The sequence below is a fragment of the Coffea arabica genome, chromosome 8c, assembly GCF_036785885.1.
Source record: "Coffea arabica cultivar ET-39 chromosome 8c, Coffea Arabica ET-39 HiFi, whole genome shotgun sequence".
NCBI lineage: Eukaryota > Viridiplantae > Streptophyta > Magnoliopsida > Gentianales > Rubiaceae > Coffea > Coffea arabica.
In genome coordinates, this window is record NC_092325.1 from 38,074,728 (window position 1) to 38,137,910 (window position 63,183).

The 63,183-nt window shown below is 38.2% G+C and overlaps 2 protein-coding genes and 1 long non-coding RNA gene across 6 annotated transcripts; 1 reads left to right on the plus strand and 2 right to left on the minus strand.

Moving 5' to 3' along the window:
• Positions 1-887: 887 nt before the first annotated feature.
• Positions 888-31,350, minus strand: LOC113707369 (uncharacterized). Of its 2 annotated transcripts, XM_027229661.2 has the most exons (28): positions 30,291-31,350; positions 28,156-28,300; positions 25,064-25,342; positions 24,754-24,921; positions 24,320-24,535; positions 21,344-21,438; positions 20,690-20,861; positions 19,120-19,538; positions 17,657-17,780; positions 15,437-15,529; positions 15,244-15,315; positions 14,743-14,880; positions 13,449-13,602; positions 12,951-13,318; positions 11,751-12,214; positions 11,322-11,666; positions 10,239-10,463; positions 8,599-8,689; positions 8,383-8,460; positions 7,956-8,246; positions 7,571-7,768; positions 7,002-7,487; positions 6,019-6,180; positions 5,606-5,935; positions 5,440-5,522; positions 5,206-5,310; positions 3,156-3,384; positions 888-2,570 (listed from the first exon to the last, which is right to left on the minus strand). In XM_027229661.2, exons 1-28 carry the CDS (start codon positions 31,190-31,192, stop codon positions 1,422-1,424), a joined length of 7,581 nt encoding a protein of 2,526 aa, XP_027085462.2. In that variant the 5' UTR covers positions 31,193-31,350; the 3' UTR covers positions 888-1,421. The 2 variants fall into 2 exon arrangements, with proteins under 2 accessions (XP_027085462.2, XP_071919305.1); XM_072063204.1 differs by lacking the exons at positions 25,064-25,342; positions 28,156-28,300; positions 30,291-31,350 and having other exon boundaries at positions 24,771-24,908.
• A 1,906-nt stretch (positions 31,351-33,256) lies between these two features.
• Positions 33,257-37,338, minus strand: LOC113706490 (receptor kinase-like protein Xa21). Of its 3 annotated transcripts, XM_027228403.2 has the most exons (4): positions 36,030-37,334; positions 34,401-35,882; positions 33,745-34,157; positions 33,257-33,519 (listed from the first exon to the last, which is right to left on the minus strand). In XM_027228403.2, the coding sequence occupies exons 1-3, from the start codon at positions 37,108-37,110 to the stop codon at positions 33,754-33,756; spliced, it is 2,967 nt and encodes a 988-aa protein (XP_027084204.1). In that variant the 5' UTR covers positions 37,111-37,334; the 3' UTR covers positions 33,257-33,519; positions 33,745-33,753. The 3 variants fall into 3 exon arrangements, 2 of the variants coding, with proteins under 2 accessions (XP_027084204.1, XP_027084203.1); XR_003452030.2 differs by having other exon boundaries at positions 33,689-34,157; positions 34,401-37,338; XM_027228402.2 differs by having other exon boundaries at positions 34,401-37,335.
• Positions 37,339-49,078: 11,740 nt separating this feature from the next.
• LOC140013859 (uncharacterized) lies at positions 49,079-50,253 on the plus strand. The gene is made up of 2 exons (XR_011820688.1): positions 49,079-49,691; positions 49,831-50,253. It is a non-coding gene; the product is annotated as an uncharacterized lncRNA (long non-coding RNA).
• The last annotated feature ends 12,930 nt before the right edge of the window (positions 50,254-63,183 follow it).

Consider the following 63,183-nt stretch of genomic DNA (forward strand, 5'->3'; position numbering starts at 1 on the left):
TCCCCCTGGTTATTTGTTTTTCATGGCTTTTAATGGGGTGTTATCATTCGATCACAATTTCATCTGGTTTTGAAAATTAAATATATTCTTTATGTTCTCATTTACTTTTGTATTTAGATTTTAATTATTCAAAGGCAAAAAAAAAAAAAAAAGGGAAAAAAGCTGCTCAAATTAACTTTTGCAGCTAACTTTATGCTTAGTAGGGTTCAAATACCTATGAACTCAAAAAAATTTGTTTTTTTTTTTTTGGGTATGCTCTCTTTACTGAATTCAACAGGTATGGACCCGATTCATACTGTTGAATTGCAGCACAATAAGACGGATTAAGATAGTCAAAATTGGAAGAACTTTTACTCCCCAAGCAATTTTAAAACTCAACTTGCATATAATAACAGAGTCGCCAAATCCTTGTCCATGGTTCCAAGCCAAATCCTTGTCCATAGTTCCAACGTCCAAGCGCATCATCTTTCACGCCTTTGTCAGCCTCAACCTGAATCAAACGCTAGGGGGCAGGAGTGTTGAAGGATGAATTTTTCAAGAATATCAAAACCCATTGCAAAGAATATTGGGACTCCCAACTCATTTTTTTCTAATGCCTTTCGAGTTTTATGTTCAGTTCTTTATCATTAGCGCACAGAACAGATCTCCTCTGATGACTTTGGTGTGTTGACCTCCCGCTCCCAGCGTGTAGATCCAAAACTTTGATTCCAGAACTGTTGTTGATAGCATATATCTCCTCTGAAGCAGCAGTTTATTGGGAAGAATTATAAACCAACACTGAGGGCATCATTATAAACCAGCAGTTCCTAACCTCTCAACTCTGTGCAATCTGTCAGAAATGAGAGAAAGGATGGGAAGGCTTAGAGTTTCACCTGCTAAAAAAGTCGTATCCAAATCACCAAATTGATCACCTGCTAGAAAACTACAACGAACGAACATGTGATGTTATCTCTGTGAACAAAACTATTTTTCAGTCAAAAAATGAAATCAACTCCTGACAAAATGAGGGGAGAGGTAAAAAAAGGAACCCCGTTCCTGAATGCTACTACTACTATCTTTATGTGCACAGCTCATATGCATTGCTCTTCCTACTGTACAACATAACAAAAAATGGGACACGTATCCCTGGAGAATCAAACTGATCCCTGTACTGATTTGCATCAAATCTCATTTGAGAAACTCCATGGATCAACCCTGTTGTTCAAATCTTTGCTTTGACAAAAAATTTTGCGTCCTCCTAGGGTACTGAATGTAGCGTGAGAGGCAATTTACCAAATAAACAATGACACCAAATGCCCAATTATCCATCTCTGCATTTTTACGATGAATATTTAATATCATTGAACTCAATCTCTACCCTGCTGAGTGGCATACCAGATGGCACTTTACCCCTGTAACTTTTTACCATGAAAAGTATTCAATCACATGTACCGAGCCAACCATTGCTTGCACATATCAAGCACAGGAAGTGCATTTGCATGTAATGCCTGATGTGCTACATATTGAACATCTGCTACACTCCCGCTCTTAGAGGCAATCTGGAAGGCACTTTTAAGCCTACCACAAACCACGCACGCTAGCACCTTTCTGTGGCTGCTAGTCAACATGTCAATGAGTCGATCAGGACGCTCTTTGTGTCTGTTAGCGTACACATTTATTGCAGCCCCTAACACTTGATCCCAATCGTCATCATCTATTGTACCTTTAATGTTTCTGAAGAATTCCGTTAATTGACCTCCCTTCTTCCTCTCTGCAAGTGAAGCAGCAACGGCAGCGTATATGTCCACAGCTGGAAGATTAACCTCATAAATCACCTGAAAAGCCAAGTCAAAATTCTTCTCAGCCAGAGACTCTGCAATTTCAGACCTTCTCCTAAAAGTTTCGGTATCATTTGGATTCCCGAAAAGAGAGTACTTCCATTGCGGTCCCTCTGCATTGAAGCATCTGACTACATCGACCTGAATTGCAACCCGAGCAGAAAACTTGACAAGCCCCTCTTCAGAGAGCTTCTCAGAAGCACTTTTGCCTCGAATCCCCTTGGTAACAACTTTAGTAGAATCAACTGATTTGTATCTAGCTGATAACCCTTCATCAAAGTGCATCTTGGCATGTTCCAAGTGCTTTATAGCTTCCTCTTGTGAGGAGGAGTTCATAAACAACTGAATACAACAAAGACCAGCAGCCACATGATCCTTCTTGATCACCTGAAACTTGTAAAGATAATTAAAATGTTTATGAGTTTCACAGTAAAGACAAATACGGGCAAGTGCTGCAGCAGTGTGCTGTTTCACTGTGTCATCTTGTGATGCAGCAGTAGAAACTCTCGTCGATATTATTTCCTCCAAAACAGGCATGGCATTAAATCCAATGCAAAAACCACATAAATCATCAAGGGTCCCATAATCAGTGGCCAAAACATCTGGTCTTTGAGGGGAAGAAGAAGATGTAACAATTCCAAGTGGGGATGGCTGTGGTGGTGAAGGAACAGAATTCAGAGGGAAAAACAAGCAGCAAGCATCCTTGTAATGGCCATGCTTAAACATGAAACCAAGCAAATGTTGGTGGCCATACTGCATTTCAAAAATCCAAAGATTAGGGGCCATTACAATATGAGTACAAAGTGTGAGAAAGATCACCACGAGTAACTTTATTAACCATAAGCATGAAAAAGTCTCTAATATACATCAAAGTACCAACATATTGTGGTCCTTTGAAGTTTTCTATATCCTCCTTCAGTTGTGCTATTAAACCTAGGATTAAATTCATGTATGCCATATGTTTGGTGCATTTGCCCAACCATCTAATACATTGAAAATACCAACCAAAAGGAAATTGCTCTGAAGGTCAATATTTACTATAAATCAAGATAAAAATGTAACTGGAGATTGGAAAGAATCCTCAAACTGTAAGTGCATGGACTAAATTTTCGCGGGAGAAAACCAATATTCAACTTAAGCCAGCAACAATAACTTCAAACTATGGAAAAACGGTTTTTTGGATGAAAAAAATCCAAATCAAGAAAATGATGCATTTAGTTTTCTTTTTCTTTTCTTTTTATTGGTGTTTGGGGCCCCGGGGAGGGGGTGTGAGAGGTGCAGTTCAGAAACAATTGGCCAGTTTAAATCAAATCAAGCTGATGGTAAATCATTGCTTACTTCCTGCAAGTAGTTAACACATTCAAGGTATCTAATACTGTCAAGATTACTACGAGGCCCATCTTCAAGGTCCAAGTTGTTTGTTGAACTATCATTTGCAGCTTCTTGTGATCGCCTAGATCTCTCTGAACGTGGAAATGTTGATGGCATGTACAAGACATTGAGATAGGAATCAGCTGAAAGAGAATCGTCTAAGATCGCTGGTGCACTTCGTGCCAAATGTTCATACCTGCATCACGTAATTTGATGAAAGGATACAAATTAGCAAATTAATCTGTTCGCTCTATGGGTTTATCAACTGGGATCAAAGAGAATCTAGCAGTTTCAAGTACCAGATTGATGCAGTTATATGACATCGACAATCACAAAGCATTTTACAAATATTTTCAGACCACCGGCTTTCCTCCAAGCAGTCTTGAAAGTCCCAACAAAAGAAAAGTGAAAATACAATGTATTTACCCCAACAATTACTAGTTTGTTGATCTACAAATCCTTGTAAAGAAGAATAATAGTTTGCAGTCAGTGCACGGACATCAAATGCTAAGCACAATGCATAGATGCCAGGTATGAACTTTCATTGGACTAAGAAGCTGACATCACAACTCAGGTCCAACGAAGAAAAGGAAGAGGAGAAACTTTAGTAGGCAAGGTACAATTTACAGTATATTAGTTCAGCCACTAAAAAAAATTCCATGAAAAATCACTAAGATTACTCGAATGTAGCAATTAAATAAGGACTTCTAGTACTTCATTCATTTTGTGTTTTTGTTATTCTTTTGAAGGACCATTCTCCACTTGCGCATGTACCAATTCAATTGGCCACCGCTAATTGTGCATCTAGGGAACATCTAGCACTACCGTCTTGATTCTCTGATATTATTAATTAAAGCTCAAGGTTATTTTATCCAACATGAGTCTATAAGTTCATGATTAGCACCATAGTTCATTTAGCCTAAAACCTTACATAAAGTAGTGTGTGAGGCCACAAGGTAGAGATATCACCCACAAACCAGTAAATTTATACTTGAAACAAATGTCTTCTCATATAGCTGAAATGCATAGGTATCTTTCTCTCTGACAACAGGCCTCAAAACATGGGTCTTCTTCTTCTCTTAACACTGCAATTGCTTAGACTTTCCTTCTATCAGCTAACCCCAGCAAAATGATCAGAAAAGCTCTTACTTTACTAGCATGTCATCTGAAAGATCATTTTTTCACAAAGAAAAAGACAAAAGAGTCTCTCTCTCTCTCTCTCTGAGAAACACAAGCAGATAGATAAACCATTCCCCTCCATGTAGCACAAGGTATTTCTATGCCAGATCTGTGAGATTTCTGTCACATGTCACAATTCCCCTCATAAATAAACAAGTCCCTGACCCATCCTCCCCATCATCCTTTACCCCCTAGCCTGCACCGAATCCACATCCATATCAGCTTAACCAGTTCCTGCTTCACACACCAACCACACAATCATGTATTTATCATCCCTATTTAAAACAAGCACTCCTCCGATCCTGTTAAATAACTTCCCTTCAGGAGACAACCCTTCTATCCCTAGCAGCAACACATTCTAGCTAAAATTATTCTTGAAAAAGCGCACATTCCTGCCTCCAAGACCCATGCCCAGCTTTCCAATAAACACAACAGTAGACACACGTGTTGGTTGTAATTGAAATAGAGGTCAGTTTGTAAAGGTGCTTAATATGATCTTCAGATTAAGTAAAGAATATCTGACACTCTTTGCAGAAGTCAAGGTTACATTGTATTTTGACCAGAGATATTAGATATGAGTGTAGCCACCATCATCAAGAGATCTCATAAACATGTACAGCAGTTGTAAGAAGTTCCTACATGGTTGCTACCAATCGAAAGGAGAATGACCAGCATAGGAGAATGTCATAAACATGCACAGTAAAGTAATGACCAGCATAGGAGAATTACATGATTACTGCCTATCAAAAGGAGAAAATATGTAATATAAGAAACAGAAACAAGATATAACATATTTGTTCCAGAATATTTGTGAACTAAATATCTCTTGAAATCTTACATTGACCGAACAGATGAAACGTCAACCGGTGGACCTCCTTCAATTGTGTTAATGATCTCCAGAACCACAGCTGCAGGATCACCCTTATGCAGTGCAAGAGCTTGCCTGGACATCAGCAAGCATCAAACAACAACAGAAGGTACATCGCTATTTATAAAGGTAAAGGTTGACACACACACACACACACACATAAAATGAACCACAGGGTCTATGAAAATTCCAAACATCACATACTTATATTTCACACGGGCTTGGGCATAATGCTCCATGCGGATTAGAGCATGGCCCCAGGAATTCCAGACTGGGAAAGCATCAATCTGAAAACATATAATACAGAAGAACCAATTAGGAAATAAAAAAGACAATAGATAGGGAAAAAGGAAGATTGCATGGTAGCTACTTTGCACTTCTTGCAAGTATAGACTGCCATGCTGTATCGTTCCTCCGTGATGAGTCGATCCCTAAGACGTGATGAAGACTCTTTATCAGCAATATCATCAAGCGAGGCTGCTATGCCAGATCCCAAAAGGCTTTGAAGCAATTCAGCACGTCCCAGCCAAGTTTCTACTTGCATCAGTACTTCAGACAGCTCATCTGTAGACTGACTACCCACACTGGAGCTGCCAGCATCTGAGGATGCATCATCTGTATCCTTAACTCTTTCTGAGTTACTCGACAAGTCAACTCCCCCAGAGAGCTTTCTTAGCTGGGATTTAGCAAAAAGTAGACCCTGCAAGATATTGCAAAAATGAGACCAAAATAAATTCCAAGTCCCTATATTTTCACTTCCAAATTAATTTGCTGAGAGGACACCTGCACAAATGTTTCTGTGGCATGATATGCCCTGCCAATAGTTTCCATAGATGCATTCTCAGGCAACTGGTGGGAGCTTAACACATTCCGCATTTGATTAATGCACAAGTCTAAAGCACCTTTGCCTGCTACACTCTCATCTGAACACAATGATAGTAATGCCTTGAAACACCAAACAAAAGAAAAAATGAGAGATGAACAACAGCAGACTCTTTAGTAGAACGAAATTAAAGCATTATATATCAGTGTGTCAACTAGGCATAAAAATCAAATATGGACATGATACAATTCCAGATTAATGTAATGTACACAGCTGAGAGAGAGAGAGAGAGAGAGAGAGAGAGAGAGCTTCAAAATGCCTTATTACTCTTAATGAATGGACACAATCAACAGAAATTCGTTTGGGAACATTAACAAACCAAGTGACACGGGAAAAAAATTACAGCTGTGACAGTCAAAAACATTTTCCAGGGCCTTGTAGAATAAAAGAACCCATCTCCATATGGCTTCAGCTCTCACAAGTGGTGACAATTTTTTCCGCACTTATTAAGCAATTGCTGATAGATGCATTTATAGCTATCATTTCTTATTAAGCATCTATTCGTGCATGACCATTTCTTTCTCCCTTAAGTTTATAATTGAGCAAAGAAAAAGCTTGTTGAAACAAACAAAACACACTAGTGGCTGGAGTAGTTCCCCAGTGCCCCCCCTTTTGGAATTCTTATTTGGTCAGAAAGAGAGTATTTATATGTTCACAGGTACAGATTACAGAAAGAATATCAAACCAGTGAGAGCTTGAAGTTCATAAACTGAAACACTGAAAATGTATAATCCTCAATCAACTATTCTGAGAAACATGAGAGACATGGATTACATACTAATTTAACAGTGTAGAACATACCAAGGGTTAGCAAATAAAATGTCATAAAGTTGACTAATGCACTATGCAACAAAGTGAAAAGGATGGCACTAAAAATACAAACCTTAAAGAGAGTGATATCAGGCGCACTTTCGTAATGATGGGAAAAACGAACAGCTTTATCCTTAATAGGATCACCTGTCAGCATCCACTCCTCAGCGATGGAAACAGAAGAAAGCCTCTCTTGCCCATCTGAGTATAATGATACACGTTCTTCTTGTATGCCAGCCATTGCTTCCCATGTTACCCTTTCTGAATGTGTTAATCCAGATATCTTCCTCTTCCTATGACTGTCCTTTGGAGCTGTTTTATCGCCAGTATGGCGTGGGGTCCAAGAAAATGCTCTGCGAGCCTCTTTCTGAAAGTTGCTTAGGCTGCTAGTAAAGGATGACCGAGTAGGCGTCCCTGTTCTCGTCTTTTGTTTTGCTCTTGGACCTGAAACTGAAATTCTATGCTCCCTGAAAGGAGAACTGATACTAACAGCAATAGCTTTCGCAGCATATACAAGGACTACACTGTTGTCTCTCAATGAAGGGAACTCCTTGAGTATCTAAACGCAATTGATGAACATAATTAGAAAAAGGAACAGATTATTACTGCTAATCAGCAACGCATTTAACTTCTGCTACATACCAGCGAAGCAGATTGCAGTTGCTTCCTCATCAGCAAAACCTCCAGAATAAGATGTGGGTGCTCATGCAGGGAAGAGCATCGTTGCTGCCATGGTAATGGCAGGGCAGCCAAGACACGAAGCCCTAATGCCCATAAGTTAAGCCGGGAAACCTCAGCTTCTGACAAGTTGCTGTCTCTTCTTTTCAGGAAAAAGTGAACCTTGAGTTCAAAAAGACTCATCATGAAAAACTCAAGAAACTATTAGGAATTCAAGCATGATCTTGGTCTTTTGGCCATCTTTTTTTTTTTTTTTTTTTTAAATTTCATTTCAAAGAGGGGTTTTTTTTTGTTGTGGTGGGTGGGTGGGGGGGGAGATTGAAGGATGTCTCTCATATCAATCACTTACAAGAAGCTGCTTTGATCGAAGGTTAGGCAATAGCTGCATTGCACTCATCGCAACAGGAAGAGCATCATCAGTGTCACGTAGGGAAGAAAGGAAACGAGAAGCTTCTGCTGGACCTCCACCATTTAAAGGATCTGCAGTGAGAAGCTTCACAAGTTGACGACCCTGCAATTCTCTCCGGAGTTCAATGGAAAGGGCTGCACTTTCAGCCACTTCTAAAGCAGGAGATACAGCTCCTTTCTCGGCTAGCCTAAGAGCAAGGCCTTCAGGATCTTCCTTACACACTGCCTCAACCTGAAAAAACCATTATATAGCGCAAGCAGGAAAGATAAGATGTGAAACATGAAAACAGCTCGCAAATTAAAAAAAAAAAAGGTTTTTGCACATCCCTTATTTACATCCCAAAAGTTCAAAAGGAATTAGTTATGACCTCTTGCCAGCTGCTATAGTGATCATCGGCACAAAGTATGCGATTGTACCTCAGAAGAGCTCCTCTCATTTGAACAACCTAACAGTAGTGAGTTGTGAAACAATGCAAAGTTGTTACTAACACCCACAATGGTACAAAATGCATGCACAGGTCAATCCAGTCTAGGGTGTCAAGGATTACTAGGTGGAGCTCATTAAAAAAATTCAGTATTGTTACCTCCTTTTTAACAGGATCACTGTCTAGCAAATGACAGTTGCACATGGTGAGAACATCCAATGCAGCATCCAGCTCCCATCTGCGCAAATATCTGCAAAAAGAAGCACGTCAAATCTATGAAAGACCTATTCAAATAATTTAGAGGTCCATCAAAGTTTTACCTTTTCAAAAGGAAAAAGAAAACTAAACATTTAACCTGTAAGTTTCAATTTCCTTTCAATTTTTCTTTCCTCTTATCTTTTATTCTTTTTCTTTTCTCTTTTGCGCTGTCCTCATATGGATTTTTTTTTTTTTTGGGATGGGATTTGTGGGCTTGGAGTTTGGGGTTGGGAACAATTAGAAAAGTGTCAAAATTTGGAAGAGCAAACAAAATGAGTGATAAACAAACAACCATTCTCCTAATCAATTATCCCTGTGAAATTCGACTTAGTATTGAAGGAGGAAAGGTAAGGAAATGAGAATTTAAATTCTTCAGTACTTAGAGGTTGTTCAAGAATGGATCATAACAAATCTCCAGAAAATTACTGCTGCTGCCAGATCTCTGTGGTTACGTAACAGATGCGCATAACTTAATTTGACCTCATTACATTCAATTCAAACAGCAAATTAACAAAATAATCCTAGAAAGGTCCCATAAATGACAATAAAAAATGCCATGGATAAGTCTCTAGTCACTCTACAATGCAAAAAGTGATGGCCAAAGGGGCAAATGTCGCGAAAGTTAATTATATACCCTGAGGCAATTATTTACTGCAGGTATTTCAATTCCCAGAATATAAGATGTGCAGTTTTAAGTAATGTCTTTAGTTGATATGTATGAGAACTAGAACTCAAATACAAAGAAATACGGTATACAAAGAAATACGGTATACAAAGAAATACAAAGAAATAGTTGAAATTTTCCCACATTGGGCAAATTAGATTTACCAATTCAACTGATACTGCCATTATTTATTATGTAATATAATCATGAACAGCCACACCCTTTTTGTAAAATCATGATTGCCATTTCAATCATTTAATAAGATAAATATGTACATGAGGTTTAAAGTGTAGTCTACCTTAACAATCTTACTTTGGAGAAAAGTGCATTTTCAGTGTTCCCTTGTCTGTGCTTAATTAACACTGAGAGAGGCATGCAATACTGGCTGGCTCCAAAAGAAACAAAGCCTTCTGAGCAACAAAAGCTTCACTGACTCAGGGCTTGTTCTCAACAACTTAAAACCAGCTGACTTTGCTTTTTAAGCAAAAAGCTACTTTGTGGCATTCTCAATTGATTTTGGATTCTGCCTTTTATTTTATTTTTTAGCCGAAAATAGCAGATTCTAAGAATAAGAAGCATTCTGGAGGTGGCTTTTAGGAACAATTTTTAGCTTTTCAAAACATGTCAACCTAAAAATGCATGAAACTTTTTCAACAGATTCTAATAATCATCTTAAGGAAACCAGAAGCTGTTAAAAGCCCTATTTTGCACATGCATTTTTGCTTCAACAAAATAAAAGGCGGTATCTAGTGTCTCAGGCATTCTATTTACAATGAGATATCACATCCCATAGAAGAGTATAATTTAGCTACTATTAGCTTATTTTGACCTTCAATTCGAATCATTAAATATGGGAGGAGAAAATTAGAAGGCATACTTGAGGGCAAGTATTGCTGCTAGATGCTTATCCTTCATCCTGAGGCAATATTGCCAACTGTTACTCCACATCCGGTGGCTTGAGTAACCTTGAGATTGCTCAGACATTAGGTTAGCATCCTCGCCACATTCAATTAGCAGCTGAAGTAGCCGGTCTGAGGCACCATTGCGCAAGAAGCGATCAGAAAGAGCAAGAGCATCCATCAATTTCCCTTCATCAATCAATCTGTTTTAATCACCAAACTTATCAGTCAACCCAAATACAGAGAAACGGGAGTTTCTGACATGCACATTAAACTAACATGCAAGTAGATAAATAAAATTCATTGACTGCTGACGAAAACTAATGTGGAAAAGAGCAAGTATTCATAGGCAAATCAAGGAAGCAAACAGATTGTACAAGACGCAACAGGACAAACCATGTCTTTATATCTTCAATCAAAGGCTTAACTGAAGCTCATGATCTAGTATAATACCTATCACATGCACTCAGATAGGAAAAGGAGGAGATAACTGAGATTTGACAAATAGAAACTTGATTTACCAGTAAAAAGCTTAAATTCAAGGTTTCTGAAATTTAAAGTTCTCATTGCAGGTATCCTACAGCAGGCCTGACATTTGAATGTTTATATGAGGGCATAGCATGAAACCACAATAGTCAAGTACATCGTATTCACGCTGCCTGCAAAAGTAAGTGTACAACTGACACTTGACAGTTTACCAAATGCAAGGTATAATTTCCTAGTAATCTGCTTAAGATATTAAGACACAGCTTGATACTCAGTATGAGGTACCCCAATATAATAGTTTAGACTTAGAGATGATATAACCACGCGGTCAGACTAAAAGAAAGTGGGATAGAAGCAGAATGAGTGAGACAACAGCTAATCCATGAGAGAATGTCAAGCAACAATAAAATGTCTAGCAACAGAACTAATAAGGAAAATCTAATGCTGCAGTGATTTAGAACGATAATGATCATATGATGGGAGAACATAAAAGGAGATTCAAATATACAGGCTGTAGTGATCTACTATGATAAATAATCACATGATGGGAGAATACAGAAAAGATGAAAATATACCGTTCAACAGCTCTCTCATAGGGTCCTTCATTCTCCCAGTCAAAGGAAAGAAAAACTGTAGTATCATGTTCAGCAGTTCTGGATTTTGGAGAATCATGCCAGGGATCAGAAGCCACAGAAATTTGATCCTTGTGCTCTGGTAATGCAACTGGAATATTTTTTCCAACAGAAATTTCATCAACTTCAGATTCAGTATCGCTGTCATGTTCCCGATATCGTTTAATAGCAGTTTTTGACTCAAGTTTATCCACATTCTTGCTAGTTGTCTGATCAGACATTACTGCAAACTCGGACACCCGGTGAAGGTTGGTTTGCATTTGAATCCAACGGTTTAAAGTTGGAAACCTGCTCATGAGAATAAAAAGTAACCACATGAAATAAGAGAAACAAATTCACAATACAAACACATCTTATATAGCAGAAAATAACCTCTCAGAATGATCAAGAGCAAATTCATAAAACAGCCTATCTGTCTCAGGTGTAGTTAGTAAGTCATCATTTAAGGAATTAGATACAGTGGGGTCACTTCCACTGTACAGTATAGAACTTCCAAACACACTTGCTAAGATAGCCCGAACAGGGGACAGTTTAACGAGATGCTTGACTATATCCAGCTGGAGAGGGTACAGAGGTATTCCTGGAGTGCCCGAGGAACGGCTATAAGAACCTGGTTTTGCATCTCTAGAAGAAGGTGAAAGGATTTTACTTTCTGGATAACTCCTGGAAAATGTAGGAACAACTGGAATACATGCCCAACCATGACCAGATCTTGGAGGATAAACAGGAGGAACACAAGCAGAAATTACTTCATGAACAAAGTCAGCATCCATAATTTCTGCTACTTTTCCAGCTGCATCTGTGCTGCCCCGCTCAAAGACCAATCGAGTTAAAAGCTGCAAGGGAAAGTAATGAATCCATAAAGATAAGAGCTATAACCCTATATCAAACAGAAACACCACCTAATTTCTTCAGGAACCGGTAGACATGTTTGAAAGTAACACATCATTTCTACCGAGATTTTCTGGAGATTGGTGGAGATTTAAACAAAAATAACCAAATAATTTCATATTCAAATTTAAGAATCCATTAAAATTAAAATAAAAGAGCAAACGCCAGGAAGGATGACAATTTATGTGAAGCTAAATAAACTGCAACCTTTCTAATTTTTTTTATGACATTGAAAAGCGAAAGAAAAAGAGTAGGAAAAAAACAAGCCACCTTAAACTTTCAGCTTTCAGCAATAAACCTTTATATTCTGACCAGAAAGTTGGGCATCCAAGACGTGACATGTCTAATTGCACCAAGCATTCTGAAAGCCAGGCATGTTGGACTGAGAAGGATAATAATATATTGGGCTCAAGCAAAGCATGACACAACTAATGCTGTGGATATACAATTTACACTTTCTAGGGAGGCTTCCATCTTATCTTATTTCCAAGGGCGAGGGGGTAGGGGAATGTTTTCCTTTTTTTTTTTCCTTTTGGGAGGGGGGGGGGAGGGGTTGGGGGGAAGCCAGGGTTTCTGAATGTGTCTACTTATGACATGCAATTATAAACCACCGGAGTTTATCGACTGAGTCAAACACTGAAAAAAGCAAAATTACCACATAAACAGGACTAGAAATCTTACATCTCTAGGCCATTCATAAATGACAGAGAAATAGTTGAAGTCATGGGTTGTGTCAGTCCCATCAACAATATCCCCTATTGCAGCAATATGGAGAATAAACTGTGAAAGATACGTTGTAGGTTTGGAGCTCAATGATCCAAATAATCTCTTTTCTGTTTCTTTGACATCATAGCTGTTGAGAAGTACGCTGCTATCACCAGTAGGTGAAACTGAAGCTAACTGTTTCGATGTTCTCAACCCCAGCCCAAGAGCAACATCTGGCCCATACTGAAAACCCCGTTTCTTCTCAGTATTTGGACTTTCTCCAGTAACAATATCCCTTTCTGTCTCTTCATCAGCAACAGCTCTAGCCAGATTATGAAGCTTGCCTAGAATTGAGAGAGAGAATAAATGGTTAAAGATTCAGGGAAGCACAGATGATCTGCCATAATACCACTATTTTGTATCCATACAAAATGAAAATGTTACCACATAGTGAATACATAAATCTTTTATTACCACTAAGAAATTGTCGTTTTCCCTTGTGTGCATCTTCAATCATCTGATGCAACATAACAAGAGCACGTTCCCTATGTCCTTGTCTTTGAAACTCCTTCGGGACTAAGGGAATTATCTCCCCCGTTAAAATGGCCTGAAGAGCCGGATATTTTTCCTTGAAATAGCAGATGATTAATTGGCAATTTATCATACAAATCATACCCCAGAAGATGAGAAAAAATACATAAATAGTTATGACAAGCAATGACAACAGACAGCATCATGGAAATTCTGATGGTACCTTGTGCAGCTTCTTAAATAGTTAACAAACTGTGACATAATATTAGTCCAGAACAGAAAATCAATACAGTGGACATGTGAAAGTTGTCCAAATCTAAAGAACTTTGATACTTAGGTCTGTATGTGACTTGACAAGGTTATATGATACAGAGAGAAGTGAACAGGTGGGGCCTGGACACAACTAAGAATCAACTTCATTCAGAATAATCAGGTGCAGTGTGAATATTAATTAGCTTAAGTTTAGAGACTCATACAGGAAGAAACATGCTTCAAGTACACAGGCACAAAAAGTAGCACACCAACTAATTAGACTACAGTTATGTTACTATACGTGAGCCAGTTGCTCGGTTCTTTCTCTTGCCCAACTTTTCCTAAATCAACCCAAATATGTAATATTTTGCACCTATCAGAGATCAAAACGGTGAAATTATTGAAAAAAAAATATATGCACCTCTTATTGGCAGACAAACTGTGAAACAAACTGTTTAGTCATTTCTGTAAGGAAATCAGCAGATGGAACAACGTGGGATAATTTTTGCAAAATGCCATTCATATGGTCAGAACATCAAGAACTCAGTGGATGACAGCACACAAGCTTACAAATGATGCACATTTGAATTGAAAGAATTTTTTGCAGAACATTAGTCATGGTTTATTGTTTGAAAAGTGGAGACAACATAAAGACTAATTTAGTTTAGAAATTTTTAAGATGATAATGAATACACACAGATGCAAAAATTAAATATCATCAGAAAATCTTGATTAAAAAATATTTGTAGTATGAATGCGAGTGCAATCCCACTGCCCTGGGGGGGGGGGGGGGATAGGGTCTTAACGGATGGAGGACAGAAGTTCATTCAAAACTGAGCATTGCTAAGTGGAGTATTAATTTACACATTAATTCGAGGTTTCAACATGGTGGGTAATTCAGCCTCAGTAGCTAAACAAAATGTAAGGCTAATTTTACCATATCTTAAAGGTTACAAACTCACAGATGGCAGCTTCAAATCGATACCTGTTCCAATAACTCAATTAGACATCTTAGGACTCGCTTTGTTACAGAAATTATTGCCATTTCATGAATCTGATCCCAGTACGTTGACCCAACCTTTGGAGAACCTCCAGGATAGATCTCAGAAAGCATAATTTGAGCCTGCATGTCAAAATTCAATACACTGCTATAATTCCCAACCATTCTGAAAGCTCTAGAATTACATCACAAAAGCCACAACATCATGTTTAAAAACTCAAGTATTCAGCAAAAGGATCTATAAATGTACATGTATGTAAGAGGTTTATGTTTTTGCATAATTCATCCGAACAATTTTGCCTGTCTATCATGTATCATTAAAGAGGGAAAGCTATCCAAAATTCTGATTCAAATAAAGAGTGACATCGGATGGATAATTTCTGCTCGGCTCATACTGCAACAAAATGGAATTTATAAATCCAAGTATAACAAAGAAATGAAACTTCTAACAACCATGTAGTTCAAGAGACAGTTACGTTATATTGCCTGGTCTAAAAGCTTCAAAGATAAGCTTGTCAATGTTGCAGACGATGCAGCTACATCAATGCACAGGAGGATCTACATGAGAGGAAGAAAAAAAGTTAGTTTTCACTTTTCAGCCCACTACCACAACTACCAATACTAAGCAAATTCAGGGACAAATCATCTTAGAGAATAGGAAGACAAAGTAGACATTTACAGCTGCTACAGCACCCAGTTGGGAGCACAGGGACGAAAAATCCAACTCCTGGATAGCTGTTCCATCTGCAGCGCGTGAGACTGCATCCTCTACCTACGAAAAAGGCAAACAAACAGACTCTTCACTGCAGCAGCCACTAAATCCCAAAAATATAAGCCAAAGAAAAATAAGCACCAAAATTACAGTGTAAAATAATTCACTTGATAAGCACATAAAAAATCGCAAGATAACAGGATGCTTTAATTATGTAAAAAGAAATGAATCACTAAAATGACTTCCATGTTCTTCATTTTCATCACAAAGTACTACACACTTGTTGAAGTGGCAGAGACCATAGCCACTAAGGTACTGTCCCTTATCAAAACCAAAAAACATAGCGACAAATTTTAATGTAAAAAATCCAAGAAAATAAAATGGGACAAGGAACACTGGCACTCCACAGTTTGTTAAGAAATGATTAACTGCAGTTTACCTATGATGACTCAATCATGCTACCTCAGCATTATAATGGATGTTGCATCACTATGTCACCTGGTCTAAATCAAGAGAGCAAAACAAAACAAAAAATCTTATACTAAATTTGAGAAATGCACCTGATCCAACCTTAATGGTCAACTAAATATGTCAGCCTGTATTTTTGGGTACCTGGTATGCAAAGGGGACTGCAAGCTGTTCTTTTGCAGCTTAATTTACCGTTCTATTTTTTTGTCTCAGGAGAACATATTTCAAATATGTTGGTGAAAGAAATTAAAGAGTTAATGCCAAATCAGAAAAGACTAAATAAGTAAAACCCCTGCAAACTCTTTCAAACAGAAATTATAGCCTTGGAACCCTACTTGAAGAACATAACAATAAGCTATAAATGGCATAACCAGTCTCACTCTTCAGGCAGTTTTCAAGCGTAGTTCTTTTCTTTCTGCATCTTCACAATATGCTGCCTGTACATGACATACTCACAGCATCCAATATCATGCAATACAAGCTCCAATAACTATAGTCAGCCATGTCACTGGCACAAACCTTTTGTAACTTCAAACATGAGTCACAGGATGCTCTCTGTTAACACTAGGAAGCAATCCTATCTCCAATCGCATCATTCATATATAAACCAAAAGCAAGGGCTATTGGCATTACCTTTTGTGTATATTTTTCTGTTTTTTATTCTATAGCTTCCCACCTTTCCCCTAAGTAATGGTTTCGATGTAACAACTCTACGAAGGATAGCAATTGACTCATCATAGCCTCCAATAACTTACATCTTTATTTCTTGTCAATTATTTTCATTTAATTTACACATGAACGTTGCCCTCCCCATAATTGATAGTACTAGATTATGTGTTAGCTTAGGGCTCAACAATTCAAATACTTGGCTCCTAGAAACACCATCACCTTTCATCGGCAATTCTGTTCTACAATCTTCTCTAGAAATAAAAGACTGAGCAGATCCCAAAGCAAGTTAATTATTGGAAAACTTGTTACCTAAAGGCACAAGCAAAAAGAGACTAGTTTAAAGTATTCGGCAATCTTTTAGGCCTAAAATTGAATTTATTAGTCTCCTTGGCACTTTGAACATTGTATAAATCTGTATACTCCAATCCTTCCACCTACAGATCAGAAAAGCAGGAGGTCAAAAATTAGGCCCTTTGCTGGCTTTAAGTTAACAAATTTCTTCCGTAGAGATTTTTGGATGGTTTGAAATGTACCGTAAACGGCTTGACTTTTTGTTTCTGTATAACAAATAAATATATGTCCTAAGCACAAAATAATCAGAACCTTGTTCTTCTTGCACACAGCTTTGTTACAATTGGATATATTGCACTGATTTATCCAAGCAATTAATGGTCGAGCCCTTAATCCTTTTTCATGACCTTTAAGTTAATTATCTACATTCATATCCTCCAATCTACCAACTGAAAAAAGAACTGGGATATATGAGGGACAAAAGGCCCCTAACACTTGCCCATCAGGGGTGTGATGTGGGAAAGTGGAGAACAATGCAGCACTAGCTATGCAATATCACAAGGTAGCAAGATGATACAAGGTAAGGTAGCAGAACGATACACACCATACAGGCATCCTATTATGACCGAGACAATAGTGACAAATATCAATTCCAAACTTTTTCTTTGAAGTTAAAACAAAGCATACAAAGACAGATATTCAAGAAGGTAATGAACCAAGCATTTAAATAAGTCAACTCTTCATAGGTTAGGATCATACATATGCTTTCTTAATGGCGGCATCCACCCATTCAGCTAACTCAAGAGTAGCCTTGTCTTCTGGCGGTAAAGAGAAACGATGAACTGCCTCTTCTCCAATGTCATACTTCGCCTTTTGCATGCAGCTGCACATTCAAGAAAAATCAACACCAAAGAGATTAAGTAGAATATGTTCTCAATATTAACTTGCCAAACAAGATAGAAGAAAGAAATTAGAGATGGGAACAAACAATAATGAAAACAAGTCATGAAAGTTGCCTCAGTAAATGGCATCCCATGCCTTCTCACTATCAACTATTTCATGATTCTTTCACCAAAGTACAATGAAAGCAATCTGTGCCTGACAAGAATACATTGCATCAAAGGCAAAGCAACGCATGAAGTGACACAAGCCATTCTCCTTCTACCTTTAAAATGTATTTTTAATGTTCTTAATTCTAAGCTAATCATCCTTGCCTAGTCACATATGTTGGTTCAACCAACCACAAACTCAAAGTAACACTTTAGCTGCCTTCACCTATTCCATCTACTAACACTCAGGTCTCCAACCAACTCAACCAAGTGAAAGTGATAAAAGTAACCAGAAGGTGAAAAAAAGGAATGGAAGCATGAGAAAATCAATGCATTCCCAATGAAGCAACTCAATAAACCAGAGAAGATAACATAACCTCTAGCTCCACGGCATCTAACTAAACTTGAAAACCAGGACAATTGCTATTTTCCTATTTTTAGGCCCTCAAAAGGCGTATGAGATTACAAATGATTTCAGAAATGTGTAATTGAAGTGGCTAAAAGAAACATAAAAATACAATAACGTATTAACCACGGAGTGAACTCACACGTAATTCAGTCTTACACTGACTATACGTGTCGTTACATCAAGTAGATATCATGCGATGACTCTTGCAGGAATCCTAGAGGAACCTTATTACTAGTGTCTCATGAGTGAAATCATTACAAGAAGAGATAAGACATTTTACACAATCACCTATATACTTTAAGACCAATCAATGCATCAAGTTTCCTAACACAAGGAGATAATACAAGTAGATGAGCAAAAGATGGTTCACACGGAGATATGGTCAAATGAAATTCAACTATGGTAGACTTTTTGTGATGATGAGATGAAAAAGGACTGAAGATTAAAATAGAAGAAAACAAAAGATTTCATCTGATCTTGGTTTGGTGGCTGTTCCAACTATTCATTACCATGAAATGGCATCTAGTATAACTTTTTCTTTCCCAAACAGCTCACTGACAGATGCAAATACAGACAAGTACTTGTTTTTATTCTACTTTAATCTTGACCATTCTGTTTGCCTTACTAGATTACTTCCCTTCATAGTACAAAATCTTCTTTTATCAACAAAGAAAACAGAAGGTAACCTATTAGAGTCATTTGCAACCATATATAAACAGCAATTCATCTTTGTGAGAGAAATTACAGTCAACAGTAGGACTCACAGATTTAGCAACTTAGAAGGGGCAGCGCGTAATACAGTCAAAGCTTCCTTCCATCTCCACTGACGGTCAGATAATGGTAAAAGGCGTTGTAAAATTGACAAACGCCACTCCCAATCATCCATGAAGTTCTTTGCCTTTGAGATTCTCCATTCTAAAGCTTGCTTTCCACCAGTAGGTATATCAGGGTCCACTTTATCATCTGAATCCAATACTGATGATGGTAGATTCTGGCGCAAAATATCAAGAAACTGTCCTGTAAATAATACAACCATCTTATTTCCCCCTTCATGAATGGCAGCATCTTGTTCGCCCACAGGAACACTGACCACTCCAGAAGAGCTGTGAGATACAGCAGGTGTCAGATCAAGACAGAGATCATCCATGTGAATTAGCGAGATGATGATATTGACCATCAGTATCTGCAAATCATAGAACAGCCCCCTTGCATGAGAGAAATTTAACAGAACAAGGCTAAGGGTGAAAAGAGAGGCCAAAAAGATATTCAGGTACATGAGGCTTTCAGACTATCAAGAAACAGTTAAAGGCAAGACAATTTGGATTATAAGAATTTCATTTTATCCACTGAAACAACACCAATATAGTAATAGAATTTATCTCCAGACCCAGCATCTTGCATCATGACCAAGTTCAGACTATTAGTATTAGATTACCTCCTTTGAATGCACCTTTATCATACAGCAGGCTGCTAATCATTGAATGCAGATTTATCTACAGATTAATACAACAGGTCCCATACCCCCCCCCCCCCAAAATTTGAAAATATGAGGTGCACTTCCTTTAAGTCTCGTCAATTTCCTTTGAAAGTTTCCCTTAGTTCCTGCACCTTCCAACTCAAGAACACAAATAAAACCTACACATACATCCAAAAGACTCCAAATGTCGCTAGCCTTGAAAATTTTGAGACAAACCATTAGATAAACTTCCTTGCCTAGATGACAAAATTACCAACAAAATGAAATAGCACAAGTTTGTACCACAAACAAATGCTAATTTTATTCAAAATAGATGGAAAAAAAACCAGGGAAGTTTTTTTTTTAATTATTTTGTCATAGTGAAAAAGAAATTCACAAAGAGTACAAGAAAGTGGCAGATCGAAAATATATGTCCTACCAAAAGTAACAATAAGAACAACAAGACTTTATATATTTTGTTTACCTAAAAAAATGAGTTCATATGCTTGATACACCAATCCGTATGCAAAGGGCCAAAAAGAAGGAAGGGGCTAAATCCACACCCCTCCATCCTAAATCCACACCTCTGTGCAGTGATCACTTGTGCCATTAGTACTAAAACTTGCACAAGATGGATGGGTTTGAATTTAGCATTCCCCCCAAAAGAATAGGCTAAGCATAGGAAATGCAAGCGCCTAAAGGGGAGAAGCAATTAAATAAGTGCACAGCGGTCTCATTGGCATATCAATCAACAAGAACATGTTCACAGAAAGGCAGCACTACATTATCTAACAACAAGAATACGTTCACATCAATTTTGAACATAAACAAAAGTCAATCAAGTTCAAATACTTCAAAGAATTTAATGTGAGGCAGACCTTGCGAGTATTGTTATGGATGGCATCCATATGGCTCTTCAGGTCTCTCAAATAGCCCATAGTCATCTCATTTTCTCCTGGCCCAGCGGCTATACACTTCTCCATCGATCCTAATGCAAAAATCGCAGATTCCAAAGCATATCGCATGTGCATAAGTTCAATATCTTGCATCCTATAGCAAACAAGTGATGTTAGACTAAGAATCATAAAAGTGAGAAATGTTAATCATCTGATCAAGCATGCATGTCCTTGAAATATATATAAACTAACAGTGTACTCAATGCAAGCAGCTATGCAGCAAAAAATTAGCTCGAACACAATTATGAACTGGGTCAAATGGAAAGATGAAAGTAAAATGGAAAGATCAAAGATTTCACATTTATTAAGGCTTCTAAAATAGCCAAAGCATCTACAAAGCACGGAATTGTGCTATACTATCCAAAACCAACATTGACTTAACCTTTTAAATTCACATGTGCAGAATAAACAACTGAGCTCATGAAAAAAACTTGTAATAACAAAATATAGAAACACACATTAATTAAGCAAGCTCACATTAGTTTTACCCAACCAGAATTATCATCTTTTAAGGAAACAAGAAGTTACTTCATACAGGCATGACCTACAATTGAGTAAAAGGAACTTCTGTTAAACCTCTTCCAGGCTGCAAGACTAGAAGTAATTGGCTGCATGCTTATCAATTCGATGGCATCCTGAAATCTTATACTTGGAACAACATCAAACAGTACCTACAGAGAAGTATACACATTAAGAACCAGTACAAGAAGACAAAAGATGAAAGCGTGTAAACAGTTAATTATAAAATACCTTCTAAAAGTTAAAGATAGATATAGTTTGTCCCACCTCCCGCTCCCCACTTTAGATTATAGTCATATTACCCCCTTCACTGTTGGTCAAAGATTTTGTCTAACTGTTAAATTACATAGAAAGTGACCATTAAGCCCTTCCATAATGTGGTACACTGTTTGTTATAGAGATCCTTTCCACTTAATAAAACTAATACAGCTAAATTAGATGTGGCAGTAAATTAGATCATTTCGAGTGTTGGAGGGGTAAATGGGAGCTGAAATTATGGTTTGATTACACTTATGGTTGATGGAAGAAAATTGAAATTCTTAAAAATTATGGAGTTGTTCTCTTTTTATTTTCTTGCTATGTAAAAGGGACATTATACTATTTAATACTAACATACAATAAGTATACCTCAAGAAGTCTAAGTAGTCAAAACAGATAGAGCCCATCCAACTATCACGACTAGAAGGCATGGACTTTTTGCTCAAGAAAGACATTAAATACAGAATTGTCTCGTTATCCTCAATAGAGGATTTTCTAAATCATCAAAAACCTTTCTATTTCTTTCATTGAATAGCGCCCACGTCAAAACTAAGGATAATATCATATGCATCTTATCTTCCTCCGTGTTTGCACCTCCACTTCTCAGACATGACAGCACCTCTTACATTCCAAAATACTCTGTTTGGATTGCTTGCTTTCCCAAATAAGTTTTCAAATACAATGCCATAGTAACACACTCCAAATACACCTAACAAAAACACACAATAAAAAAATTTATAACAAATCCTACCACATCTTTCTTCTTCCACCCACACCACCCACCGAACACCACTACCCACAACCCCTCCCCTCTCCCTCCTCTCTCCTCCCTCTTCCTTTTTCCTCCCCTCCCTCCTCCTCCTCCCTCTTCCCTCCCTCCCATCCTTCCCACTCCTCTCCTCTCCCCTCCCTTCCCATAGCCGGACCCTCCACTCCCTCCCCCTTTGGTCACAGTGGCCGCAATCAAACCAGAGGGAGAGGAAGGGGAGGGGAGAGGAGCGGAGAGTGGGGGAGGAGGGGAGGAAGAGGAAGGAGGGGCAGGAAGAGGAAGAGGGCGGAGATAGGAGGAGGGAGGGGGGCGGTAGCGGTGGTGGGGAGGAGGGGAGGGATGGTGGGTGGTGGTGGAAGATTCAACAAATTTTTAAAAATACCCCACAAAATTTTAAAAACACCCCAAAATACATCTACAGTGAAAAGTTTTTAAAATACAATGCTACAGTGTAGTTTTTGAAAAATACCCCCGAAAAACACCTAATCCATATAGACCCCATTGGAGAGATTGGATGTTATGTTGTTGCCTTTCAGAATACAGAGGAATTTCTACCAATTAGGTTGTCACAACCAACTATGTTATACAATATTTTAACCCTTAATGACTAATGAAAAGTTTTGAGAGCCAAAATTCAGTGATTAAAACAACTACAGAAAACAAATTTCAATAAAGTGCCTCTAAAGAAAAGGTAATACAAGTGGTCAAGTGATACTAGGGAAAACTGCAATGTGGTTACATGCAATTTACTGTAAGGCTAAGATGGACAACAAGTTATAGAAGGAAATCAAAGGCTTTTCTTGTCACAAGTCAAAATGACAAGGAATATTGCATTCATGCATTGAGCCTAATAATCATGTTGATGGTGGCAAACCAAAAGAATCCCCAACCCTTAGGGTGTTTTACATAATTCAACATTATTCAAAGAGGCAAATGAGACCCTTGCATGTGTGTGTGTGTTTGAGAGAGAAAGAGAGGATTGCAGAAGGAACAGTCTTCAAACAAATATTGTTCAATTGAAGCTTGAAGCACTGAACTTGCAAAACAGCGAGAGAAAGCCTTAAGATGAGCTTTTTCTTTACTAGTTTACATTTTGTATAGAGAAAATTACTTTCTTAAAAGCCTGGTGCAATGGTATTTGGTATGGACTGTCTAAGCACTTATGTAAAATAAATTCATCAGAACCAAATTTGAATATCTCACATCCAACTAAATGATTGTTCCAAGCAGTTTGTAAAGTCCAGATTAAATAAAGACCAAAGCAAGGAGAAGGTATACTTTTGGATAACTTTTAAAAGTGCATGTTCCGAATCAGGAATTACAGGTAAATGTCCGAAAAAGAGGAGAGACTTTCACATATTTTAGCAAATTATTTACCAACATGGAAACGATGATTACAGACTCATTGATACACGTGATAGTATTCAATAACTTCATAGCTTAAGACTTTAAACCAAAGTAGAATCTTCTAATATCTGTTACCCAAAGGATCTCTAATTCATGCAACATTCAACACTATCATTCTGGATAATACAATTCAAAAAACTAAAAATTCAAGCAAAACAAACAGAAGCCCAATTTAAGGAATTGCTATGGGACAGTATCTTAACATGACAACTACATAAGTAAGAGATCCTCGGAAGATGGTTAAAGCAGAATTCAACTACCATCTTTAAGCATTCCTATCATATTTTCCCTTTAATAGATCTCTAAAAACTCAGGCAGCATAATTGTGGTTTTTTTTTGGGGGGGAACAAACAACAATCTAGAACTATCTAATCCTAATCTAAGAGAACCTAAAGTTAGTGCAGCCAACAAGTAACTGAATATATTCATCAAATCGTACAAAAGATAAATATAAGAGATTCTGCAAGAAATGGCTTGAAATCCATCACTGCATGGAACATTCATAACAATTAGGACTAGAAATAGTTCTGACAGACAACTGACACTGCATGGCCAACACAGCCAACTAGGCCAAGATGAAAACACATTTAAATTCTTACGCGAAGTGGACTCTGAACAGACAATCTTTCCAGCACAAAATTCTCAACAAATGGATCCCCCTGGAAATCTTCATCTCCACCATCTTTTGAGTCCTTGCCAGATAAGAGTATTGACAATTTCAGACTCCATGATTGGCCAGAATTGACACAAGCAACAAAGGAAGCAAGGTCAAGCTGATAACATAATGTATCACAGAGCTGTTCAACACAGGAAACCTGCCAAGACAAACAGACAAAATCAGAAAGTGCTGGTGCTTGTGCACGTGTAAGTTTATACATTCAATCTACATAAACAGACAACTTGATACATTTTTGTCATGCATCGATTCATAACCATGCAACGGACGTCAGAAGAAAGTACAACAGCTAAGGCATGATTTGCATATGACATTTAAAAACTTTAAACTACGAAGCTTTTATTCACAAAATATTACCTCATCTGACTTATTACCATATAAAGGGGATTCCTCCAAGCGAAGAACTTGTGATTTAGTGGTCCACAAAAGTTGCATCAATTTTCTTCTCATTGCAGTTTTGCCAGACAAAAGATCCCAGCCCATGACAGCAACAAGGGGTTGAAGTCGCGGAGCAAGTGACAAAATCTACCACATATATGGATACCAAATAAGAAATATAAAAAACGGCAAGTTAAGGAAATAAATCAACTTTCAATGGCAAAAAGTCTAGTGTCAAATGGATGGTTAAACTAGTAGAATCAATTTGAGCACAGGAAAGGACACGTACATGGCTAGCTTCTTCAAGTTGTTCATCCCGCACAGCAGTCAGAGCAGCATCCATGGTGCATTCAAGAACATGCAAGCCACTAACACGAGCATAATGGTACATATCTCTCGTGCAAGCTGATGTTGCAATATTCAACTGAACACTTTTGATGTTTGAAGTCGTCTCAGGCGTCATTTCTGCACTAAAATTCTCAAGACGATGAAAGGGCAAATGGATCCTGCCATTTTCAGAAGCTTTGAATGTCTCTATTTCCTCAGAAAGTAACTCATCTTGAATAACCTGTAAAGAGTTACAATACAGGCTGAAATAAGTAATCTATCACCAATCAAGAATGTGCTAAAGAATTTCTAACTTTCCTACCTAAGTACAAATGTAGGTCTTGACATATTTTAAAAAAAAAAAAAAAAAAAACTCTGCAATTCCTCCATTCAAATGCGCATGAAGGACATAATCGTTTAACAACAGAGAATGTTCACCACTATTAAATGCAAAGGAGAACTCAGCAGGAAGTCTAAAAAGGGGTAAAATGGTCACAAGAATAGCCGCCATTTCTTGTGTGTTTGAAGGCAAGTGCTAAAGATCAGCCACCGAAATCTCATCCTCATTTAATCATACTGGAGCTTCAATCAGAAACAAGATAAGAGGCCAACTATTGAATTAAAAAAAAGAGATGGAAACCTTAATAAAGAACAGAAACTGCAAACACAAGGAGCCCGCTGGTCTACATACTTCCTTTATGCAGCTACTAACAGATTTGCTTGCTTAAAACCAAGCTTATCAGCTAACAATCCAGCGTTCTTTCCACCAATGCATGCAGTTGAGAAATTCAAGCCTATAGTAGCTCTACAGATCCCTTTAGGGATATTTCTTAAGAGGGCTTCCCGGACAGACTGATGGCTGATTGATTGCAATCAGCAGTATGTGTAAAGAACCCTAACTGTAGAAATCACCATCAAATGTTTAAAAGTCATGCTCTGACGTCTGAAAAATCGGCAATCAAATGGCTGAGTTGCTGCTGGAGTGTCTCCACCCAAAATAACCCCCAAGAGAGTCAATGGTGTCAAAATGCAAAACTTAACGTCCAATATCACCCCCCTTACGAGGCTAGAACAGTTTTTGTTCAAACTCTCAATCTTCTATTTTAACTACTACTACCAAGGTCAGGTATCAACATTTTAATGTTTTCCATTTTTCCAGGCCTATTAATGCTAATTGCCATATAAGATATAGTATCTAAACTGTAGCAGTTGAAGAAGGCCATTAATGTTCAATTTGCTCCCTGAATTATAGTTGACACAAGGAATCGGATGAAGGCGGTGACTAACCGAAGCAGAAGAGAAATCACAGGAGAAAGAAAGAGTGAAGATGAATCAGGCAAGGGAAGGAAAAATTGAAGCAGCAGAACAGAAAGAAGCAAAATGAAATCAAAAGATGGAAGAATGAAGAGAAATAGAAAAAGATCAGTTTAAGATATAAGAACTGAAGAAGGAAAAGGAAGTGGGGTAGATAGATACAGACACCAAGAATATGCAAATAGATGATCTACCACTAACAGAGAGTAAGAAATCAAACAACAGAATGGAAAATGAATTCGATGGAAAATGTTGGTTGCATAGTTGAGTAAATGAGAAGCAGAATTCAATTAATCTGCAGAAAAACAAGACATATCAACATGAGGGATCAGCCACCACAATGCAGTCTTATATATAGCCTGCTGAAAGATGCAGCTAACTTGACAACAGCATACCATGATGTTAAGACAGACAATCACCCTTTAAACTGCACTACTAAACAAACGTCATACACTAGAAACCATCTTAGAGTCCTTTTGCATGTCCTTGTCATCAGAGCAACCATCTGAAGTTTACCGAGCTTAAAATGCCAAGGAGTCCATCATTCAGGAGGCTTGACATTCTTTGCCTCAAGTTTACAATCTTCTGAGTTGAACCCACAACCTTCAATTAGAGATGGAAGCCCAACCCTTGAACACAACAATTTTCAGGAAAAGATGGCAAAACAATAAGCAATGTATATAAAATACTGACCATCAGAACTGAAAACTGCCCCTACCTGCGGGACCCCTTCCTATTGAAAGCAAGTCTTCCTTTGGGACATCCCATTTATAGGAACCTTACATGCAACCCATATCTTGAAGCAAGTTTGTCTGCACCTTTCAGAATATGGAGAAAACTTGCCAAATTCATTATCACCTGATCTAAAAGTAAACAAAAATGATTCCTTTGTTCTTTTTTTGGTAAACCATTTTTCCATCACCCTTTCAGTCCATTTTAGCTGACTCCATTGTCAAGGAAATTCAACCTCCATCAAACATGCTCAACTTGCCAAATTATAATTCACCCAAGAGATTTCTTCCGCTGTTGCCACTCTAGAGGAAATTCACGTTCAATGTCACATGCAGCAGAGCTCTATGACCATGCACCAAAGCATCATTTTATATTCCTATACTTAGTGTCTTTGGTGTGCAGAAAGCCTCCCATCCCACAACTGCTCCCACTATGTTACACACCTAAAGCAGTCTTCAAGTAGAGTGCTTGCACCTCGGTGAATCCTGAACACAAATTTCCTTTCTGCAGGGTGCAGATGTAGTTCTACTCTTCTCCATTATAATTAATTCCTACTTCAATTTATCAATATTGCAGACAGTACCTTGCAAGAGCAGGTAGGAAGCTTTCACTGCTATTTGCAGTCATAGATTATTAACTTATTGGATTAACAGGAAAGCAGTAAAATACGACCAAATCCTCAGACAAATCAAGTCCTTGAAAAAAATTGAATTGCAAGATAATAGCTTCCCATCACAGAAGATCAGATATTTTTGGAACTAATATACAAAGAATAAGTGTGCACTTTTTTCTTAGAATGGAAAAGAAATAATAGCATCAGGATAGCCAAAAAAATATACATTTACTTCTGTGTCAAAAAGGACTCTACAAGATTTCACTAGCCGGCTACAACCAGTTTAAGGGTGACTCAACATAAGCACCATAGCAAAAATTATGAACAATTAACTATTTTTTACTAGCAAATAAGTTCAGCAGCTCAGATGTTTAAAGACTAAACATCAATACCACCTGAATCATCTGAACAAGACGGATGCAAGATGAAGAAAGTGCTTCTCCATAAACTGACAACAATTTATCTCGCACGGCGAACCAGGAATCTCCATAGTTAACTCTTCTTGGCAAAACCTTCCTGAGGAGACCTTCCAAAACCATTCTAGTACAACAACAAAAGGGAGTTGAATCAAATAGCTGGAGAACTTCTTCAAGCTTTTGACATATTAAAAGGAAACAAAGAAAAAATCTCAAAGTTAACAGTAACCGTCTTAAAAAAAATAAATGTCTTATCATTGGTACATTTCTCTTTTTTCCCCTTCTTTTGGTGACTTTTAAGAAGTGGCAATAGAAAGAGAATATATAGCAGACTTTTAATTACTTATCAATATTCTGTTGGTTTGTTATGCATGAAAAATTAAGATCTCATGGAGCAAAAAAAAAAAAAATAGCTTCTGCAATCTGCAGATAACAAATTTGTGACTAGGAGAATACTATTTTTGTCTCTCGACTTTTGACAATCTGACAATCTGAAAGATGTTTCATAAGAGACCAATTTTCACCTAGGAAGGAATTTAGAGAATGAAAAGACAATATGAGGTGCACACATAAGTTTCAAGCCTCTTGACAATCTAAATTCTACATCAATTGGCAGATGACTACAGTAACCATAACTGTCTATAACAGTTATCAATACACTAATTCCTCATGACATTCAAAACTTCCAATGTTGAACCATCAGAAAAACAGAGAAGATAACAAAGCCCAGCTTCTACGAGAAAGTAATCAATGTCAACAAAACCCCAATATACAAAGTGATAAAGAAGATAACTGCACAGTACACACATGCCTAAACAAGTTTCCACTTCCAAAGCATCAAATTCATAAAATCCTCAAACAAATTATGTTGATTAAATAATGCACATCCTGTGCTTAGAATGGTCAAATTATTCCAGGACACGTAATCAATTCCAGCCTCCTTTCATATGAGAATCACATAGTACATTGACCCTAACAATAACTACCTAGCCCATTAACTTACAAAGTATCTTTCCTAAATTTTCATTGCTTCTATACAATTTCAATTGCTTCTATACAATTTCAATTATTATTTTTCCTCCCAATTCTACCCTAACAAATAACTGCTGCTGGAAAACATCAAACAGTCAATAATTTTAAATACTTTCATGAGCTTCATAGTTGTGATGTATTTTATCAAGACATTAGACTCATTGCCCAATGAATCAAACAGATCAGATATCCACAAATAGTTGTATTCTCTTTTCAAAGATGCCAAAGTGGCTACTGGCTTCTATTTGCAATTTAGACTGATATCAAATACACACCCTCAAGATACTTAAACATTAAAAAAACAAAAAAAAACTATTTCTATATTTTTCCAGAAAGTTGCTGGCTCACTCCCATATGAAAGATACCAGCTGCAAATTCAAGAACAAATTCAAAAAAACATCTTCTCATTTGGTAATTCGAAAAGTATGTGAGAACCGAGCAAACAAAAGCTTCTCCAGTTTCACGTCAATCCAGTAACATATCCTTTTCATCATCAGAAAGTTGTTTGTTACTTTGTTTAGCATATCCGGACAGCACATTGAGCTTCAAATTTGCAAAAGGATAATATTGACTTCAAATTTGCATAATCCTAAAAACTTCAAATTCACATGGGATAATGGTCAACAAATAGCAATTTTCATTAGCATTTAATTCCTCCTGGATGAGAATTCCCTTTTCTCCCTTTCATAAGCAATATGTGTAGATATGTGAATACCATTAACTAGTCTTCAATCTCCATATTTCACAACTTTTGAACAGCAAACTTCTTGGAAAACTCTTTCCTCTAATAGTTTATATTTTAACCTATCCTCTCAATCTAACGCTCTCAAATTCAAGCACGCTATTGTGTCCTTTTCCATGCATGTCAATTCTGGTTCATTGGACAAGGTCAGGATACAGACGAAAGAGCCAACAAAATTCCACTTTCTACTTCTGATTTTCAATCAAAACCATATTCAACCAAAAATCACCAGCATAAACTCCAATTAATCTCGATAAAACATTAAAGGAAAATAAAGATTACAACATTATTAAAAAAAAAAAAACATCAACCATGTTGGTAAAATCACAACTGCACATACCGGTAGTCCATGTCCTCCACACCAAAATCCAAATGAAGATACTTTAAATGAGAAACCACCCCATCCAGCTCATTCTTGTCCAATAATTCCTTCATAGCATCTAAATGCACAATCTGGACACATCTTTGCGCCAACCTAAACACCCTATCCTCCACCTCCATTCGTTTCCCTTCCGTCCTCAATGTAATTGCCATCCCTGAATCATCCTTCTGAATCATACCCAGCTGTTTCTCAATATTCACACACAACACATCAAAAACCTCTGCATTTTCCAAAATTACCCTCTTCAAAACCATCATTTCCTCTTCCCCAATCTCCTCAACAGATTCTGCAACCCCCTCCCTCTCCTCCTCTCCCTCTACTACCATCATGTCCGGCCTCAATCGGCTCAAACCCACATTAGAAATCCTATCCAAAACCCACAAACACTTACCATTTTCCTTGTCCAAAATCCTAAAACCGTCCTCTTTCGCCAAAAACTCAACCGGGATATTGAAATTTCTAAAGCCGCCTTCATTTCCCTGAATTCCATTCAACTCTACATGCTTTTTAACACTCTCCACCACCCTGTAACTTACAATTTGCACATACAACAAGAACTCAGCCCTCAATTTCAAGCTATTTTCGTCGAACGACCAGAGCCCCAGAACGGGTTCATTGAATTGCAAAAGTTCGAGGGTTGACAAAAAGGCGAGGAGGGATGGGGAAGGGCAGGAATGGTGAGACCAGAGGACTGAGTCGAAGCGGCCACCTTTGGCTACAATTGTTTGCAAAATTGATCGGGCAAGCTCCGGGCTTCGGACTCGGAGACTACGTAAAGTCGCCCGAAGTGGCTCGAATTGGGCTAAAAAGAGATGGTTTGCTGTGAGTTTACAAAGGAACTCCGTTTCTTTGTCTTCCATGGATAATCTATGGAGAGATTAACCGGTATTGATGCATACATACAGCTTCGGTAAACGTCTAGGTTTCCGTCCAAAAAGGACCGCCGCAGCGGAGTTGAGATCGGTTAATATATAGTTGAAGAAATATGAGAGGGAAAGTTGGATGCTGGGATTATTATACAAGCAAGATGAGTTGAGCTGGGGATGCAGGAAAGCAAGAACGAAGGGGAGCAAGAAGGGTTAATTTCATTTTGCACCCTTTAAACTTCAATTTTAGAAATGAAACACCCTACTCCCTAAATTATAAATTTCGTCCCACTTCAATGCAATTCTTAGACGGAACGCGAAAGAAACAAAATTTTTTGGGGACAAAAATATAAATTCATGAGACCCAAAAAAACAAAAAAAATCCTCTCTCAGTGCTCTCAGTCCACTGAGATTCTTTTGGTCTACATTCATCTACTGATTCTTATATTCATCTTAATTTAATGATCCCTTCTCCTTGTTCTACTCCTCACCAGCCCGCCCAATAATCTAACTCTTTCACCTTTTCCAACTCAATTTTTAATCTCCAAAAAATTGGCAAAATTTTCTAATTTGTTGAAATCCAAGGTGCAAGCGGTGTCTTGCCCGTCAATATAGGCCTAAATTCTAAGATAATGCATTTTAAATTTTAGCAGTGTTTAGAATAGTGATTTCTGGACGAGTTTCTTGATGTCCAATTAGCTGAAATGAAAAGTTGCTGACACTAAGGTTCAAGGATACTGAGGATTTCAAATAACAATCACAAAACCAATCTAACTGTGTTAGAATTTTCAAACCTAGGTTATCCATGAAATTGGTTAAATCAAAAAAAATTAGTCGAGGAATTCTAGAAGTCAGATGCAGTTAAGAAAAATTGATTTTTTTTCATATCACACCCCATTGTCATCAATTTTTACATTGACCGCAAATGTCTCTTGTTCTTCAACATTATCACCATCGTTGTTGTGTTTGGCTGAGAATAATACTTTTAGCTGGCCTTTTTTTTTGGACATAGGGGTTTAAATATGGGGTGATTAAAGGATTGTCTATGGTCTGACCATGATTTTGTGGGTTTCGAGAAAATTTGGACTTTTTGCTGTAAATTGAAAGTGGAAATGGGATTGTTTGACGAACAAAAAGCAAATCATTGTTAGTATATAGGTTAGAAGGTTTTAGATACTTGCATAGTTTGATATTTTAATTCAAATTGGCAAGCTAAAAATGGGATTGTTTAACGAACAAATCATTGTTGGTATATAGGCTAGCAGGTATTAGATACTTGCAAACTTTGATATTTAAATTCAAACTGAGATAAATGTGACATACATTTAAACTCGTAAATACATACATTAACAGTTAACAGTGTAAAAAAGATTAATACTTAATGATATTATCAAAGCAAAAAAGTCCACCTTCATATAAGTTGGTATTTCACATTGCTTCATAAACTAATTTTGTCAAAACATTCCCTCGAAAAAAAAAGGAAAGTTTTGTCAAAATATTACACTTTGCCCCCTATACACTTTTTTGCTTTTCTTTTTCCCAGCTAATGGAGAGTCTGTTATTACTACGATGGTAGAATGTTCCCAATTGATACCGTCCCCAATTTGTGCTTCTCACGAATTTTGACCCTAAGTTGGGCTGCCAGAGCCAGCGGACGCGACTTGCACATAGATAAATTGTTCAGTCAAAAATCGTTTTCCCTTCTGATTTTTTTTTCTTGGCAGTTCCTCCAATTATTTAACATTTTATCTTTTTTTTTTAATTTCTCCTCCCTCTTCACTTCCATTTTTAACTTTTCTTTCAACCCGATATTGCTCAGGTTACTTACTAGGCCCTACTAACATTTTACGTTCAAAATCATCAAGATATGTCATAAAAGTATGAGAGCCCCACCATGGCTAGATCCATAGCTTTTTAGAGGCAAGATGACTTAATTGAGCAATATATGGATATGGTAATAAGGGAACATATGAATTTATTGTACAATTGATCCTCACCTTTTATCCCCTTATGTTGTTCTGATAGTAACTGAAATTTCATATAGTAGCAAAGTCAAAATTCAAAGAAAGTGGGAGCAAGACTATGCATTGTAAGTATAATGTGTTGCATACTATCCAAGCATAATATGGAAGCATTAAGATGTTCAAGCAGAATTGAACCAATTGACTGCCTTCAAGAACATCTAATTCTTAGAAAGAAAGACTACAGGAATATGTTTGAATCATCCCATTATTTTTATTTTCAAATGAAAAGCCAAAGGTGTCTTCTTCATTAGCTCACCCCATTCACAACTTCAGCTTGGAGATTCAGACCTTTTTTTGCTGCAAATCAAGAATTCATGCATTAGTATGAGAAGCCATCTTTTTCCATGCTTGTAAGCACAACACATAGCTTTTGCCTTTCTGTTTTTTTTTTGGTTTGGACTGGAATAGATTTTAACTGGCAGAACGAGTTAGCTTGCAAGCCTAGGTCAAGAATAAAATTCTTTACCTAATATAGTAAAAATGGACTTCAACTTGCGGGCTGTGTTAAATTCTTGTGTATACCTGTAGATATTAAGCTTCAAGATTTTCTTGATGCACCCTGACACCAAGGAAAACATCTTTAATGAGATGTAACTTTCTGACAACTTCATTCATATGCATCCTACCATTTGGTAATCTTGCAGAGCACTTAAGTCCAATTTTCAGCAGGGAAATAATGCACTCCATCTCTTTTCCACCATTGCTATTTTTCCCTCCAGGAGTCATATTTCTGTTTTCATCTCCCTCAAGAAAAAGCAACGGGTCCACGATCTCAGGAACTCGTTCATGCAAAGCCCCATCAACATAGTTATGCAGATCAAGATCACCCACGAATATATCATCTGTTGGTCTCCTCCCTGTAATCATCTCTAGCAAAAGAATGCCGTAGCTGTAGACATCCCCCTGAGTTGATGGCGCAAGACCCATTCCATACTCTGAGATTTTGTTTCTAGACATATTATTATTGGGTAGTAAAAGAAAAACTATAAAAAAAAACTAAGTGATTAAAATTAATCAAATGTTAGATTGGGGCATAATGGACCTTCTTTTAGAACGAAATGACTTAATTAAAATTAGCTACTATGCATCGGTGATTAGAGATCTCATAGTAATTATAATAAAAAATTAAAAAGAATTAAATAACATCTTGACCATAATAAGTTGTAATTTGTAATTACCTGGAGCTGCATAACCGATTGATCCTTTTATGGCAATAGTACTACTGGTTCTTTGCTCGGAAGAAGTGTTGATGTGTTTCGGGAGAAGCCTTGCCAATCCAAAATCACCCACATGAGCAACAAGATCATTGTCAAGAAGAATGTTACTTGGTTTTAGATCACAGTGAACAATCTCAGCTTCGCAGTGGTCGTGAAGATATTGCAATGCTGAAGCCACATCAATTCCAATATTTAGCTTCTGAAGAAGATTAAGACTTCTTGAGCTTGTTGCCTGATCAGTTGTCTCTGAAGGATGCAGCCACAGGTCCAGATTTCCATTTTCCATGAACTCATAGATTAGAGCTTTGAATTCATCACCCTTGGAATCAATACTGGAGCAATAACTCACGATAGAAACGAGGTTTCTATGGCGAATATTTCTCAATGCTTTGCACTCGGCCTTAAAACTTTTCGAAGCTCCGTTCTTTTGAAGATCAAGAACTTTCACTGCAACAAGCTTGTTGCCATGTTTTTCTAGCCTTCCTTTGTAGACAGCTCCAAAATTTCCTGAACCAATTAAGTTTTCTAGAGAAAATCCTGAAGTTGCACGATGAAGTTCATGGTAAGAAATTCGCAAGAGCTCATCGATTCTTGGGGGCATGCTAGAGAATCCGGCCACCATTCTTCTTTCTCTTTTTCGATGTACCAAGGAATATAACAACAATGCACCAAGAACTAGAAGCGTTGCCGGTAAAACAATGGACAACAATATGATAACCTTCAGCTTTCCTCTGTTTTTCCCCTTAATCACTGGGCAAGGTGGGAACTCCAATTCTGCAATGCCTCCACAGAGTTTTTTGTTGCCAGTCAATGATATTTGACTTGCATTACCGAAAATTCCAGTGTTTGGTATCTCGCCCTCGATGTCGTTGTAGGAAAGATTTAAGTGGCTCAAAGAGTGAAGCTTCTCAAGTTCTCTGGGTATTGGACCAGTCAAGTTATTACTTGAAAGGTCTAATTGCTGGATGCTCTTCCAAGAAGCCAAATTTGGTGGAATTGTTCCTTGGAAAAAATTGGCTTCCATATAAAGATTCTCCAGATCTGAACAATCAGCAAGTGAGATGGGTATATCGCCAGAAAATTGGTTGTGGGAAACCGAGAAATTCACCAAATGTACAAGCTTTCCAACTTCAGGAGGCAGAGAACCAGTGAAAGAATTTTCACTTAATACCATAGCAATCAGTGATGAGTGCGTCTGCAGAAAATGAGGTGATATAATTCCAGTGAAGTTGTTTTGAGATATATCCAGATATTGCAAATTTTGACAGCTCATAAGAACATTGTCAAATATATTGCCCCCTTCAAACTGGTTAAATGATAAGTCCAGAAAGAATAGATTGGTGTTGTTGCATAGGGTAGAGACTATCTGTCCTGACAAGTCATTTTGGTTCAGACGCAATCCTTGCAAATTTGGTAACTTGCCAAAATCTCTTGGAATAATCCCTGAAAAAGAGTTCAATTCAAGGTCAAGTTTATATAGGTTGACAAAGTTTCCAAATCCTTCTGGAATAGGTCCTGACAGTTGATTTCCCCCCAGGTACAGTTCAGTGAGTTGTTTTGAGAGATTGGCCATGAGTTTGGGTATATTACCTCCGAAGTTATTGTAACCCAAGGCAAGAATTCTGAGATCACTGCAGTTGGTCAATGATGCAATAAAATCTAAATCTCCAGTTGAATTACCGCCGAAGAGGTTTGTGTCAAGATTTAATAATTGAAGATTTGTCAGATCTCCTAAATTAGCTGGAACTTGGCCTGCGAACTTATTATAGGGAAGATCAAGTATCTCAAGCCCAGAAGCATTAGTGATTGAAGATGGAAAGTTTCCATAGAAGTTGTTTCCCCCAACAGCTAATGCTTCCAGATTTGGTAGGGTGAGACCTATGTTGGTTGGGAGACTGCCATGAAAGGAATTGCCGCCCACTGAAATGACAGTAATGGCTGAACTATTAAAGATGGAGGCAGGGATTATACCAGATAGTTTATTTGCTGGTGCTGAAAAAAAGGATAACCTTTTTAAGAGCCCCATTTCCATGGGCAAATTTCCCTCCAGATTGTTAAGGGCAAGACTGAGTGAAGTCAGCGATGATAAGTTCCCAATGGAAGAGGGAATCTCTCCCGTCAAATTGTTTATGCTAAAAAATATTCCTTTAAGCTTCTTCAGATTGCTCAGCTGATCAATCGGAATTTTCCCTTCAAGCTTGTTCTCGATTAGGCTAATAGTTACCAACTCTGAGCAGTAGCTCAGGTTTGCTGGGATTTTTCCACCGATCGCGTTACTTGAGAGGTTCAGGACTCTCAGCCTGAAGAGGCGACCGAATTCTTGGGGAATCTCACCATGGAATTGATTCTCCCCAAGTTGGATGAACCTCATGAAGCTTAGATTTCCGACATGAGGAGATATGGTTCCAGACAACTGCTTATGCCGTAGAGTCAAGGCTATCACCCTCTGATGTCGAGTACCACATGTGACTCCTTCCCACTGACAATGGTGTTGTGAAAGGTTCCAGGAGTTCAGCACTCCCAGCGGGTCATTGTATATCTGCTTCTTGAATTCAAGCAGAGCAAGACGATCAGTTTCATTTTTAAATTGTTTAGAAGCTGAAAAGCTCATGGCAACTGAGAGTAGGAGAAAAATGCTCGCTAATGTTGATGATGAGCGAAGTCCCCACATGGTATTTGGAATTTGGATGAGCTGTGAAGGCAAAGATGGATTAATTTGCAACAAATTGATGATTGAATGATAAAAGTTTCTGCGGAATGAAAAGTATATAGCCCACACATAGAGAACAAAGAGAAATGTTCGGTAAGCTTCCACCAACTTCCACACTAATACTTTTCAAACCGTGAAAGCTGGGATTAACATTTAACCTGACTACTTTTCGTACTAGAATCATAGAAAAACGTGATTAATTGAGAATTCCCGGAGACCACACTTTGTACTTGCACTTGGTGTGCAACTTGATTTCTGGTCAACGTTCCTCATTTGATTGCTAGATGCTAGATCAGGACCATGGTTTTCAAGCAATATGGTCTGTTGGGAAAATGAGAGAAATATTGTTTCTTTTTTTTTGAATAATTATTCTTGACTAACATCTGAAATTGTCGATCATATAATAAAGGGTTAATCACAAAAACTCCCGTTAAGATTTAACCAATTCTGCATTTTATCCTCTAACATTATTTTTTTTTTCTCATTTTACCCCCTAAACCATTAGTCAACTTTAATATTGCCCAGATGTCAAAAAGATATTGATACCCTTAAGAGTTAATCATAGTAAATCCCCTTAACTTTTAGTTACTTTGCCCTTCACCCTCTAATATCATCTTTCTCTTAATTTGTCTACTTGTCCCTAAAATGATTAGTCAATTCTAATATTTTGTATCACTCAAAACAAATAATGTCTTAAAAAAATTAATATCCTTAATATAATAATAAAAATTATTATATATTTATGGATATAGATCTTGTTAAATTTTATCGCCGTAATTACATATATTTTAGAAAAAGAAAAATATCTCGCTCATCTCACATGATAAGGCAAAACATATTAGTACAAAACTAAATTGTAAAAACTTATTAAAGATCTATAGATGGGTTTGCTTGGATGGGAGATTATTTGAAAAAATTTTTAGAATAAAAACATTTTTGCAATTTGACATTTGTGAGATAAAAAGGTGGTTAAAAATAAAAGTGATTGAAAAAAGGTGTTCAAATGCAAAAAAAAAAAAAAAAAAATTTAGAAAAATTTAGCAATCCAAATAAATTTTAGGGTAAATTACTTATTACCCTCTTGTTATTTTACACAATACCAGGTGACCCCCCTAAGGTTTCAAAATAGCCACATAACTTTCCCATGATTTTATGTAAATTAAAAAATGAATAGAATATACAATCAGTTACGGCATTTATACCAAACGCGCTCTAAAAGTGCGTGTGATAAAATCTAGAAGTACCCATCACAATGATCTTAATGTGGTAATCCTCGCTAGTATGATCCTAGAATATTCATTCAAGCTCCTGAGATATTGAATATTTTCTGGGCACTTTGTGTCTTGTATTATTTAATATGTCATAGTTATCAGTGGATGTTTATAAAGCTTTTGGGATAAAACTTTGCCAGAACTTTCATATTAATCTATCATTCCAATTTTGTTCCTAGCATGAGTGGTGAGATTTTGATTCTTCTAGTTAGTTTTCTTGGATTGTTTTCACGCATGATTTTCAATAATTTGCAGAAATTCTACAACTGCACATCAATTCCTTTACAGGCTCTCCCCTTGCATCAGTGGCTAATGCGTGACAGGTTGTCAGCCTGTGCATTAATAAAAATCTGCTCAACTAAAGTAATTTCTGTAGATAGCGGTTGTCAGCCTTTTTATTATTTCATTTTACTTTATTTTGTTGTTCCTTGCGTGCCCTGAGCATTATTTCAACAAGGCACTGGATTTTGTTGGAGTAAATTACACTCTAACAAACACTTTGGGATGACATTATATTATTGTCCGTTTTGCTTTGTTTTGGTCTTTCGCCTCTCTTTCTACTACAGTTAAGAATCTCAGTGTGTATGGGAGAAGTGACAAAGAAATTTCTCTATCGACGATTTTTGAGCATACAGAAAATATTCAATTAGAGTGACCCTCTTAGATTTTTCTCAAAGTTTTTCTAACCCCTCATTTACTTCGTCAATATTAACCAATCTGAATGCTCTCACAATTTCTATATTCGTGGCCCACAATTTATTCTTTCATGTCTATGACAGTGAGTCTGCTAAATGACTTGTCCACTTCCCTCAACTACTTGTTAGGAAGGACCAAACAGTTGCTTGCATTTTAGTACACTGCATGTCTACTCCGCAAGGACCAGAAGACTCTAGTCTCTTGGTATAAACACTAGGGAGATGGACAAACATAGAAAAGGTTTCAGATCATAAATTACAATTCTCAAAAAAAAAAAAATCATAAATTGCAGTAACCACTTTTCTTGAAGCTATACTTGTTCACTATTAATATCTATTGCAAATGATAAATATCTCTCGGGATAAGACAAAGTTTGTTTATCTATAATATACACTAATATAACAGGCCGATTAGAACAATAGAGCGTAGTTTTAAACTATTCTAAAATGTGAAGAATGATTTTCTACAGTAAATCAATCCTTTACATGATCTTGCACAGCTACAATTGTTATGATTCAAGAATTGTATCTTATAGTCAATGATCAAATAAATTTTCAAAGTTTTGATTCATGTGAATCGGTGTTTACATAAGAAGTGCAAGTGATCAGAAACATTTTGTCTAAAGTTGAGGCATCATTTGGTGGTAAAATTTTAATGAATTTTAACCGTTAACAAGGATCTGACCGTAAGTCCAAACTCCAAAGTCGGATCAAATCAAAAGAAACTTCTCAGTTCTCAAAAGTGAGTTCGGTCCTTGGAAAAATTTCCTTACTTCTCAGAACAGGATCCGACCCCGAGATCTGATTTGAATTAAATGCCAGATCTTTGAGTAGATCTAATTTTCTTGCTATCTCATTCATAGGCACCCGAATTGGGCTAAAAAGAGATGGTTTGCTGTGAGTTTACAGAGGAACTCTGTTTCTTTGTCTTCCATGGATAATCTATGGAGAGATTAACCGGTATTGATGCATACATACAGCTTCGGTAAACGTCTAGGTTTCCGTCCAAAAAGGACCGCCGCAGCGGAGTTGAGATCGGTTAATATATGGTTGAAGAAATATGAGAGGGAAAGTTGGATGCTGGGATTATTATACAAGCAAGATGAGTTGAGCTGGGGATGCAGGAAAGCAAGAACGAAGGGGAGCAAGAAGGGTTAATTTCATTTTGCACCCTTTAAACTTCAATTTTAGAAATGAAACACTCTACTCCCTAAATTATAAATTTCGTCCCACTTCAATGCAATTCTTAGACGGAACGCGAAAGAAAACTGATACTACTAGAATAATAATTATCACATTCCGTTAACTTATGAGTGTAACTGAAATGAAACAAAATTTTTTGGGGACAAAAATGTAAATTCATGAGACCCAAAAAAACAAAAAAATCCTCTCAATCCAATGACGATTCTTTTGTTGTACCTTCGTCTACTCATTCTTGTTCGTCTTAATTTAATGATCCCTTCCCCTTGTTCTACTCCTCACCAGCCTATCCAATAATCTAACTCTCTCACCTTTCCAGCTCAATTTTTAATCTCCAAAAAATTGGCAAAAATTTCTAATTCGTTGAAATCCAAGCCGCAAGCGGGTCTTGCCCATCAATATAGGCCTAAACTCTAAGATAAGGCATTTTAAATTTTAGGGCAAATTACATTTTATCCTCCTGTAGTTTAGCCTTTTTTTACATAACCCCCTTATGGTTTCAAAATTATACATAATCTACTCATGGTTTGAATTAAGGGTTAATCACATTTTATCCCCTTAAAGAATACACTATTTTTCAGTTTACCCCCTAACCTTTAATTTTGCTCATTTAATCCCCTTTAGGACAAAATTGCCCTTGCATTATTTTGACTTTTCATTTACCTTGTTTTCCTTTCTTTTTTATTTAATTCTTCCTCTTTCCCACAAAAATCTTCACCTTAATGATTGAAATTAAAAAAGAGGAATTGCAGAGATCTATCTTCACCTTAAATGATTAAAAAAATATTCAAATCACTTTCCTAAAATACAATTTTTTTAGCCTTTCAATTCTTTTAATTTTGGATTTTCCTCTTTCCTTTCTAGTTTCTCATTATATTCCCAAGAAAATATCTTAAGATGAAATTGTGACTTATGTTCCAAGAATGCCCTGGTTGAATTAGCTGTGCAGCCTAACGTGTTGCTCCATTGATGGTATGATAGAGTGGTGATAAGATTGTGGGACCCATACACATGATATATTTTCAAGCTCTTTTGAAGAAAGTGCACTGCACCAATCCCGTTGGTTCTAACGTGACACTCACACACCATCACATGAAAATTCTCTATTTCATAGGTGAACTTTGGGGCCCACTAGAATATAAGAATCTTGTTGTAAGATTTAAGGGTATCAGTGGAAATCGGTGAAAGTTTTTATTGCCATTATTGGTAAGCAACACTAATTTTGGGACAGATTAAAAAGAAAAATATGACACTTCTAATAGGACGGAGGGAGTATTTAAATTCAAATTGAGATAAATGTGACATACATCTAAACTTGTAAATACATACATTAACAGTTAACAATGTAAAAAAGATTAATACTTACTGATATTATCAAAGCAACAAAGTCCACCTTCATGTAAGTTAGTATTTCACATTGCTTCATAAACTAATTTTGTCAAAACATTCCCTAAAAAAAAAAGAGGAAAGTTTTGTCAAAACATTGCAGTTTGCCCCCTATACACTTTTTTGATTTCCTTTTCTCCCTGCTAATGGAGTCTTTTTTTACCACGATGGTAGAATGTTCCCATTTCCCAATTGATACCTTACCCAATTTGTGCTTCTCGCGAATTTTGACCCTAAGTTGGGCTGCCAGAGCCAGAGGACGCGACTTGCACATAAATAAATTGTTCACTCAAAAATCCTTTTCCCTTCTGATTTTTTTTTCTTGGCAGTTCCTCCAATTATTTAACATTTTATCATTTTTTTTCGTTTCTCCTTCCTCTTCACTTCCTTCTTGAACTTTTCTTTCAACCCGATATTGCCTAGGTTACTTACTAGGCCCTATTATTGTACAATTGATCCTCACCTTTTATCCCCTTATGTTGTTCTCATTGTAACTGAAATTTCATATAGTAGCAAAATCAAAATTCAAAGAAAGTGGGAGCAAGACTATGCATTGTAAGTATAATGCATTGCATACTATCCAAGCATAATATGGAAGCATTAAGATGTTCAAGCAGAATTGAGCCGATTGACTGCCTCCAAGAACATCTAATTCTTATAAAGAAAGACTACAGGAATATGTCTGAATCATCCATTTATTTTATTTTTTCAACTAAAAAGCCAAAGGTGTCTTCTTCATTAGCTCACCCCATTAACAACTTCAGCTTGGAGATTCAGACTAGTAAGCAGCTGCAAATCAAGAATTCATGCATTAGTATGAGAAGCCATCTTTTTCCATGCTTGTAAGCACAACACATAGCCTTTCCTTTTTTCTTTTTTTGGACTGGAATAGATTTTGATTGGTAGAACGAGTTGGCTTGCAAGCTTATGTCAAGAATAAAATTCTTTACCTAATATAGAGAAAATGGACTTCAACTTGTGGGCTGTATTAAATTCTTGAGTATACCTGTAGATATTAAGCTTCAAAATTTTCTTGATGTACCCTGAAACCTAGGAAAACATCCTTAATGAGATGTAATTTTCTGACAACTTCATTCATATGCATCCTGTCGTTTGGTAATCTTGCAGAGCACTTGAGTCCAATTTTCAGCAGCGAAATAATGCAATCAATCTCTCTTCCACCATTAATAGTTTCCTCTCCATGAGTAATTCTACTGTTTTCATCTCTTCCTTCAGAAAGAAGCAATGGATCCACGATCTCAGGAACTCGTTCATGCAAAGCCCTATTAACATAGTTATGTAGATCAAGGTCACCCATGAATATATCATCTGTTGGCCTCCTTCTTGTAATCATCTCTAGCAAAAGAATGCCGTAGCCAATGATGGAGCCAAGGGGGGGCTGAGGGGGGCCATGGCCCCCCCTAAGTTTTGAAAATTTTAATTCATAGTATGTAAATATATGTATAAGACAAAGTTGGCCCCCCCTAATTTTTTTCAATTTTAGTTTATATTATGAGAGTTTATATATATATGTGTGTATGTGTGTATGAATTAGCCACCTTTGATATAATTTTTTCTTCAAAAAAAGTTAATTATTTTTTATTGTGCTAATTTTTAACATTCAAAAAATTAAACATATAATTTCATGATCCATAGTAAATTGACCCAATTTGATATATTATAATAAAAGACTCAATTCATAATTATGAATGGGCTAAAATAAAAATAATTACTTTATTGGTCCATATACAAATATACAACTTAGCCTAATTGATAAAAAAAATTAAAATTAGTGATCTATCCTCTTGTTGACCCATATACAAATATACAAATAATTACTTGAAGGCTTGGTGAAGACAAGAAATTGAGTGATCTATCATGTTGTTGATAGATTGATTATATTTGTTTTCACTCTTCATGTATCAACTACAACTATAGAACAGACATTTTCAATTATAAATATAATCAAAACAAAACTGCAAAACAAGATGAAAGATAATTTCTTGAATGATTGTCTAACAATATACATAAAAAAGGGAAGTTGTTCAAAAATTTAGTAATGATTCAATTATAGATGAATTTAGTTATATGAAATAATGTAAAGCTCAATTTACTTTTAAGAAAAGTGGTTGAAATTTCAAGGTGTGCGAACATAACTTTTATCTTTTTTTTAATTGAAAATAGTTATATTTATATTGCATAGTTATATTTTTGTTTTTGCACAAGTGACGTATTGGATCATCTTCTCATAATGTACAATTTGGATAGTTTGTAATGTTATAAGATATTTAATCAAAGGTTATTTCTTGTTCTAATTTTTGTTATGACTATGCTGCATATTTATGAAATAAACATACCTTTATAATTAAATTTAATATTTGATATTTTAAGATGTCATATATTTAAATCGATGAAAATTATTTTGAATATAACATATTAAGATAATTTTGTTTAAAAAAATTTTGGCCCTCCTCCCAAAGAAAATATCCTGGCTTCGTTCGATAGTCTATAGAATAGACATTTTCAATTATGAAGATAATCAAAACGAAACTCCAAAACAAGATAAAAGATAATTTCTTGAATGATTGTCTAACAATGTACATAAAAAAAGGAAGTTGCTCGAAAATTTACCATTGATTCAATTATAGATGAATTTAGTTCTATGAAAGAACGTAAAGCTCAATTTACGTTTAATAAAAGAGGATGAAATTTCAAAACATGTTAACATAATTTTTATCTTTTTTTAATTGAAAATAGTTATATTTATATTGCATAGTTATATTTTTGTTTTTGCACAAGTGACATATTGGAACATCTTCTCATAATGTGCAACTTAGGTGATTTGTGATGTTATAAGATATTTAATCAAAGGTTATTTCTTGTCTTAATTTTAGTTATGACTATGCTACATATTTATGAAATAGACATATCTTTATAATTAAAGTTAATATTTGATATTTTAAGATGCCGTATATTTAAATAGATGAAAATTATTTTGAACATAACATATTAAAATAATTTTGTTCGAAAAAATTTTGGCCCCCCCAAAGAAAAAATCCTGGCTCCGTCACTGGCCGTAGCTATAGACATCCCCCTGAGTTGATGCCGCAAGACCCATTCCATACTCTAAGATTTTGTTTCTAGACATGTTATTATTGGGTAGTAAAGAAAAACTATAAAAAAAAAAACTAAGTGATTAAAATTAATCAAATGTTAGATTGGAGCATAATGGACTTTCTTTTATAACAAAGAGACTTAACTAAAATTAGCTACCATGCAACAGTGATTAGAGATCTCATACTAATTATTATAAAAAAATTAAAAAGAATTAAATGTCCCAAAAGTTCTATATTTCTGCGCACAATTAAGTAAAATCTTGACCATAAAAATATGTGTTACCTGGGGCTGCGTAGCCGATTGTTGCTTTTATAGCAATAGTACTGCTGCCTTCTTGCTCGGAAGATCTGTTGACGGGTTTCGGGAGAAGCCTTGCCAATCCAAAATCACCCACACGAGCAACAAGATCATTGTCAAGAAGAATGTTACTTGGTTTTAGATCACAGTGAACAATCTCAGCTTCGCAGTGGTCGTGAAGATATTGCAATGCTGAAGCCACATCAATTGCAATATTTAGCTTCTGAAGAAGATTAAGACTTCTTGAGCTTGTTGCCTGGTCAGTTGTCTCTGAAGGATGCAGCCACAGGTCCAGATTTCCATTTTCCATCAACTCATAGACTAGAGCTTTGAATTCATCATCCTTGGAATCAATACTGGAGCAATAACTCACAATCGAGAGGAGGTTTCTATGGCGAATATTTCTTAATGCTTGGCACTCGGCCTTAAAACTTTTGGAAGCCCCATTCTTTCGAAGATCAAGAACTTTGACTGCTACAAGCTTATTGCCATGTTTTTCTAGTGTGCCTTTGTAGACAGCTCCAAAATGTCCTGAACCAATTAAGTTTTCTGGAGAAAATCCTGAAGTTGCACGATGAAGTTCATGGTAAGAAAGCCGTAAGAGCTCATCGATTCTTGCGGGCATGCTAGAGAATCCTGCCACCATTCTTCTTTCTCTTTTTCGATATACCAAGAGATATAACAACACTGCACCAAGAACCAGAAGCGTTGCCGGTAACACAATGGACAACAATATGATAACCTTCAGCTTTCCTCTGTTTTTCCCCTTAATCACTGGGCAAGGTGGGAACTCCAATTCTGGAATGCCTCCACAGAGTTTTTTGTTGCCAGTCAATGATATTTGACTTGCATTACCGAAAATTCCAGTGTTTGGTATCTCGCCCTCGATGTCGTTGTAGGAAAGATTTAAGTGGCTCAAAGAGTGAAGCTTCTCAAGTTCTTTTGGTATTGGACCGGTCAAGTTATTACTTGAAAGGTCTAATTGCTGGATGCTCTTCCAAGAAGCCAAATTTGGTGGAATTGTTCCTTGGAAAAAATTGGCTTCCATAAAAAGATTCTCCAGATCTGAACAATCAGCAAGTGAGATGGGTATATCGCCAGCAAATTGGTTGTGGGAAACCGAGAAATTCACCAAATGTACAAGCTTTCCAACTTCAGGAGGCAGAGAACCAGTGAAAGAATTTTCATCTATTTTGATGTACATCAGTGATGAGTGCATCTGCAGAAAATGTGGTGATATAATTCCAGTGAAGTTGTTGTGAGATATATCCAGATATTGCAAATTTTGACAGTTCATAAGAACATTGTCAAATATATTGCCCCCTTCAAACTGGTTAAATGATAAGTCCAGATAGAATAGATTGGTGTTGTTGCATAGGGTAGAGACTAACTGTCCTGACAAGTCATTATAGTCTAGATGCAATCCTTGCAAATTTGGTAACTTGCCAAAATCTCTTGGAATAATCCCTGAAAAAGAGTTCAATTCAAGGCCAAGTTGAATTAGGTTGACAAAGTTTCCAAATCCTTGTGGAATGGCTCCTGAGAGTTGGTTTCCTCCCACGAACAATTCAGTGAGTTGATTTGAGAGATTGGCCATGATTTTCTGCAGCTCCTAACCCAGCAAACCTTTTTAAGAGCCCCATCTCCATGGGCAGATTTCCCTCCAGATTGTTGAAATCGAAAGCGAGTTGAGTCAGCGATGATAAGTTACCAATGGAGGAGGGAATCTCTCCTGTCAAATTGTTTACAAAAAGAACAAGTCTTTCAAGCTTCTTCAGACTGCTTAGCTGATCAATCGGAATTTTCCCTTCTAGCTTGTTCCTCTGTAGGCAAATATTTATCAACTCTGAGCAGTAGCTCAGGTTTGCCGGGATTTTTCCTCCGAGTGCGTTATTTGACAGGTTCAAGACTCTTAGCCTGAAGAGGCGACCAAATTCTTGGGGAATCTCACCATGGAATTGATTCTCCTCAAGATGGATGAGCCTCATGAAGCTTATATTTCCGACATGAGGAGATATAATTCCGGAAAAGTGCTTATGCCTTAGAGTCAAGGCTATAACCCTCTGATGTCGAGTACTACATGTGATTCCTTCCCACTGGCAATGGTGCTGTGAATGGTTCCAGGAGTTCAGCACTCCAAGCGGGTCATCGTATATCTGCTTCTTGAATTCAAGCAGAGCAAGACGATCAGTTTCATTTTTAAATTGTTTAGAAGCTGAAACATGGCTTACTGAAAAGATTATGGCAACTAAGAGAAGGAGAAATATGTTCGCCAATGTTGATGATGAGCGAAATCCCCACATGGTATTGGGAACTTCCATGAGCTGTTGGATGCGAAGATGGAATAATTTGCAACAAATTGATGATTGAATGATAAAAGTTTCTGCGGAATGGGAACAATAATGTTTGAGCTGTTATAGGATTTTGTGTATAGCCCACACAATTGGAACTAATTTTCTTGGTATATTTCTGCGGAAAATGAGCTAAACCTCGTTGTCAGAACTTAATAGAGAAATGGTCAGTAAGCTTCCACCAACTTGCAATTTACCCATATCGACCAGAGATGATGATTAACAGGAAGCCTTCATTTGTGTGGAGTACACAAATCACAAGAATCTTGATATTCTTAGGTGATGTTCCCAATTTTTCCTTTTTTATGTTGTTTTAATGCCATTTTCTCAAAAAAAATTTTATTTTTTTAAAAAGAAGGGTTTGTTTTTTATGTTATAATTTTTAGTTTTTTCTTTTTTTTATGTTGACTTAATGTCATATGTGCATATCAGGTGTCTGCTAGATTTAGAAAAAAATTAAAGTAATGTTCCAATGTTATCGCTAAAATCTATATCAGATTGTCATCCTGAAGCTAATTTGCTTCATTTTAGAATGTGTGATAGACAAGAAAGAGTTTTTTTTTTTTTTTTTCCAAAACATGAGAGATGAAACAATTTAGTGGTCCAAAGATTTTTAATGAAACGGAAAAATAGTTGGTGAAGACTATCATTTATGGTCCGCAGCTGGGAAAATGGTCTATCAATTTGGAAAATGACCTATACACCAATTAGAAAAAATGGTTTTACGAATGATGACAAACATGAATTTGGAAAATCAGATCACAAATGTATCGCGTTTCTGTCGAGTCTGCTCAAGGATGACAGTTTGCTCTGTTTGCTTTTTTTTTTTTTTTCAAGAAATCCGCCTTGAGATGGTGGAGATTTTGCATGTAATCCTTCCAGTTTGCTGAGAAATAAGTGAAAATAAAATGATTCAGCAAACATAAAAGCCTAATTTTCCAAATTACATTTCAATCTTCTTGGTGACCAGGGGCCTTGGCTTAGCAACGAGACCAAGTCCCGATCACTTGTTCACGCTGCTATTTCTTCTACCTGTGCATTTACTTATCTATTTATGTTTTCTTGTTGTACATTTTTTCTTATTTTGTCCTTTTAATTGAACAATAAAGTCCATGAAGCCAGTTAAAACTTAGAATTAAAAACAAAGTTCTTTTCATTTTCATTTTTTTTGTTCATCAATAAATAGAGGGTCAGTTTGTAGTCAAAATCCTACTGTTTTAAATCTTGAAACATGCATTAATTATCCACTAAATCATAAGCTCATTCTCATTTAGCAAACAACTCCGCATTCTGCAGTAAACTCAAAGCAGAAAATTTTCCAAGTAATGTATCACTGCTAGACAGTTTTTTTTTTCAGAATTTTGATGTATTTTTTAAAAAGGTTTATGACCCTTTTCCCCGATGATGATGATGATAATAATAATGGTAATAACCCCAGTGCAGTGAAGCCAAACATAAGCCCCATTTGGTAGGTGAGTTTTTTGGAAATTTGTCTAAACTTTACTGTAATATACTGTAGAATTTATAGAAAAAATTTTTGAAGTGTGTAAAAATTTCTTTAAGAAAAGAAAAACTTTCATCTTTTTTCTCCTTTCTTTCCTTTCCGCTTCTTCTCCCCCACGCCACCGCAATCTTCTTCTCCCTCCCACCTCACTAACCGCCCGTCCTTGCCAGCTACCAGCAGTAGAAACTTTTTTTTCTCTCTCTCTCCATCCTACCTCTCCTTTTTTTTCTTTTCCCCTTTCTTTCCTTTCCTCTTCTTCTCCCCCACCCCATTGCAATCTTCATCTCCCCCCCTCCTCACTAACTGCTCGCCGATTGCCGGCAGAGGCAGAAACTTTATTTTTTTCTATCTCTACTTCCTTCCTCTCCCCTCCTTCTCTTCTCCTACTTCCCCTCTATCTCCTCCGCCCTCTCCTCCCCTCTGCCTCCGCCATCTCCTTCCCCCTCCCTTCCCCGATCATGACTAGATATGGCAACTGCTTATTCCTCAGAGTCAAGGCCGTTGTTAATAAACCCGAATCGACTCAACGGTTGAACCGGTAGGCCCGGTGACCCGACCATTAGACCAACGGGGTCTCTAGTTTGATCGGATAAGAAATTGACCTGGTCAAATCCGATTGACCCGGTAGTTCAACCGGTTTCAATTGACCCGATTAACTTTTTTTTTTTTTTAATTATGGGTCTTTGTTTTTGAAACAAAATATATATATGCTTTTGATAAGGTTTGTATACTGGATCTTCATTTAAATTGATAGGCGGCAATTTATCTATTTATTTTATTATTATTTTCCCCTATTACCTGACTTGATGTGGATTAATTGCTGGATTCTACTCATTTTTCTTAATTTACGTATATTTCAGGGAGTAAAATGAAAATATGATAACCGGTGCCAAATTTACAGGAAAAGAATTCAGATGATAAAGCTTGTCCCAGGGGCACTTTTGGAAGAGAAGATGTCACGCCCATTTTGGTAATTTTCGCAAAGGGATGACGGACGGAGAGCTCTTCTTCCTGCTGTGAGCCGCCGCAATAAAGAGGATCAGATGGGGGGCTGGCTCTGATTCTTAGTTTTTTCTCGACTGTAGCTTAGCGGAAATGCTTGACTTTTCCCTTGGATTCTATTTTTAGCTCCAGATACTCACGGATGATAGGAAAAAGGATTGCTCAGCTTGAGATTGTTGACTTTTCCACTAGAAATGCTTTTTGCTTATCATCCGCATGGCAAGCATTAGAAATTGGTGGCTTTGACTTTTCTTCCCTAAATGCATTTAGTGGTTTCTCCTCCTTTGTGCGTGAGACGAAGTGAAACTATGAATTGTCTTTCGTAGCTTTTCCATTTATTCACGTTCGGACGAGTTGGATTCTCCAGAATTTTAACGGACAATGGCCGCTGTTCCCTTTTCAATTTCCCGTGAATTTAGTTCATCAATTATGAGCTAATTTTCCAATCCTAGTCAAGGAGCAACGAAGGCTCTGGCTCGCCTAAAAATTGTGAGATCGATTTAATTTAATCTTTCCCTTTTATTTATTGGTATTCGTGTATTCCCTGATTACTATGCTTATGGTTATTTAATTAGTTGATTGTCTTGGATCCGGATAATTAATTGATTTGGTAATCTATTATCAATTGGGGTATTAAATCCGTAATTGTTTAATTACCTCAAAATAGTGACAACTGGCACGGTTAGATTCGTGTCAGGGGAATACGCGGGCTAATCTAAAATAACCCTGGTAGTGTGTTATTTGGTTAGAATAGGGCTCCTCTAATACGTAAGGCAATTGGGGAATTAAATTCTACGGGCGTACCTAGGATTATTTCTCAATTAGAGCGGTGATTAACGGGCGTATCTTGATCACCGACACAGTAAGGAGGGGTTGACTACCATCGCTTGTTTGGTAATTATAACATATTTATTGGTAAATAATTGAGATTGCCTTGCATCAATGATCAATTAGGTGAACCATTGCTGAACTTACTTCTTGGCTAGATCTTTAATTAATATTATCTTGATTTTAGTGAAGTGCCATTTGATTTTTGGTTGTCTACTTTATTACATTTTTAATTGTTCCCTTGTTTCAATAGATTTAGGACTTTAATTATTGTTATTCTAAGTTCAGTGAATTGTGGTTTAATTTATAATTAGTTATTTATTTTTATTTTCTTATTTGAATTCATTTGATTGTTGGCATTCCTACAAAATCACCCCCTGTGTTGCTTTGGATTTCTTAAGAAACGAATATACCCAATCCCTGTGGATACGACCCTACTTACCCTGTCTACGCATTCATAATTATTTGTGAAAAGAAATAACCAATCCATTCGGGTATATCGGATCAAGCAAACTCTTCGGGAATAGGGTGAATCAAGTAACCCATTGCACACCTAGAGTCCCTGCTCCAGTACTTGGAATTGGGTTTGGTCATTTTAACAGGTAAATAGGTTTAATTTTATTATTGCACAGGCTGACGACCTGTCAATTTTTGGCGCCGTTGCCGGGGACTGGCGTTATTGTTTGTTTCTTTTTAAATTCAATTTTTGTCCTAATTTTCTGGCTTTCTTCTAGTGTATGCCTCGATTTTTTCGTACAGGTGATTTGATTTTTGATCCTGAGGTAGAGAAGACCGCGCGTAGAACGAGAAAGGAAACCAGACATCTCAGGGAGGAGCACTCCAGTGCTGCATCTCAGAGACCTGAGCCAGGAGCTGACCCAACAGATTTGTTTGGTAGCACTTCGAGTGACTCTGACCAGGAGGAAGGAACCATGACTAATGCACGAACATTGAGAAAGTTGGCTGCCCCTAATTTGAATCAGCAGCCTCTATGCATTACTTTCCCCGCCTTAAATGATAACATTCCATTTGAACTAAAATCTGGCCTGATTTAGCTTTTACCCTCTTTTCATGGTTTACCAGGTGAAGAGCCGTATAAGCATCTGCAGGAATTTGATGTCGTGTGCAACAGTATGAAACCCCCGGGTATCACAGAAGAGCAGATAAAAATGAGGGCATTCCCCTTTTCCTTGAAAGATTCTGCGAAGGACTGGCTGTACTACCTGTCACCAGGTAGCATCACCATGTGGGACCAATTAAAGAAAAAATTTTTGGATAAATATTTTCCTGCGTCCAGGGCTGCAAGTCTGAGAAAAGAAATTTGTGGGATCAAGCAGCATCCAGGGGAGTCACTTTATGAGTATTGGGAAAGGTATAAGAACTTGTTGCGCAGGTGCCCCCAGCACCAGATAAGTGAGCAGTTGCTCATTCAGTATGTTTATGAGGGGCTCCTTTTCAGAGACAGGAGCATCATTGATGCTGCAAGTGGTGGGGCACTGATGAACAAAATCCCTCAGGAAGCACGGGAGTTAATAGAGGAGATGGCAGAGAATTCACAACAATTCAGTACAAGAGAGGATGTCCCCATACGTAAGGTGAATGAGGTGGAGACACCCTCTATGCAGCAGCAGCTAAATGAGTTGACCGCGTTTGTTAGGCAACTGGCTGTGAGAAATGCATCACAAGCCAAGGTATGCGGGATTTGCACTGGTATATGTCACTCTGCAGACATGTGCCCAATGATTCAAGAAGAAACTGCAGAACAGGTGAACATGGCTGACCACGCGCCCGCACCAAGGAAGCAGTACGACCCTTACTCAAGCACCTACAACCCAGGGTGGAGAGATCATCCCAACCTCAGTTATGGAGGGAATAGGTAACCCAACTTTACATCGAACAGGCAGTCTAACTTTATGCCAAATAAGCCACCAGAGTACCAGCAGTAATACCAACCCCGACCACCGCCGCCCCCAAGCTCTGGTTCATCTATGGAGGAGATGATGAAACAAATAATGACAAACATGGCGCAAAATCAGCAAAGGACGGAGGCGACCATTATGCAGCATCAGCAAAGGACGGACTCCGAAATGCAGGATATAAGGAATCAGATAAGTCAAATGGCCACAACAATCAATCGTTTGGATTCCCAGAACCAAGGTAAATTGCCATCTCAACCCGAATTAAATCCGAAGAACGTGAGCGCAATGACCCTAAGGAGCGGGAAAGAAATTCAAGGGTCTGAACCTGTGATCCTTAAGGATAAGGATGAGGACAAGATCGAAAATGAGTTTGAAAGGGAGGACAGCAATGGTGCAGATCTAAAGGTACTTTCTGACCCAGTAATTTCAGCTAAAACTAACCCGCCTCCTTTTCCTAGTAGGTTGGAAAAATCGAAGAAACAGGATAAGGAGAAGGAGATCTTGGAGGTTTTTCGCAAGGTTGAGATAAATATCCCCCTCTTAGACGCCATCAAACAAGTGCCAAAATATGCCAAATTCCTAAAGGACTTGTGTGTCAACCGAAGGCGATTGAGGGGAGATGAAAGGATCATTGTTGGGGAGAATGTGTCAGCGGTCCTACAGAGAAAGCTTCCACCCAAGTGCGGGGACCCAAGTATGTTCACTATTCCCTGTAGGATAGGTAATACTGTGATCAGAAGGGCCATGTTGGATCTGGGAGTATCAATTAATGTCATGCCTAAATCCATCTATGCTTCTTTAAAATTGGGTCCATTAAAGAAAACTGGAATAATCATTCAATTAGCTGACCGAACTAATGCATATCCTGATGGGTTAGTTGAAGATGTGTTGGTGAAGGTTAATGATTTAGTGTTTCCAGCTGATTTTTATGTACTTGATATGGATAATGACCACTCCCCCGACCCCTCACCTTTGTTGTTAGGTAGACCCTTTATAGGCACAGCACAGACAAAAATTGATGTTAACAAGGGTACCTTGTTCATGGAATTTGATGGGAAAATTGTGCATTTCAATATCTTTGATACTATCAGATATCCCTCAAACTCCAACTTTAGTTCAGTTTTTTCTGTGAGCGCTATTGACTCTGTAGTGCAAGAAGTGTTTGAAACTATTGGCAGGGATGAGTTGGAGGTGGTTTTAACAAAACACCTCGAGTTGGAGACAACTCTTGAGGTGGAGTGGAGCGAGGATCTAAAATGCACAATAGATGCATTACACTCATTGCAGACCACCACGAAAAGGTATGAAATCTTACCTATTTTTACTCCCGAACCTCACCAGAGGGTGTTGCCATCTGTGGTGCAGGCACCTGTACTGGAGTTGAAACCTCTGCCAGAGCACCTGAAATATGCATATCTGGGTGACAATGAGACACTCCCGGTGATTATCTCATCGGCACTGTTAAAAACCCAGGAGGAGAAACTGATCCGGGTCCTTAGAGAGCATAAAGAGGCGATAGGTTGGACAATCGCCGACATTAAGGGGATCAGCCCGGCCATCTGTATGCACCGGATTAGACTGGAAAAGGATGCTAAACCTGTTCGGCAGGCTCAAAGGAGGCTTAACCCCCTCATGATGGAGGTGGTGAAGAAGGAAATTTTGAAATTGTTAGATGTTGGGATTATTTTTGCAATATCAGATAGCCCCTGGGTGAGTCCGGTCCAGGTAGTCCCAAAGACAGGAGTGACGGTAGAGGCTAACCAAACCGGTGAACTTGTACCAGTGCGAAAGCCCACTGGATGGAGGCAATGTATTGACTATCGTAGGCTGAACGCCGTCACAAAGAAGGACCATTTCCCCCTCCCTTTCATTGACCAAATGGTTGAACGTTTGTCTTGCAGGGCTTACTATTGCTTTTTGGATGGATTTTCAGGATACTTTCAGATAGCAATTGCACCAAAGGATCAAGAGAAGACAACCTTCACGTGCCCGTTCGGGACCTTTGCCTATAGACGAATGCCATTCGGGTTGTGCAATGCGCCTGCAACATTCCAGAGGTGTATGGTAAGTATTTTTTCTGAGTATGTGGAGAAAATTATTAAAGTTTTTATGGATGATTTCAGTGTGTATGGTGATAGTTTTGATACATGTCTAGATAACCTGAAATTGATCCTGATAAGGTGTATAGAGACTAATCTTGTGCTTAATTGGGAAAAATGTCATTTTATGGTTGAGCGCGGGATAGTCCTGGGTCATGTTGTGTCGTCTAAAGGTATCGAGGTTGACAGGGCAAAAATAGATATTATATCTGCATTGCCTTACCCTGCAAATGTGCGGGAGGTGCGTTCTTTTCTTGGACATGCAGGTTTTTATCGAAGATTTATCAAGGATTTTTCAAAAATTGGGGCCCCGTTGTTCCAACTTCTACAAAAGAATGTAACCTTCGAGTTTGATGACAAGTGTGAGAGAGCCTTCGACAAATTGAAGGAATTGTTGACCTCACCTCCAATCATCCAGCCCCCTGACTGGAATTTGCCATTTGAGATCATGTGTGATGCCAGTGACCATGCTGTAGGGGCTGTATTGGGGCAAAGAGTAGGGAAGGCAGCTCACGTCATCTACTATGCATCCCGAGCATTGAATGGAACCCAGTTGAATTACTCCACCACTGAGAAGGAGCTTCTTGCAGTAATTTTTGCTCTAGAAAAATTCAGGTCATATCTGTTAGGTGCTAAAGTGATTGTATTTTCTGATCATACAGCATTAAGGTACCTGATGACCAAGAAGGATGCAAAGCCGAGACTCATCAGGTGGATATTGCTACTACAGGAATTTGACCTGGAAATAAGAGATAAGAGGGGCTCAGAGAATTTAGTAACTGACCATTTGAGTCGTATACCCGTTGGAGAGGATAATGAACCATTGAGGGATGCATTCCCTGAAGAGCACTTATTTTCTTTAAATTCTCAGTTGCCTTGGTATGCCGATCTGGTCAATTATTTGGTAACTGGTGATTTTCCTGCAGGTTGGCCAAAATCGAAGAGGGATAAATTGAAGAGCGACGCCAAGTATTTTATCTGGGACGACCCGTACCTGTGGAAGAGGTGTGCAGATCAAGTGATGAGGAGATGTGTAAGTGAAATGGAATTTCAATCAATTTTAGTTTTTTGTCATACCTTTGCTTGTGGAGGTCATTTTGGACCCAAGAGAACTGCTCATAAGGTATTAGAAAGTGGATTTTATTGGCCTTCATTGTTTAAGGATGCCTATGTGTTTTGTAAGTCCTGTGATCGCTGTCAAAGGGTAGGTAATATAACCCGTAGGGATCAAATGCCCCAGGTCCCGTTGATTTTTGTTGAAATTTTTGATGTCTGGGGTATAGATTTCATGGGGCCTTTTCCTACTTCATTTGGTTTTCTATATATTTTGTTGGCAGTTGATTATGTGTCTAAGTGGGTGGAGGCTAAAGCCACTCGGACTAATGATTCGAGAGTAGTTGCAGATTTTATCAAGTCTAATATTTTTGTGCGATTTGGAATGCCAAGAGCTATTGTCAGTGATAGGGGAACGCACTTCTGCAAAAGAACCATAGCTGCGTTGTTTCGCAAGTATGGTGTACTCCACAGGGTCTCAACGTCATACCACCCTCAGATCAATGGTCAAGCAGAGGTGTCGAACCGGGAGATTAAGTCCATTTTAGAGAAAATGGTGCGCCCTGATAGGAAAGACTGGAGCCAAAGGTTGGAGGATACACTCTGGGCCTATAGGACGGCGTACAAGACTCCTATAGGGATGTCACCGTACAGGTTGGTATTCGGGAAGCCGTGCCACCTTCCAGTGGAGTTCGAGCACAAGGCTTTTTGGGCGATAAAGCAATGCAACATGAATTTAGAGGAGGCCGGTGCCCAACGGAAGTTGGATTTGCAAGAATTGGAGGAGATTCGGAACGAAACCTACGAAAATGCAGTAATTTATAAGGAGAAAAGTCGGACATTTCATGACCAACAAATTTCAAGAAAAACATTTGAAATTGGTCAGAAGGTCCTCCTATACCAATCAAGGCTCAAGCTATTCCCAGGTAAGCTACGTTCCCGTTGGATTGGACCTTTTATTGTTACTCACGTTTTTCCATATGGTGCAGTTGAGATCCGAGGTGCTAAGACAGACAACAAATTTGTGGTGAATGGACACCGTTTCAAATATTATTACGAAGGATTTTCAGGTAGAGAGGTGGAGACAATAAGGCTAGACACACTACCGTGTCCTAATCAGTGACACTTTACCATGTCTAGCCAAAGACATTAAAGAAAGGCGCTCATTGGGAGGCAACCCAATTGTCCCTTTTTAATTGTTGGTTCAATTTCGTGTGGTAGTTTAGAGGTGTTCTCCTTGAATTCGACTGATTTTGGGGTTCAGTTTTCGTTTTTGCTGATTTATAGGTACCCTTCAGTCATGACGTGCCCGCGTGGTGACGTGCAGGAAGCTCAAGTTCAGAACTTCTGGGAGCTCTCTTGCCCTCATGACGTGCCCGCGTGGTGACGTGCAGGAAGCTCACGTTCAGAACTTCTGGGCGCTCTTTTGCCCTCATGGCGTGCCCGCGTCACGTTTGCGGGAAAGGTAATGATTCAAAAACAAAAATAAAAATATAAAAATAAAAATTTCTTACCACCGTAGCTTTAGTTTAAAAAAAAAAATTTATTTAAAAATTCGAAATCGATTTCGGAAAAAAAAAAAAGGGAATATTATTCCCGTGGCTCAAATAGCCTCATAATTGGAAGAAAAAGAAAAGAAACATTTTTGAAAAAAAAAAGCAATTTTTTTTTCTTTCTTTCTTTTCCTTCTTTTTTTTTCTTTCTTTTCTTTCTTTTTTCTTTCTTTCTTCCTTCTTCTTTCTTTCTTTTTTCTCTTTTCCTTCTCCCCTGCGCCCTCTCTGTTGTCCGAATCTCTTTGCCCGCCGCCCAACTCACGTGCGCCGCCACCACCAGCTCCGCTGCTTCTCCCCTCGATCCGCCGCAGCCACACACCCACGGCCCCGCTGCCCATCGCTGGCCACCACATCCGTTCGCCGCCCACGGACGTCACCCTCGCCAGATCTGCTCCGCTGCTGACGCTCCATCGACGCCGCCGCTGCTAAAGCTTCACCGTCGCCCACGCGACTCCCCACGCGAGGCAGGAGCGCCGCCAGCAGCACCGCTGCCTTCGCGCACCACTGCTGCTCTACCTCTGCTCAAGCCGCAAGCCGCGGCTATTTTTCCTCCACCAGTCCGCCTCTCCTACCAGTAGCCCCATCGCAGCTCGTCACCGCCATCAGCTCACGAAGCCCAAGCTCGTCTCTCCACCTTTGGCCGCTGCTTAACCCGTGCGCCGCCTCTTCCTCCCTGCGCAGTCAACAGCCACACGCCTCACTTGCCGCCTGGTCTAGAGTGCCGCGCGCGCTCTGCTCCAGCTCGTCCAAGGCCAGCCCACGGACACCGCCGCAACCCCTCACGCGATTCCGGCCAACTGACACCCACCTCTGTCCCATTTCGTCTGGCTACCATCTACGGTGGAGGTAATTCGCAGTTGCCGCCCAATTTCTTAATACTTATTGGTACTGCCTGGGTTGCTCCATAGTTGATATTGTTGACGGTCGGAATTTACTTTCTCAATTGGTGATTTTCCACCAGTGGTACTGGTTGGATTATTCTTGCTTGGAATTGCTATTCCTTTTGGGTTGGGTTAAATTGTGCAATACATTGGCCAACTGGAGCCATTTGTTGGGACTTTGGGTGTGCTGACTGCTGTGACTGCTTGTTAACTTTGGAGGACACTTTGGACCTCACGTTGCGTGTGGACATTGGTTGACTCGTTGTGAATTGCTGGGCATTATTTTGCTTGAATTGCTAGATAACTCGCTGGGGTTTCTTTTGGGATTGGGGTTGAGTTATTTCTGAAATTGCTTGTGAATTAGAGGGGCTGGCCGCATATTCGGATTACTTACTTGTAAAATTGCTGATTGGGAGGGGCCTTACTATATCAGGCTACTCAGTGACTGCTGTGGACTGGCATACTTTCTGGGGTTACTTTAATTGCTATAGTCACTGAGCTCACCGCAGTTTGGTCGCCATCTGTGGGGCATTGGGCATTTACTGGCTGAAATTCTGTTGTTTGGGTTACTACTGGGAGATTTTTGCTTTGTTGTTTGCTGAGTTTCTTTTGCTAGTTGCTACCTGTTCGTTCTTCTGTTGCTTTGAGCTGACTGTTGGGAGAAATGGTGAGACCAAAATCATCCTCTAGGTCTAGGGTCCCTCGTTCTCAGCCCCCTCCACAAGCCTCCATCCCTGTGAATACACCTACCAACCTACCATCTTCTTCTGGTGCTCGAACCCGTTTGGGTAGGGGTAGGGGTGCTCAGGTGGATACCCCAACTCACTTTGGAGGGCACCTAACCTTCACTAAACCCGCCGATCAGCAGAGATATGCTAAGGTCTGTGAGCGGCGTATCACACCTTGCAAAACTTGGGAAAAATTAACCGTCATGGGCCTTGACATACGAGAGGAGGTCGAGCAAATGTTCACAGCCATAGGGTGGCGCCCATATCTCGATATCTTATGCCCCGCCTTTGTCGAGCTAACTCGGGAGTTTTATTCTACCTTTGAGTTTGAGTTGCCCTCGAGGTTCACCCTTGCGACGCCCAATGTCATCCGTTTTCGTCTGATGGGTCGGGAGTTCAGTTTCTCCATTACCCAATTAAATCTGGCATTTGGGTTCATTACTAGAGAGTATGCAGAGACTAGGGATTATGCGGAGAGTGCCTGTGACTACGTAGAGCCATTCCTCTCCCGCTACCATGATGTATGGGAGGACATGTCCGTCGATAAGCAACGCTACGATCCTTCCCGGTCTAGGAGTTCCTTTCTTAAGGAGCCTAGTGCCCGCTATGTCCAGCGATTCTTGGCCTACAGCTACTCGGGGCGCAAGGACAGCTCCGGCGTACTCTCTCGCCCTGAGTTTTTCTTCCTCTGGAGTATGAAGAACAACATCAAGGTCAACTTGGGGTGTTGGTTGGCGGCGCAGTTCAAGACGGTTTTGACCAAGAAAAACAAACCTCTGATCCTTGGATCCTACATCACCCACTTGGCGACCCAGTTGGGAGTTCTTAACCTGGAGGACCACGACTTACATTTGGCATGCGAGATGGAGCTCTTGGACATAGATTGCTTGGAGAAGATGGGAGTCGTCGAGCGCCTGCCTGATGGTTCCTACCAGTTCACCCCTCCGGGACCACTTAGAGCTCCGGGTGCGCACCATTCGTCCCGCGCCACCTCCACCGCATGGGACTACGAAAAATTCGTCCCGCGCCTCCTCCTTCCCTGGATCAGCCGAGGACACAGCTGGGCCATCTTCCTCTGCGCCACCTCCACCGCATGGGACTACTGAATGGCAGCAACTCCGGGACCAAGTTCATGCTTTGGAGGCTCGGATGGTCAACGTGGACGCCAATGTCGCCGGCATGGCACAGAATTTGGCGCAGTTTCTGCTTCATACAGGCTTTGCACCTCCGTTTCCACCTCGCCCTCCGCTATGACCCGATTTCAGGGAAGTTTGGTCCATTTCCCGCTCACTTTTGTTTTATATTTGTCACATTGAGGACAATGTGTCCTATAGGTGTGGGGGGGGTCTAAGGGGGTGCTAGTGTTTTCCGTTTTGGTAGTTTTTAGTTCTTAGTAATTTTTAGTTTTTAGTTTTCAGTTTTAGTTCTTAGTTTTTAGTAATTTTTAGTAGCTTTTAGTTTTTAATAGTTTTTAGTTTTACTTCTAGTTGTTTATTTTCTTTCTTTCTTCTTTGATGCTTCTCTCTCCTGTGTTCATTTACCAAAAAAAAAAAGGAAAAAAAAATTTGGTTTATTGACTCTAGTTCTACTTTTGCCAAGTCTTTAAAATACAAATGTATCGGGTTAGTGTGGTTGGATTCGAGATGTCGCCTTGGTGAATATCGGACTGCTTGATTCTTGTGATTTCTTTGTTAATTTTTCTAGGCATAGGGAATGACTGTTGGCATTTTAATGTGAACTGGTCCAATATTGACTCCAGTTCTCTATGTTTGAAAATAATGAGGCGAGCTGCTCCTGTTTTTGGTTCTTAGTGTTGTTATTATGTGTTTTTGGTTTTGTTTGGCTGTGAATAATCTGGACTGTACTCCGCTATGAGTTACTACCGAGTAACCGGGGATCTGCACCTAAAAGTGTCGATTCTCGCGTCAAAAGGTGGTACTTTATATGAGTACGTGGTTGTATAGCGGTAGGAGCTGAGTAACCGGGTTCCTTCATCTAAAAATGTTGGAGTTCGCGTCAAAAGGCTCCGGCGGCTAGAGACTAAGTCTTCTTGTGTCAAATATTATTATGTGCCTCGTTAAAAAAAAAAAAAAAAGAGAAGAAAAGAAAAAAAAAGAGGGAAAAAAGAGAGAATAAATAATGGGAAGGCTTGCCGGTTTATGGACTTAACATGGAGACTTGTGTGAATATTTGGACCATTAGCTGATAAATGTTGTGTGCCATTCCCTTTTCTTAGAGTAGTTAACCTGGAAATTGAAGGAATTTGCAGTTTAGGTGCTAACCGAGGGGGATGCTTCTTGGAGTTTAATCACTAATGCTCGATATATGGTCTTTCTTGAATATCTTGGCAACTTGGTAGATTGGGCAATGACCATTATCAAATTTTGGTGTCTTATGCTTGAGGACAAGCATGGTTTAGGTGTGGGGGGAATTGATAGGCGGCAATTTATCTATTTATTTTATTATTATTTTCCCCTATTACCTGACTTGATGTGGATTAATTGCTGGATTCTACTCATTTTTCTTAATTTACGTATATTTCAGGGAGTAAAATGAAAATATGATAACCGGTGCCAAATTTACAGGAAAAGAATTCAGATGATAAAGCTTGTCCCAGGGGCACTTTTGGAAGAGAAGATGTCACGCCCATTTTGGTAATTTTCGCAAAGGGATGACGGACGGAGGGCTCTTCTTCCTGCTGTGAGCCGCCGCAATAAAGAGGATCAGATGGGGGGCTGGCTCTGATTCTTAGTTTTTTCTCGACTGTAGCTTAGCGGAAATGCTTGACTTTTCCCTTGGATTCTATTTTTAGCTCCAGATACTCACGGATGATAGGAAAAAGGATTGCTCAGCTTGAGATTGTTGACTTTTCCACTAGAAATGCTTTTTGCTTATCATCCGCATGGCAAGCATTAGAAATTGGTGGCTTTGACTTTTCTTCCCTAAATGCATTTAGTGGTTTCTCCTCCTTTGTGCGTGAGACGAAGTGAAACTATGAATTGCCTTTCGTAGCTTTTCCATTTATTCACGTTCGGACGAGTTGGATTCTCCAGAATTTTAACGGACAATGGCCGCTGTTCCCTTTTCAATTTCCCGTGAATTTAGTTCATCAATTATGAGCTAATTTTCCAATCCTAGTCAAGGAGCAACGAAGGCTCTGGCTCGCCTAAAAATTGTGAGATCAATTTAATTTAATCTTTCCCTTTTATTTATTGTATTCGTGTATTCCCTGATTACTATGCTTATGGTTATTTAATTAGTTGATTGTTTTGGATCCGGATAATTAATTGATTTGGTAATCTATTATCAATTGGGGTATTAAATCCGTAATTGTTTAATTACCTCAAAATAGTGACGACTGGCACTGTTAGATTCGTGTCAGGGGGATACGCGGGCTAATCTAAAATAACCCTGGTAGTGTGTTATTTGGTTAGAATAGGGCTCCTCTAATACGTAAGGCAATTGGGGAATTAAATTCTACGGGCGTACCTAGGATTATTTCTCAATTAGAGCGGTGATTAACGGGTGTACCTTGATCACCGACACAGTAAGGAGGGGTTGACTGCCATCGCTTGTTTGGTAGTTATAACCTATTTATTGGTAAATAATTGGGATTGCCTTGCATCAATGATCAATTAGGTGAACCATTGCTGAAGTTACTTCTTGGCTAGATCTTTAATTAATATTATCTTGATTTTAGTGAAGTGCCATTTGGTTTTTGGTTGTCTACTTTATTACATTTTTAATTGTTCCCTTGTTTCAATAGATTTAGGACTTTAATTATTGTTATTCTAAGTTCAGTGAATTGTGGTTTAATTTATAATTAGTTATTTATTTTTATTTTCTTATTTGAATTCATTTGATTGTTGGCATTCCTACAAAATCACCCCCTGTGTTGTTTTGGATTTCTTAAGAAACGAATATACCCAATCCCTGTGGATACGACCCTACTTGCCCTGTCTACGCATTCATAATTATTTGTGAAAAGAAATAACCAATCCATTCAGGTATATCGGATCAAGCAAACTCTTCGGGAACAGGGTGAATCAAGTAACTCATTGCACACCTAGAATCCCTGCTCCAGTACTTGGAATTGGGTTTGGTCATTTTAACTGGCAAATAGGTTTAATTTTATTATTGCACAGGCTGA

What these genes read in the sequence shown, in the direction of transcription:
- LOC113707369 (XM_027229661.2), bottom strand. Translation starts at nt 31,192, where the DNA reads ATGGAAGACAAAGAAACGGAGTTCCTTTGTAAACTCACAGCAAACCAT. An exon ending in GCAGCAATACTTGCCCTCAA is followed by an intron (nt 8,690 to 10,238) that starts GTATGCCTTCTA and finishes TTCTTTTTGCAG; the next exon opens with ATATTTGCGCAGATGGGAGC. An exon ending in CTGATATCACTCTCTTTAAG is followed by an intron (nt 6,181 to 7,001) that starts GTTTGTATTTTT and finishes TGGTGTTTCAAG; the next exon opens with GCATTACTATCATTGTGTTC.
- LOC113706490 (XM_027228402.2), bottom strand. Translation starts at nt 37,110, where the DNA reads ATGTGGGGACTTCGCTCATCATCAACATTAGCGAGCATTTTTCTCCTA. An exon ending in AATCGGTTATGCAGCTCCAG is followed by an intron (nt 34,158 to 34,400) that starts GTAATTACAAAT and finishes ACAAAATCTCAG; the next exon opens with AGTATGGAATGGGTCTTGCG.